This window comes from Oxyura jamaicensis, chromosome 3 (genome assembly GCF_011077185.1).
Source record: "Oxyura jamaicensis isolate SHBP4307 breed ruddy duck chromosome 3, BPBGC_Ojam_1.0, whole genome shotgun sequence".
Classification (NCBI taxonomy): Eukaryota; Metazoa; Chordata; class Aves; order Anseriformes; family Anatidae; genus Oxyura; species Oxyura jamaicensis.
In genome coordinates this window covers 40,844,452-40,916,540 of record NC_048895.1, presented here as the reverse complement: position 1 = coordinate 40,916,540, position 72,089 = coordinate 40,844,452, and the positions used below count along the sequence as shown (strand labels likewise).

The 72,089-nt window shown below is 42.4% G+C and overlaps 1 protein-coding gene and 1 long non-coding RNA gene across 2 annotated transcripts; one reads left to right on the top strand and one right to left on the bottom strand.

The window, feature by feature from the left end:
• The first annotated feature begins 20,633 nt into the window (after positions 1 to 20,633).
• Positions 20,634 to 58,477, top strand: KCNK1 (potassium two pore domain channel subfamily K member 1). The gene is made up of 3 exons (XM_035321343.1): positions 20,634 to 21,265; positions 52,739 to 53,134; positions 55,579 to 58,477. Exons 1-3 carry the CDS (start codon positions 20,911 to 20,913, stop codon positions 55,836 to 55,838), a joined length of 1,011 nt encoding a protein of 336 aa, XP_035177234.1. The 5' UTR covers positions 20,634 to 20,910; the 3' UTR covers positions 55,839 to 58,477.
• LOC118164070 lies at positions 53,860 to 70,938 on the bottom strand. Its single transcript, XR_004749322.1, has 3 exons — positions 70,927 to 70,938; positions 62,803 to 62,809; positions 53,860 to 54,427 (listed from the first exon to the last, which is right to left on the bottom strand). It is a non-coding gene; the product is annotated as an uncharacterized LOC118164070 (long non-coding RNA).
• Positions 70,939 to 72,089: the final 1,151 nt, after the last annotated feature.

Below are 72,089 nucleotides of genomic sequence, written 5' to 3'. Positions count from 1 at the left end.
GAGATAAACTGACTCCACAGTTCTTTAATGTTTCCTGTTAACAGAAAACAAAACAAAAAAAGGATTCCTGCCAGGGATCTTTTATGATTAAAGGATTAAGGCACAAGGATTGAAATCAAGGGGGAATCACTTTTGATTTCCTAGCCCTTAGATGCATGAAAGCTGCGTTCTTAGCTCTAGAATCAGGCTAACCATATCTGTGCTGACATGTGTTATGTTTGGTTCACCCAACTGCTGAAGAAAAGAGGCTTCAGTCCCTTTCAAGTTTACCCTTCTGAGGTTAGTGCTGGTACAAGCATCTGAAGTGGCAGTTTTGCCCTTTGAAGATGCCTCATTTCTGTCTCAGAGTTTCCTTAATTTTTTCCTTGGAAGTTGATGAAGTTAAGGGAACACAGAGCCACTGTGAACTCGGTATCAGGAAGGCTCTAACATGCAGGCAATAACAACACTGTAATAACCTGAGTGGAGCAGTAACATCAGCAGCAGCATATTTTATCATATTTTGATAGATAACACATTTTTTCCCCTGGCCTCTCCATGGAGTGCTGCAGTGTGAAACAAAGGGGGACTTTTACATCAGCAGCACCGAGGCACTAGTTCAGATGCCCAGGTGAATGGGTTGGCTTCCCTAAGAGACTCCCTCTATCCTCATTTGTACTCTCATCTTTTGGAGGTGACTCCCTCACCATGACTTCTGAGAGCTGAGAGTTGTAACTTAGCACTGCCACGAGCTGCATAAAGTCAGATGTTGCAAATACCCTATAGAACCCCATCAAATCCACTCACTGATTCCACCATTCCCCTAGCTCCTTTGAGACGTGTTTCTGGAGCCATTTAATCATATATTTGACATTTTCCAATTACTCTTTCAGTATTCTTAATCAGCAATTAATTTTAAAGCATCATTCTGAATTCCTGATTATTCAGACTTTCTTTTCTTTATTTAATACACTATAGACAGATAAAAAAATTAAAAAAAAAAAAAGAAAAGTAAGCCTCTTCCAGCCATTTTGAGTCATCGTTAATTTCATCCATTTCTCATTTGTAATTGCTCTGTTATCTTCTACCTCCATTCCCATCTAATGTATTAGAAATAAAATAAAATAAAATAAAATCCAACCTTCTGGTTTCTCCAAGGCCCTTTGGCTAATGGTAACTCGTTCTGAGGCTTTAATTGCATTTTTAATTAAGGCTGTCTCAACCCTATTGGCTCAGAGTCTTTCATCATGCACAGTATTTTTTAGCATGCAGTGCAGTGCAAGCTAGTCGACAGGGACAGCCGGTGCACAGAAGCTGCAGGGACAGAGTGGAGCACATAACACGTTCTGCTTTATGAACCTGGGCAGGGAATAAGGAGGTGTTAGTTAATTTCCTAACTGTCTCTCTCACATATGGGTTCATTTAGTCACCTCAATGATGTGTCAGTTGTCTGCCTGTCTTATCAGTTAGTTGTGTGATTTACCAAAAATACTCAGCCTCCTTTTGCCTTGGTTTAATCACCCCTCCATCAATCAGAGGGCTCTTTGCAGCATTTCCTCAAATAGGCACTAAACAGCGTTCCCCTGCTCCAGCACTGGCAGTTCTTGCACTTGCAGGATGCCAGGATGGCTTCCTTCTCCCCTCTGCATGCCACAAATCCCACATCAGCTGCCTGCCATGACCTAAACCTCCCCTTGGCAAACACCTGTGCACATCCTCCAGTTGCAAGCACATGCCTGCACATCCTCAGGTGGCCCGGGATGAGGGTACGTGCTCTCACCTGGGAACAGAGGAAACCTAAGCTTGGCAGTTGTACCATCTTAAGCAGAGCAGTCATACATCATTAATGCCTGGCTTTTAAAGTCTAAAGGACACCTATTATATGGGGGTTAGTGATTCGCTATTACTTCACTGTCTATGACTCATCTTACTGACCCCATGCTAACATCAAGTCCAGATTTGTATTAATAGGGGTTACGTTTAACGGGTTTGTCAGTGGCACACCTGGCACTGCAGTCACTAAAAATGGCATTATTTCATTTCCAAGTGCACAGAGATTTTAGCTTTCATCACCCAGCCAAATTCTGATCTGAGTATTTACTTCTTGCATCTCAAAATGGTTTCTGTCATTTCCACTGGCAACTGCAGTTTCACTTCCTACCCTAAACCCTGTTGGGCTGCTCGTATAATGTATACAGTGCTGTATGGAGTGGAGCTGTTCCTGCATTTGTATATTCCAAAAATATTCTGAGAAGAAAAGCCAGAGTACAATGTTCGGGTATACAAATAGTTCTCATTCCTATAACTGTTCTGAGAGTTACTGGTGTTTATAAAAATGCTCTGAGTTTCTCTGATGAATTGTGAACTGTAAAAACAGTCACCGCTTTTAATCGCAAATAAACCTGATGTCTTGTAATTACTCTGGCTCTGGATTCTGGAGATTTCATAACGCATTAGGAAAACATAACCAGCTATGTGACTGCAGGGTAATTAGTTCAGGAAAAGCAAGATGGACTTCTTGTAAAACAATCTAATGTACTTCATTAATTTCAGCGTTCTCAGGAACATCTATTTGGGAAGAAATTCATTACGTAAGTTTCTCACCAGCAGCCAGGAGCTTGTGGCAACCACTGAGACAGGAGCTGATTCAAACACAGTGTTTAGGGCCCTGGTATCAGGTCAGCCTGTCGTGCAGTGAAGCCACTGGCCAGGCTCTGGGGAATAAATCGTCACAAAGACAGATGAGCCCACGGGTTCCCCCTGCCTCTTGCCCCACAGTGACAATCCCGATGATAAGAAGCAGAGCAGCTACAAACAGTAGCAGGAAATCTAGGAATAATTCATAAACAGCTTTCAACAAATGATTAGCATTTCAAAGTTAGTTTACAGTGAAAACCTATATGCTGTGATATAGCACCCTGCAAGGTTTATTCCTGTGAATCTAGCTCTCAGATGTTTATCCAGCAAAAGCATCAGGAATTAGACAATTCCAAAAGACACCTTTTCAGTGGCTGTTGTCCTCCAAAGCCATTCATATTTACAGGCAGTCCCATGAGTAAAGGGAAATTTTGTTCCAAGCAAGAAATAACCACAAGCTAATGTTATATAAATAACTGTAATACCTGTTCTCTTTCCCTCAAATGCATGCAGGTCAGATAGAAATTCCTCCAGGTAACAGAACACCAGGAGGAATTACAAAATGTAAGCGAGGCTTATCCATTCATCACAGCTAGTTTTTCTCAGATTGAGCAGACAGCAGGCATTTCATCATACCTTACATGATCGAGCTTTGTAGTAACTTACTCCCTATATGCACTTACAAAATCAAGTTAACTGAAGCTATCGTGAAGCTCTAAAGTACAACCCTTCAGCTTTCCTTACCAAACAAAAAGGAAAAAAAAAAAAAAAAAAAAAGTAGGTGTTCTGGGGAAGCAGGAGAAACGTATAATCATAGACAAGCTGTCCTCTAAGCAGACACCAAGTACAGCTGTATGCTGAACCATAAATAAGGCTCAGTGACTATAAAGCAACAGATGTTCGTAGCATTTTGGCTCATCAGACTTGGTGCTGCAGAGCAGAAATGTATGAGTAGAGCTGGCTTCAGAGGGGGGACGTAACATCTCCAAATGGTGAACTTGCAGGTCTCACCAGCTCAGGTACAAAGCTCTCTAAAAGTCATTACACTGCTTCTACACCCAGGCTTAATACCTACATACCTACTTTTCAGCAAGAATCACAAATTGTTTTTCTTGCAATATTGTTCAAGATGGCAAATCCAGATAACATGCAAAGAGCTTTAGTTCTAAAAAATAATTTAAAAAATGGCCTCCATAGACTCAGGGGATATTTTAGATGGTTTAATGCTTTCTCTGAACTTCACCAAACCACTTTTGGAAGACTTTCATTCATAGTTTTTTGTAGGTCATTGTTCGTGATTTCATTAATTTCTTTATCAATACTTGACTTTCATAATAGTCATACTTACTGATGTGTGCATATTAACATTTTTCTTAGCTATCTCCTTTCTACTTTTCCCTGGTAGTGAAAATTTTGCTTTAAAATTGCTTTATTATTTCCTTACATTACTTTTTTTTTTTTTTTTTTTTCATTTGAAGGAACATTTTAAAAGAACTGTTCAATATAGCATGTTTATTCAAAAATGAAAACTCTTGTAGGCTTTTGAAGCGCCCTGTGGAGTTCAAAGGAGAATTGCATCTTCTGTAGAATGCTGCAGGAAGTCTCAAGAGAATTGCAAAAGGATACTCATAACTGCTCATAGGTTTCAATAGTAATTCTCAGTAGGACCTTTCCAATGTGTCTAGTTCTCTTATAACTTTAATAAGGCCTCTTGGGACAATTCTAGTTCATTCTATTTGTTGAGTGCTCCACATTTAAGGCCCAAAGCCTAGATTGCTACATGCCCAAGACCCTTCCTTTATTAAGGTGCCTTAGCATCAGCATATAGGCAAAAATGGAAATTAGGTACTTTGTATTTGTGTCTGTATTCTTTTCCTCTGTGGGGCTGGACTGAGGCTGAGACTTTCAAAGTCGATGGATGAAACCACTTCTTGGGTTTCGGTGGGTGTGGAGTCAGACTGGACCCAGAAGGAGAGGCTCCTTTTCAATTTTTACACCTCTGAATGATCTTTGTAAACCTGTATTGGCTGCTTCCTGTCCTTTGCATTTTCTTTGCTCATCTGTTTTTAAATTACAGACAGACACACTATTATAGTTCAATTTGTTCTTCAGTATTGATTTTTCAGGCTGACATATGATTTGTTCCCATGGCTGTTTGCAATGACAGATCTTTGGAGCCAAGAGCTCTTGATAAAAGAAAATGTGTTGTTTCATCCAGACACATTGTCTGGAAGCCAGGAGGGCCAGGCAGGCCAGGCCACCTGAGATGCTCACCCTGGAGATGATGGCTCTGCTTACACGACAGTTTAATGAATAGAATTCAAATCCATTGTGTATGTCTTAATTAGATTTGGAATACCTGAACTCACCATTGTGTGGTACAAAATGTGCTAAAGTGGGAGTTGCTGCCTTACCTACCTAACATCACAAATGGCAGCGTTTTTCTTTCTTTCTTTCTAAGCAGAATTTGAAGTTCACAGGTTGATCAGTTGATATTTTCAACCACAGTCAGGGTTCATTTGGGTTTTACAGTTTATTCCTGGCTAACAAGGGGAACTATTTTTTTTTTTTTTTTTTCTGAAAATCAGAGGTCCTAAAAGGGAAATATTTCCACTGTTTTCTGTTCCAATTGGCTTACACACAAACCCAACAATTGGTGAACACCTGAGAACAGAAAACCTACCAGCAGTACATGGGGAGTGCAGCTCTGCTCCTTGCAGGGATGTAACCCACAGCTGCTGAGCAGAGGCACCCACATCTAAAATGCAAATCACTCCTTTGAGCACTTAGTCTTGACCTCACAGCAGCCAGGACAGAAAATAAACTCTATCCACCCAAAGTCATTAATTAGGTGCCTGCTGGGATGAGCCATCTACATTGGTCTTGTTTACTCTGAGCAGTGTTGGAAGGGGAGAGGATCATGGAGTCTGCACACAAGTCCATGGCTGCTACCATGTGCTTGAGCAGGGAGTGGATGACAGCAGGACATCAGGCAGAGAGACGACATGGCCAGGAGACACAAGAGCAAAAAGCCTGTAAGAGATGACATTATTGTGGAGTTACAGGTAATGAAAACATAGAAAAAACCACCAAACAAACAACCAACCAAACAACAACAATAACAACAACAACAACAACAAAAGAAACAAAACAAACAAACAAACAAACAAAAACAACAAAAACCCACAACCAAACCCAACAGATGGTCAAATAGCATCTTTTCTGCAAAAGCACAGTTGTGCTTTTCTTAAATATCTTAAATATCTTTCAACATCAACAACCTTTATCCTTTATTTATATAATAAGACTGTAGAACAAAAGAAAATATGACAGTTGCTGAAATTGCACTACTGTTTAAGTGGAGTAAATAACATTTTATATAAACAAGCATCACTTGTAAAATATAAAATTTAGATATTTATAGTAAAATTTTCTGCTACCCTTAGCTACAGAAGAATTGTTTTTCTCTCAAACTTTTAGCACTTAAAAATACATAAAGAAAAGCAAAGGATAACAAATTATGCTACCGGAATGAGAGGAAAGTAGTCAACAAACACATCAACTATTAGACTGTCTTTTTTAGATAAATATAAGGACATACTCTCCTGAAAGCATGCCATGGGGCTTTAATGTTAATAAGAGGAAGGCTATACTGTGAAACTATATGTTTCATAAGGACAGTCATCTGGGGAAATGCTAAAATGTTCTGAGAAGAATGACATTTTAATCTAATTATAAACAGATTTTCATACTCATCAGACAATGTAATTTCCTCTGTATTTTGGTGATGCTATATTTAAAATAGTAGTTTTCTTGGGTATTCTAGTTTCATAGTCAAAACCATTTCAATATAAAATGATGAGGTGAAAATTCAGTTTTCTGCTTTAACATCATGCAGAAGAAATATGTCTTGTGGGCTTCATTTGAGGGGAGATCTTTTTCTGCTGCAAAACATTGAATCATTTGTCAACAACTTAAGATAAAAAAGAAGTATCTTGGGAGTGAAGTCAAAACTATATTGCACAATTGTATGTAAAATGCTGTGATATATATTTTTCATAAGTATTTAATGCCTTAGGATAGTTACATCTAGCTTTTCTTTCAATCTGATCTTCCCAGAAGACAGTCAGGATTTATACGATCCTGTGGTAATGGCACATATTGTTCTCCCAAAATAATGTCTCTCTATCAATCACACAATATGAATGGGAATGTCTAAGCAGACAGAAGCCTGTGGCTAAAAATTTAAGGGTACCTACACTCTAGCTCCTGAATTTATTTAGGAAACCAACCACAAGCCACCTGGCTTCCCTGAGGTGCTATGCTCTTACAAGTCCTTATGTGTAACGCTCCTTTGGGTCTGTTGTCCCCTTCACCTGTGGAACTAGTCACACAGGGCATGTGCCATTGGCTGTACATTGCCATACAGGAGGAGGCAGCATGCCAGCAGCTTGGGTGTCCCCACTGTATGTTGCATATTTCCACCACAGCCTGGGCGCTGTGGTAAGTCACTAAGGCCAGATCTCCCAGAGGCCTGAACAAAGTGCTAAAGGATAAAGAGTGTGGCCTAGAAAAGGACCAAGGTAAGAACCTACTGAGGGGCAAAACCTGCTGGCAAAGGCCAGCTTGGAAATTGAGCATCCCTTCCACAGGCTGTAGAAAATTCACTTTGCATGTGCTTTGCTTTTTGACTTATCTGCTGGCAGCAAACAACTAATTCCATCATTGTTTTCTTCTCCAAGCAGGACTAGCATGACAGGGCCCTAAATACCAGCTGGGGATTAGAGGTTGCGGATGCAGTCAAGTGCTTCATGAGATTGCAAAAGAGTACTGCCATGAACTGTACATGTCAGCTTCCTAACGATTTCAGTAGGGCTTTGCTGGCATTCTTGACTATGCTATTGAATGCCCATCCATATCCCTTGGTGGCTGGGGTTCAAAGTAATTGTCTGTTTCTATTTTTCTGAAAACTCCATTTTCCAGATATAAAATGAGGAAAACAGAACTTCTTCACTCAAAGGCTGTTGGGAAATTAAAAGCACTGAAACTTTTCAGTGCTCAAAATCATTAAACTGCTCAGTAATCATGGTGCAATAATATCAAATAATAACTTAGATCAATTTGGTGGGTAAATAGACTTGGTAATAGTCTGAGCATATAATTATGCAATAACACACTGAGAAAAAAGTTCTTTGGAACCACGCACCCGATTGCTATGGTTTTACGTAGAAGAAATAAGCAACATAATTTTAATCATCAACATTATCGTTTTACTTTTTAATTATTTTTATTATCAATATTTTTATGACTGGAATACCTCTCCCATGAGGGAAGGCTGAGAGGGCTGGGCCTGTTCAGTCTGGAGAAGATCAGGCTCAGGGAGCTCACATCACTGTGTGTGAGTACCTGAAGGGAGGCTGCAGAGAGGACGGAGCCAGGTTCCTTTCAGTTGCACCCAGTGCCAGGACAAGAGGCAGTGGGCACAAAATGGAGCACAGGGAGGTCCCTCTGAACACCAGGCCTCACTTCTGTGTCGTGGGGTAACAGAGCCCTGGCACAGGCTGCTCAGAGAGGCTGTGGGGTCTCCTCCTGGGAGATCTCCAAAAACCGCCTGGACGTGGGGCTGGGCAGCCTGCTCTGTGTGTCCCTGCTGGAGCAGGGGTTGGGCCAGGTGGGCTCCAGAGGGCCCTGCCAACCTCAACGGCTTCATGATCCCGTGATTTCTATCATTATTGTTAACTGACATGAGTAACTTCTGAGTACCTTAAAAAGTTAAGGCAACTTCACAAGAATTTTTTCACTTGTTTTGCCTGGTAGAGACTTGTCTTCACCAGTATTCAGATGAGAGAAAATTCAACCACTAGCTGCAGGATGAATATTCACCTTGTCTTCTCAGGTTGTTTCCTGTGTGTGACTGGACTGAGAGGCCTTTGAGGACTGAGGGGTCTGTTCATCACTAATTTTCAATTGTATAGTGAAATTACTGACATATCCCTGCTTTTTAGAGCCTTTGTGCTAAACTAAAATATGCTTACTGTATATGCAGCCATGCTAGATTCCATGCTCATATCTTAATACATGATAATTCAGTAATTCATGAATATTATCTTCTTTCACGGGTCCTGTGACTCTATGTGCTTACATAAGAATTTGCACTTGTGATTTCCCTTGCTAATTTGATAAGTACATAGTCCACTATCAACTCAAAATCTAATGCCAACTTAAAAACTGGCCTTAGGAAACAGTGAATCCTGTGAGAATTATCCTTTACTTGTTATACTTACAGGATTACACTGCATAAGAAGAGGACTACATTGCTTTTTTAATTACTGTTTAGTGTTGACTGTTTTAAATTTGCAGTTTTACCTCTTTGGTTCTCTGAAGGGACTGAAGCTTGTAGCAGCTAACCAACAGGGCAAAGCTGTTTAAACTTTCATGTCAAAAATTACACAAGAAGCTAGATGAAAGTGCTCTGAATGTTTCATTCACTTCTTATGCAAGTATCTCACCATGCCTCATCTTAAGTGCACAGATTTTCTCAGTGCCTCACGTAGAACCAGATCCAGGTATCAGTGAGGCATGCATTTGTGGACAGATCACATAATTGTACAAACCATACAGAGCGGAACTACACTGTCTTCTCAGCTGGTGACTGCTCACCCTACCATTAAGCTCTGTGGAAAATGAGATCTCAGTAGAAGGTCACCAACAAACTCAAAAAAGGCAGAAACCAGTCAGGAGGGAGAAGAGCAACAAGATTATCACATTATCAGCCTTTGCAGCATTGATTTTGACTACTTTATTTTCAGAGAATTAGAAATTTAGTTAGATCTGGAGATTTTCCATCCACCAAAAAATAAGTCAAGAACTCATCAGTGTTAATGCCTGCCTTACAGCATGAGGCTTCAGGTATCAGCAGCTGGATTTTGTGTCAGCTCCTATATTCCTGTCTCCAATACCAATCTCATCTATTCCCTTCAAATGTCTTTGGGCATACCTCTTGTTGGTGCAAACCAGCATTGGCCCCGAGGAGGCAGAGATACGTGACAGCTGATTCCAGTTGATATCTTCTTACTGTGATCACCTGAGTTTCTCAGTTTCTACTGTGGTAACTCAGCAAGCAAATTTGGAGCCTTGTAGAACGTTTGGAGCCTTGTAGCATTGTAGAACTGCTCTACAATATGCCAGCCTTGCTGTGGATTTGTTGTACACCATTCACCAGCTGATAGGAATCAACTGTTTATTTTGTGATTGTTTCAGGGAAGAAGGATTTTATCAGCAAAACCAGCTAGAGGCATCCCTGTCTTCTCTATCTGGCAGCTTGTTCCTACCACACATTAGAGCATGCCTTGGTGATATTAAGACAGCTGTTCCTGGGCTGGTTCCGTCGCTGATGTAGCTGCGGTGGCACTGAGCATGCTGCACAGTGAAAGCAAGGAAAAATCTTGCTTCTGGTGCAGACTTGTCAATATCTAATAGCTACAATAATCATCATCAATAAAATGGAAAGTTTGAAAAATACATAGTGTTAGGAGCTTCGTGATGTGAGACTCAAGGATGCAGACTGTAATCCCTTTAGTATGCTATGATGGCAATACACATTAATAATTCAGAGGTTTGATATACTTGGTGTTGATTAAAATAATTAATCCAGCTGGCTCACTAAGGGCAATGTGCTAACTAGCAGGCAGTGGTAAACAAGAACCCAGAGCAGTGTAATTGCCTCTAAGGGTCAATGCAGATGACACATTCAGAATGGTACCAACCAGATGCCAGGCAGGCAGCAAACGTTGCCTGTCTCCGGCCTGTTTGGACAGGCCGGAGACAGAGGAAGATCTGCAACAGCCCCTGGAAAGTCAAAGAAGATTAAAGAGCTGGGGACTCCCCAGTGGAGGAAGAGGTATTTGAATGGGAAAAGAAAAGAAACACTTGAAAAGTGTGGAAAGTGTTGGTGACAGAACCTTCAGCAAGTAGGAGGGAAGGAAGGGTTGAGATAAAGTGAAAGCTACAGGGCCAAAATAAAGCAAGAGAAAAACAAACTATGAAGACTTACCACTAGGAGAAAGGTTGTTTGATAGACTGCAGTATAGAAAAGCTTAATATCAGTGAAGCCTGACTTTTAATATATATTATCATGCATTGTACTTACTAAAAACTTACTGAAAGTTTCTTGTATTCCATTCTTCTCTGTTTTGGCTCCTCAGAACATACTGTGCCTTACATTTATTTTGTTCTAATCAAACACCGATTAATGAAGTGTATATAGCCCATGAGATATTTCTTCTACAAACAATGCACACCCTTTCGATTCATTAATGGATTTTGGATGTACCGAGTTGCAACAGCAGATTAGCTTTTGCTCACCAACATTGACTTGCATTGTTGCAAGTAAATTGTATGCTACTGATAGAGCTTTTACAAAAAGAATCCTTTCATGGGGTGTGGTAGCTGTACAGCGTATGACAGCCTTTGGATTTTATTATCAAACTAGACTTGGCAAGAATGTAACAGCTGTGAAATAAAGGACATCAGAACAATGTAAAAACAATTCCTTTATCCCTATTGACTGTTAATATTAAAAGCTTTTTTAATGCCCAGTAATACTAGGGTTTTCTTCTTCCTCCTTCCTTCTCCATGCACTGCATAGAAAAATATTTCCCTTTGCATAGTAAACACAGAGTACTTGTCATTGTGGCAATATATCTGATTATTGTCAATTAAAACTCAAATGTTATTGTTATATGTTTTTATTTTATGTTGATGAGAGATCTGATGTTGACTTGAGAAAACAGAGGTCCATCTAAAGCTTAAAGCCTGTCAGAAACAACACAGTGTTTTATATTAGCTGTTCTGGTATTAATTTAACATCAAATCTTTTTCATTCAATAAACCATGCTAATGGTCAATTCTGAAGCCTGGTGTAAGATCTTGTCATTAGTTATTTGCACAGCGGTGATTCATAGGACTTCAGTTGTCGTTCAGACCTTTTTGTAGTAGGCATGTACGGAAAGTATAAGTAGCTTCATTAAAGTGTCAGCGGAGAAGAAGAGACAGCACACAAAGGCGGGTCACAGGTTGAGCATAAGAGATATTCCTAAATATGTATGCGCTGTCTGCCACTTCTTTGTTCAGTGCTGCACAGCACCCACAACACTCCTCTGAACCTGGGAGAGTTAATTAATGGAAGGACAGCTTAGAACATACACGTAGCATTAAATTGATTTAATTTTCCTCTTTATAAAAATGTAGTTCTAAAATTGATTTGGTGGAGTGTGTAGAAGAGGGCTTTAGCCAGGAGCAAGAATGGGCATGGGTATTATTAGTTTAAACAGAGAAGTGGGGGAGGTAGAGAAAATCATAATGCAGCATAAAATCTGAATATGTAGTTGGCAAATGCTAGTCCCCAGTCTCATCTAGAGAAAGTATTTTGTAGATCTGTCTTCAAATCAAGTGTGAGAGATCAAAAGAGGAAAGGTTGCATTGTAAGAAATATTTTTTCCTCTGAAAAGGGGGTTTTCTAGTCTTTTATTCTTGATTCCTGGCAAGGTTGAGGACTTGTTTGAAGGACAGCAGGCTGGATTCTGTGAAACATTTCAGGAGGAAGGAGGGAACAATGTTCTGCTACCATATGTTGTAATTGTTTCCTATATATGTCTTATGAGCTAGACAGAATAGTATCAGGTCTCTGATGTTTGTTTTGATATAGCAGAAAAAAAGAAAGTTTATTTTCTTTCTTTCCTTTTTTCTATCTCTCCTCTCTTTTTTAATTGCTTCATGCAATTCTGAAAATACAGAGGAAAACAGTAGGTATTTAACAAAGGTTGCTCTGTGTAAACTTAAACTTTAAGCCATTTGTTTAACAAACTGTACACCAGAGAGGTTTTATAATTCTTGCACACATGCCCACGTGAACATTTGGTAAATGTTACAAGAATGTACAGTTCATTCTGACAGAAATGGATTAAGTGATGATAGTATTAGATTAAAAATCAGTCAGCCCAATAGCATAAAATCCCCTCATCTTAAAACTATCCTACTACACAAAACTTTTTATTTTCTCCCGTGATGTTCTTTGTATCCCAGTGTATCTTTTCAGAGGAAAGTGTAATATTTGGCCTCTGCCAAGTAGTAATTTTCTCAAATCTTAGAATACCTCACATGATTCAAGATTTACAAAGGTATCTTGTGTTGAGTGACAAAATTGTCCTTTTGTACTTCTGAAAGGTTTGCTAGGTTGATTGAGAGTCAGTGGGTGAAAATAGGACTCAAAATCAGTTTTGATTGATGAGTCAGATGACACAGTTGAGAAAAAGTAGGGCACTGCAGCTTGTGTTCCCTCCAAGTGGATAAAAATAAAGGACTAAATTTTCAAAAGATTCAGGTCACTGAAGTAGGCTTCGGTATTCATTATAGCAGGTGCAAGTGGCAATAGCATGGGCTGTTCCAGGCATTGGTTCAGCGAGACAATGAATTGCAATTCTTAAAATTTAACCCTGCTGAGGCAGAGTTGCCTGGAAAATCGATCTGTCTGAATAGCATGGCTACGTGGAAGTATCACAGATTAGACAATATTGCTTCTGTTTGCTTATTGTAACTAAGATCGTAGCATTGTATTTGCTCATAGTAACCCCTGCTTACTTTACTGTGATGATATGGGACTTGGGTGGTGAGGAATGAACACCAAAGTGTGGTGTTCTGTGATGCACTCCCAGTGCACAGCTGTAAGGACCGACCACAGGAAGAGATGGATTTGCTCTGCAGGAAGGGCGCCTGCTTCACCACTGCCTCCCGCTGTGTGCTGGCTGTAAGGGCAAAAGTGTTGCCTGTGTTCTCTATCCCACCAGGACGGTTATAGGAAAATGTTGGGTGTGTGCTAGCCTGCAGGCAGCCATTAAGCTCCTTCAGGTTGTAGGATCCATCCAGCACAGGGAAGATCCAAGGTCAGACATGAGCATTGTCTTGGTGTGCCTCGTTTTCAGGCATAGCTGCTGGTCCAGGTTAGAGAGTGTAATATGTAGTGGAGACTGCCAACCAGTTGTAAAATGGATTTCACTTTAGGATTTAAATTCTCTAGGAGTAAGTCAAGAGACTGGCCCCAAAAGGCCAAGTGGCCATACATCCAGCTCTTAGCTATGGGAGAGCAAGCCCTCCCCAGAGCTGCATCCCTCCACCTTCTGGAGCTCCTTACTTCTTGGGCTGTGTGGAGGAAGCATCTGAACGTCATCCTAAGAACCTGCATCATGGCCAGTGTGTGGTGCTCACACAGGCAGCCACATGTACCACCAGACTCCCTGCTGCAGCAAAGTAACTTGGCCTGGAGGTGACGTGTAGTTACTGCACGGCCTCATGTAGGCCAGGATGGTCATGGACGTCCAGAAGTTCACTGTTACAAATGACAGCAGTTTCAAGAGCTGCCCAGTTCAGAGCTGAAGAGCAGTCAGCATCTGAACTAGGCTTTGGCACACTGTCTCCAGTACACGAGGAAGTCCAAACGCACACGCTGTTCAGTCTGAGCTAATTACCAAGGTCAGGGAGGCCTTGGAGAGCTGTGCAGTGCTGAGCACACACCCGGAGACCCAGGGAAACGAGCGGAGTCAAAGGCAGCTGAAGCTGAAAGCTTTGGCAAGTTACCGTGACCTTTCCGTGAATGTGAGCGAGGGCACGTTACTTGTCAGGGCAACGTCACCACGCTGTGTGCAGGCTCACTGCTGCGTGTCCCACCACAGCACTCATCCAGCTCAGCCGGCTGCATAAACTTTTCTGTATGAGGACACTCATTCTGAGGCAATGCAGAATGAATTAAAACAGGCAAAGGACCTACCAGTACTCCCCACTGATAGTAATAAACTGGGAGACTGGGACTGGGCCTCAACTAACCACAAATGGAAAACAAGGAAATAAGGTGTGACTGCTGAAGAAAAGTTATTACAGACAGGCCAATTAGTGCATAACCTTTTCTGGGGCTGTGTGTTTTGAAAATGACCCAGAGAAAGCTGGCGGGATTTCTGTCAGCATCATTTCCTGGGTACCCAAGGACCAGGGCAAACCCAAGGACCAGGGCAACACCTTTGAGACAAAACCAAGTTCAGTCCAGCTGGTGATAAGATCTTAGCCTCTGACAGCTGTTTGAGTCCACCCCAGCTACTGCATTCTTCTATTTTCTTCCATAACCATCTTTAACGCCAGGCTGCCAAGACAAGGGAGGAAGCACTAAAAATTCTACAGTGTAGAAGGAAGAGAAATAAAGCATTTTATGACCCCTTGTTTTCAGTACAAAGTATTAAGTACTTTGACTGGTTTTCCTCTTTTCAGCATCTTGAACAAGAGGTTAAAAAGACTGATTCTGCTGGCTGACTGCCACAGGACTTAGGAGGACAAGGTCACTTTATTTAAAACACTGAATTTTATTTAATGTAGTACTCTAATAAGGTCGTGTTGACATCCTGAATTCTCCGGGTCATTACATTCCTTCAGCATTTATAGAACCCTACAAATCATGGATAACTACCTTTCTTCCAAGATGTGACACAACTTGGAACATAAATGACAATGAAAAGTTTGAGGAAGCACACTCTGAATGTATGTATTTATGTACACGCACACAGCCCTCATCACCATTGGGCCCACACCTCTTAGAGTAACCAAGCTCCTTTTTGGATGATGTCATAGGATAAACCTGACTGAAAATCTATACATGAGATTATTCTTTCCATGACATGAAATGGTTATCTCATTAAAACTATTAACTATCAGCTGTATCACTCAGACACTGAGATCACAGGTTAAATATGAATCCTTATTACAACTCTAAAGGAAATTACATTTACTCTGAACAAGGCATGACTCACTGGAGAAAGAATTTGTGCCTGACCATGCATATAAACTTTCTTGATTCTAAATACTGCTACTCCATGACGTAAGCCTTCCCCTAGGCATAGCCCCCCAAAACACGTACATTCATTCTTTTGCTGTAACAGATCAGTGGTTTTAACCTCTGTGGACAGTGTTGCACCATTAAGTTAACAGCATAAAATGATTTTTGAGGAAGCCACTAAATCTCCAGCCTCCCTCTCAAGTAGAATGCAACCAGGCAGGATATTGGAAATGGTACGGACACAGACTTTGCTGACTCTTTTTTCTTCCATGGCAATATTTCTACTGTCACTTGTTTGCTTGGTGATAAATTTTAAAGACCTGAATGTGTCTGTACTCTCCTATCACATCTCCATCCTCCTGCCGCATTAAGAAGGGAATTAATCCTCTCTTCAAAGATTACTCTTTTCTATAAAGTCTGAGTTGTTTTAATTTTTATAACATTTATATTGTTTGACCCAAATCTAGATGATTTCTTTTAGCCAGAATAGAAAGAACATCTTACCCATCTGATACACAACACATGGCAACCCATCTGACTGCTTCTCAACTTAACCACATTTGTGTTGGTGTCTGCGAGGACATGATTCTTACAAATCCTCATCCTGCTGCCCACAAGGGCGTGACATTCAATCAGAGCCACTAGATCACCTTGTTAACTTGCAAAAACCCACAAATTGAGTATTCAGAAACAATTGTTCAGATATATTTTCTTCTACAAGAGCAGGAAATATATTATGTTCCAACCTTGATTTAACAGACACAGCAGATTATGAAGGATTTTACTTCTCAGAACAATTAAATGTGGCAGAATCCTTAATGCAAGAGAATTCAGAAAATCTTACATTTATGCCTTCCTTCCCTCATGTACATGTAATTTAGGACCTATCAGATATTTTAGACTTGATATTAAATTTGAAAAACAACAAAAACACAACTGAAGGACAAATCAATTCCCAATTGCCGTTCAGTACTCAGCTGTCAGGGTGACAGCTTTGATATTATTTCATGTTCTCTGCAAGTAACCATTTACTGTCTCCCACACTGTCCTGGTTCATCCCACTCTCCCCCCACTCTATTCAACGTACTTTGAATTCATGCTATAGGCATGCCAGAGCAGAACATATTTGATTGATGATTATTGTCTAGTAGATTATTTTAGTTACTTGAAGTTCTTCAGTGCAATTACTTAAACTATTTTTTTTTGAGAGGAAGGTTATTTTCTCATAAGACATGTCAAAAAGGAGTTTGTGATTTTGCTTTGAGACTAGCTCTTAAACAAACAAACAAACAAACAAAAAAAAAAACCCACACTTTCATTCAACTTGAAAGTCTCTGTATATTTGAATAACTTTTGATTATTTTAGGTAATGAAAATAGCCTTGATAGTGATAACGGTGACAAATGTCATTGCTTTCCTTTCCCCAGACTCTCCCCCCTCATGCTCTAAAGCTCAGCAAGCAGAGCTGCGGAGCTCCAGCTTTAAATCTCCTCTTTGCCAATTGCCATTCAGCACAGACTGTCAGAGGGCACTGGAAGTTTATCAAGAGCAATTCTTGCTTTTAAGCAGAGCTTGCATTTGTCTCATGTCATCTTACATTTACCAGAACAAAGACTAGCCTACAGTGGCCCTCTTCTCTGGTCAGTCACTGACTGCCACCAGGCAGTCATCTCCTTCCAGCCTACCACCATCTCCTTGTCTTTTGGTGTTTGGAGCAGTTCAGATTTTCATTGGAAATGTGTCAGGATAAAATATTTATTTAGTTAACATAAAAGCTCAGAGAAATATAGGCTGTGATTAACACAGAACCTCTTTATTTCGGTTTCACATCTCCTAACAGAAAGCATCAGTGATTCATGCTGTTCTGAGAGTGCCTTACATTTCATATGTATGAGAGAGGATTTCCTCAGCAAAGGTTAGCAGCCTGTGGAATAGACTAGAGAAGTTCCTAAAAAGTGATGTGGCAGGGGAGTCATTACACCTCCCTGTGTAGCAGAGTTAGAGCAGGGTACTGACTTTCTGTATAGTTTTCTAGCACCTAAGGGCACAAACACAGTTTTTATCTCAGTTGTATAGGTGAATTAGAGCACCTGTCTTCTCTTCTACCCTCTCCCTTGGGTTCCCTCATGGGAAAGGCAGCCTGTACCTGCATTTTCTGTGCTTCAGAATTGAGTTTGTTGTGACAGTGAGCACTAATATCTACCAGTAGTTTTTTCTCACTCTGCTAGCAGCTGGGTTTCTCCAGCAGTAAGGGGCCCAGACATCACTAAGCTTAGCTAGTGTATGAGTGATGTGATGATATGGTTTGCATTATTAACTGGATTAATGCTTCGTGAAGGGAGGTGATCACAGTAGAATGAAACTTCTGCTGGAAAACAACAACAACAAAATAAACAAATAAAAACTGACCTGTAATAGCTTGCTCGAAAAAATTCGTTAATTTCTTGTTGAGGCATGTGGCAGGTTTCTGTTATACAGCATATAATACTGAAGTCAGTACACTGAACTCTTGACTAGCTTGATGCTTGACTAGTAAAATGATGTGAAAATGGGTTTAATTTACTCTGGAATTAAAATGAAATGACATACTTGCATTCACATACAGCTTTATTATGTTAAATTACTAGCAGTATTATCGAGGTAAATATGATCTCTTAAACTCAGAAAACTAAACATTATGACACTTTTCATTCTGCAAATATAAACCCAAAGAAATCCAAAATTTAATCATCAGATATCTTAAGGGCTTGAATTTAAAACACAATCTTAAATAACAGTGGCTTAAACTCCGATTGTCCAGACATTCACGTTGGAAGCAAGAATGTGAATGGTTCAGTGACATAGCTGAGCTGCTCTGCTTTTGTGCCTCCTCTCCCTGGCCCATGCCTTTGAAAACCTTTTTTGGGGAAAAATGATTCAGTTACAAGGGCAGCGCAGGTTCTCCTTGGCAGAGAGTCCTGCATTTCTCCCTAGCCCAGCAAGCCTGCAAGTGTGAGAGGTTTCTAAAAATGGAGAATGACTGATTCATAAAAACGGAAAACTGAAGGAGGCCAGTGAAAAAAAAATCTTCAACTACCCAGCCACAGTTTCCTGTCACTGCTGAAGAGAGGTGTGTTCTTAGGCAAACATTTTCTAACCTTTAAACAAATATTTGGCTTGAAGGTTGGGGAAATACTGTTTCATAGCAAAGACATGCCCATTCTCCATCACAACTGCAACTGTACCTACCAGATGTTGCCATAAATTTGATCATATTATGAAGCCTATTGTGTCTGGTGAACTGAGTGCACTTGTTCCAAATGTAGCCCAGTATGTCAGACGTATTGTTCTAAATGGCTTTTCTATTACAGATTGAGATACTCAGTCATTTGGACATCGAGGGGACAAGTGATTAAGTAATTGGGTAGAGCTGGCCAAGCATACCAAATCGGTCAGTGGGTTCCTTGACCTCTTGTTCTGTAGCAGTGCTTAAATGCATGCTGTCTTAGTGCGATGCAATAAAGCATTTGTTTGGAATACTCCCTCCAAAAGCTTGTCTGCATTACATTATTTCAGACAGTATCCATTTTTAATTGTCATTTATATTGATTTAGATAGCCTTTCCCCTATATACCACCATTTTACAGGAGAAAAAAAAAAGTATTTTAAAGATATACTGATGACAGTGAATGGTGCTGAAGTGATGATGCAAGGACATGACTCCTCTGCCTTTATGTGTGCTTCTGTCAATTAATTTCTGGATGTGAAGCATAGATTTTCATCAGTTGCTCACTTCAGACCCCTCACCCTAATTTAATTGCACCGCATCTCTGTTTGGTGCTACAATTTACATCTACAAAGGAGGCAGCTTGGGACTGTTTCGACAGTTGGAACCTTTTAACAGTTCAGGAGTTCAGCCATGGGGGAAAAGTGCATCTTTCTACCAAAACACGCATATGTCCGTAATGCCCCCTCCCCAGCTGTACGTCTGAATTCAAAAGGAGCAAGTGCAGGCACATCACACGTACATTTGTAGGCTGGAGCATGCCTGGGCTCCTGGCACGTGACCTAGAGTCTGCTTGTTTGGCCTGCCACGTACATACCTCCCACAGCACCCAAAGGCCCTACCTGGCCAGGCATTCGGGCTCTTCGCTTTCAGCATTACATCCTGACTATGCAACAAGAGAGAGGGGTTCGAGCCCCTGGAACAACTCAGCTGTAGGTGGCAGTGGGGAACGGGCCAGAAGGTGGATGAACTGTCCTGCCAGGCCAGATTCTGCCCGTAGCCTCGTTCAGCTGTCGTATGAAAGGAAATGCTAGTGAATCATTTTCAGTTTCTAGAATGACAAAACTGTTTTGTGACTTTCATTTTTGTATTCTCCTCCTGTTTTAGTCCTTACAGCTTAGAGATGTACCTCACAGCTAAAGATGTGTTACTGCATTTGATTTACTCTGCCCAAACTGCCCAGATTAACCTCATTAACTTCGGAATTTACAAACTGCTGCTTTCTTTCTATGGCATCAGCTGAGATGTGGGGCAAAAGCAGCAGGCTCCTGCTGGTGCGGTGCTGAGATCCTATCTTGTTTACCAGAAGCTGTGCTCAGTCCTCTTAAGGGACACCTGGAGAAGCCACACTTTTCTCCTTTTATTTTCATGTGGCAGGGAACCTTCTGGGTTAGCTGTGTGATTGTTGGCCAGACATGGAGATGGGCACAGGACAGACATGGAGATGGGCACAGGAGGAATATTTCAAGTGAGGCTTGAGAAGATTGCTGTTTTGGACCATCACAGAGGGCTGACTGGATGGTGTATTATATGTACTGTATCACTGTGGGCACTGCTCTGAGAATCAGACGGGTGTTTCTTACGAAATTTTCAGGAGTGCAGCACAGAATCTGAGGAATTGAGCTTGGATGGAGCTTCCGGAGGCCACCAGCCTCAAACAGGCCCCGTTGTGAAGCCGCGGCTCCGGGGAAGCTCCCGCTGACGGGATTACAGTGCCCAGGATGGCAGCGCCCACCGCACCGGCGAGCCGAAACCCAGCCTCCTGCCTCCAGCCGGCGTTACCACCCCCTGCTGCCTGCGGGGTGCCCCCCGGGGCGCTCAGACACGGTGCGAGGGCAAAGCCTTGCGCGGTGCCCGGACTCCCCGCACGCGTGAGGGGGGCGGAGGGGCGGGAACCTCCGGGCACCTCCGCGCACAAAGGGGCCGGAGCGGGCAGCCGAGCGGGCGCTTTCGGTCGGTTCCACCGCCGTTACGGGCGGCGGTTGGCGGCCGTTGGTGGCGGCGGGCCGGCCCCCGGCCGCGCTACCTGCGCCGCGCCGCCACGTGAGCGCCACATCAGCGCCGCTCCGCGCTCCCGAAGCCGGCAGCGGCAGCCGCAGCCACGGCAGGCGGCGGCGGCGGCCCCGGCCCCGGCCGCGCTCCCCGTCCCGGGAAGATGCTGCAGTCGCTGGCGGGCAGCTCCTGCGTGCGGCTGGTGGAGCAGCACCGCTCCGCCTGGTGCTTCGCGCTGCTGGTGCTGGGCTACCTGCTCTACCTGGTGTTCGGCGCCGTGGTCTTCTCCTCGGTGGAGCTGCCCTACGAGGACCTGCTGCGGCAGGAGCTGGGCAAGCTGAAGCAGCGCTTCCTGGAGGAGCACGCCTGCCTCTCGGAGCAGCAGCTGGAGCAGTTCCTGCTGCGGGTGCTGGAGGCCAGCAACTACGGCGTCTCGGTGCTCAGCAACGCCTCGGGCAACTGGAACTGGGACTTCACCTCCTCCCTCTTCTTCGCTAGCACCGTGCTCTCCACCACGGGTAAGGCCGGGGAGGCCCGGGAAGGGCGCCCGGGTGTGCGGGGCGGCCCCGCGGGGCTCCCCCGGCCGCTTGGTGCCGCGCAGGGCCGGGGCCTGGCGGCGGGGGCCGGGCCCTGGGTGCGGAGCGGGGCCGAGACGAGGCCCCGGCCCCGGCCCGAGGCGGCCGGTGAGCGGCTGGGAAGTTTCCCTCGCAGCGGGGAAACCGCTCGCTCATCGGTTCCCTCGGCCTCTCGCCCGGCGAAATCCTGGCAGCCCCGCGGGGCCGCTGCTGAGGTAGCGAGTGCTGAACCGCCCTGCTCGTGGCGGAGTCCAGAAACGCCCTCTTTTAGGGGGTGCTTCTGTGTTCGCGCCTCCGGTTCTGAGGTGGGTTCACCTAGTTTCGGGGCATCCCGCGGCTGAGGGGAGAAGAAAGGCTTTGCATGGCCAGTGTCGTGTTGCAGAGGCTCTGAGTAACCTTGTCTGTAAATACTGAGCTCTCATCTCACCTGCCCTTGGCTTCAGTAGGGCGTTAGGCGAGGTATCCCAGAAATGAACTGGGCAGAGTGGAAGCAGGAGGCATCTGAGCCACTGGATGACTTCCCAGGACTGTCACAGTTTGCTTGTGTAAGCTATCTTTTACGTAAGGTGCATAACCCAGGACAGCCCTGGTGCGACCTCCCACAAACACCTACACTGATGTCCTTGCTACATGTTAAATTATTAAAAGTGAAACAGTATTTTAAGTCCGCCCTACTTAGCACTAAGAGCAAAAGTATTGACTTTAGTTAATTCTTAAAGAGGCAGGCACTGTGCTGATTGGCAAGCCCCCCCACTTCTCATCCCCCTGCCCTCTCCTGAAGTTTTGGTGCTTTTGAAAACAGCAAGGTGCCCATCTTCTGTGAACTCTGAAATACTTTTAGAAATCTCTTCGTATGGTCTCCACCTCCTTCGATTTTTTTTTTTTTTTTTTTGTCTGAATTTGGGTTGGTGGGGTGGAGGAAACACCTTGCTGTTAAGCTGTTTAAAAATATATATATATATATTAAATTTCCAAATTTTATGTGTGAAGGTGCCTGAGTGACTGAATTACTTACTGAAATAAATAGCTAAGGCTTCTTGAATAAGAGAAACTTTAAAAATTCACTCTAAAACTAGCCCAAACAAAGGGCCTTGCCCTCCAAGTGATATGAGTCTTGGCAGTGCATTGGCACTACTATAAATGATGTTGTGTTGTTTTTTTTTCTCTGCCCTCAAGTGATCACTCTTACTGTTAATGGAAAGATAATGAGCTGATATCAATAATGACATGTAATATTTTGCATTATACTTACTTGATCATGTTTTGGCACTTCCTGAATGATCAGGACAAGCATTGACTTTTTTTTAAATAAAAATATTGAATATATAGATCAGGTTGCCTGCTCATTTTAAATAGTTGGATCTTTTATTTATATATATATATATATAAATAGGGTTATGGGTTCTACTCTGCCCCTTTGGTCCTACTAACTTGAAATGGAGTTTATATGAAGAGAAAGTGATCTGCTTGTGACATATGCAATTAAATGTTTTCAGTGAATACAATTTTAAGCTTTAATCAATATACAGTAGCAATAGTAGTGAGACAAGCACAGAACTGTGATAGTAATTCAGTGCCTAACTCTTATTTTTCAACAGTGCGGACAAGCATGGATAAGGGAACTGGTGCTGGTGGTACCAACTGATGGTTGCTTCTGGGCTAGGAGAAGCAATGCGAAATTGCAGGGAGCGCTTGGATGTCCCATATGTTCAGCTGATTGAGTTTGCCATTCATCATGTAAATAAATGCACACCTACCTCCTGTTCAGAGGACAAAGCTTATCTCACAGCCTTCTAGTTTTCTATATAAAGCATATGGGAAAAGCGTTTAATTTTAGCATCCGCAGCTCCACTTCTTTTTTTCTTCACATCCTTATTATATTCTTTGGCTTCTTACTAGCTAGAGAAAATCCTTGAAGGAAATGATAAAGCTACTTAAGAAGTCTGAATTACTCTTCAGTGGAGGGCATTTGCAGATTAAATGCAATAAGGGAAATTTTTACTTGGAAGAAATTTACATTGTGCACACAGACTGTCACAGGACAGTCAGAGGCTGCCTGAAGGGTGGGCGAACAGAGGGCAGTGAAATGGGCTGGGGGTGAGGCTTCAGCAGATGATAGCAGTGACTGGCAGCAGGTTTAACGACTTCTAACATACGTATTCCTCCCTGTACAGATTAAGCAGTCATGCAGAATGACATATGAGCAGTCTGCAAGGGGAAGCAATTTGGTCATTAAGCACTGACAACATAAACACTAAGAATGTACAATTGTGTGCATTTAAATAGCATCTGTCCTGCAAGCTCGTTACAATTATGTCCTTACCCACATGTATGGTCAGTGCTAGATGTCATGAATAATCTTGCTGAAGCGGTTGTTTCTGGTTGGCTTTGTTGTGGGGCCATTATTAGAGACAAAACACATTTGTATAATAAAAATGAAGTGATGTTTTGCACTTGCTGTCCCAGGTAGTGTGCTTTCACTGTTCTTAGCATGCTGTTAAGCTCTAAGATTTTACTGCAGATCAGTGCAATATGGGAATGCTGCGTTGTGGGGAATACTGTAGGCAGAATGGAGTAAAAAAGGGAGATGATATCATTTGTGTTGGAAGGTATGAAGAGCAATGTGGCTTTCATATTTGAAGGAAAACAGGCTTTTATATCTGATAGGAAAGGAAGGGAGATGCTGATTCAGGAACTTAAGGCCTGCAATTTGACATACCTTTTTGGAAAGGGTCTTTTTATTGTAGGGATATACCACAGCATTTCATGAGAAAAGAGGGTAAGTCTTATTCTGGCTGTCTGGCTTTGAGTATTTTTCCTCCATTACAAACATAGCTATGGGTTTTACTTAACATTCATTTACTAGTGGGGATGGTGAGAAAGAGCTTCATTGGATCCTTTTCTTTTGTGGCAGGGTTAGCAAGATGCACTTTGCCCTGACCTCAGGAAAGGTGAGAAGTTATCTTCCATAACAGCAATGCATAATAATGCATAATCTCATTTTTAAGATCAGACTATGTTCTTGCCTAAACCACAAGAGTTTAGATCAGTAAGAAGAGGGAGGAAAGAGCTGTTAGTATTCAGAAGCTTCTGAAGCCCACAATGTTGTTTTCTGCAAGTTGGTTAGTGGGCATCAACATCTGCAGAATTTAGCTTGTACCAGTTGAACTGTTGTCGATGGGGACTGCGTTATGTTATGCCACGCCATGAGGAGTGATGCCCAAGGTCCATGAGGTACTGACTTCAGTTTTATGCTTGCTTTATTCTGAAAAGAATAAAGAGATTTGTGCAATAGCTGTAGCTAAAGGCTGACAGTGGCTAGTACCTTCAAAGGGCTCAGCTGAAGAAGTAGTAAAGAAACTGTTTTTCAGAGAAAGTTCTTGTGTTCAAGTTACATAGTTTATATGAGTTTTACTGGCAAGCAGTATGAGGAATTAATGAATGTATTATTTGCTTCCTAAGGGCTTTCTCTGTTAGGTCTGATTCTCACAAGCATCGTTACCAATAACTTGCAAGAGAAACTAAGCTCTGCCTTTCTTATGATAGATAGCAGACTGGGAGGTAGTGCTGGAGTCAGTGGCTGTGCTGCAAAAGAAGGTATGCTTGATATGAAGTGATTAGGGAGGGAAAACCCTGTCAGTCTGCATCATTTTCTCCATATTCTTCTGTCAAGAAGCAGTCTTTCTTATATTTCTGCCTCCTGGGGGAACAGACCCCATATCCAATGCAGACTTAGCATGCATTGTGAATCTTGACAAATCCATGGAAGATTAGGGAATGATGTGAAAGCATCATGATGTCTTTGTAATATGCCATTGTAAGATTCATACATGCTTACAATAGAGCCCTCAGGTTGAAGAGGCCGTGTGGGAATTCTGTAATGTATGGAAGAAGGTAAATTTAACTTCATTAGAAAGAGGGTACTTCACAGAGGCTTAAGGCAAAACAGACTTTTATTTGTTCCAAACTTTAATGTAAAACTTTTTTTTTTTATAGATATTGTAGGCATCAGAATATGTGGTCTGTGTCCCTGAGGATGACTATATTACCTCACTAACACACACTGAATAAGTGCATTGCACAAGTAATATCAAATACATGTCTAGAAACCTGGCATAGGTTTTCCTGCAGCTTCTTGTATGAAAATATACAAACTTGGTGGTAGTTTAAACTCAGTTACCTCTGACTCCAGCAGAAAACTGCAGCTTCATTGTACTGCTGCTCTGCCAGTAGCACTCATGGATCACTTAAATACCTCTGATAAATTGCAGCTACTGACCAGGTCTGGGATGCCAAACTTTGGGAAGGAACTTTGTTTCTCTTTTAAGAGTTGTTTGTTATTTATCAAGCAACAGGAAAATGTAACTTGCTGGAGATTTTCTAGGAGGCAAAAATAGCTGTGCTGTGCTCTGCAGTAGAAGGGTGTTTGTACAGGAGTGCTTGTAAGGAAAGTAAAGGAAAAGAAGAGGTAAGTTGTGAAAGATGCCAGAGGAAGATTACATTCAACATACCAACTGTTTGGATGTTGACTTAGGATGTGAGAAACTGCATTCTTTTCCCTCCTTTGCTTGGAGAGATCTGAACCCATACCCTGGGACAATGTCTAATGTTAGAGTGCTCTGGCATCAGACAGTCATAGCTGCTCCCTGAGGCTGTTCCTTTCCAGATAGATCAGGAGACAGTTGTCCCTAAACTACCAGGATGATAGATCAGGAACCAGATATCCCGCTTCTTGCTTCAGTAGTATAAACACAAAGGGAAAGTCATTCTGTCTGCCTGTGTGTCTGCTATCCTATTGGGGAAAATCCCAATTTTTAAAGACAAAGTAGAGCAGCTCCAGATTTGCTGCTGCCCCATTTCAGTTTGGGCCTAGGGTTAAGGTGCTGTCTCCTGGGACATGGGAAACCTGCATTCTGCTGAATGCTGTTCTCAGAAGAAGGATTTGAACTAAGGTTCTATAGTCTTCTTGAGGAAGAAGAAAAACCAAAACCAAAAAAACTCTACCATTATGTATCTTAGGAAGCTGTAAGAGAAAACAAGATGAATATATATAGAGAGTAAGACTGGAAAGGTAGGCTGGATGCTTCTGGTTTCCCCACCTTACAATGTAAAAACATGGGAACATTCAAGAAAAGTAAAAGAACCTCAAATTTAAAATTCCCCAAGAAGGAATTTAAGTTTAAAAAACAAGCCCCCTCAACCTTTCTGAGTTTGGGTGGGGGAAAAAATCAAATTAATATGAATTTTATCAAATTGATCATATTAGTCCAAGTTAGTAAACATTTTGGAAAGGATATTAAGATTCTCTTTAGCTAGCAGAGGTGATAGGTGCAGCCAGTAGCCTGGTCATATTACCTCTTGTGTGCCTGGGACAAAGTTCTTGTTTTCTCTACTGAAGTAGACAGTAGCAGAGAGGAAGTCCGTGTGTGTCCCGTCTCAGGTTCCGGGCTGGCTGGCGGTTCCTGGTTTCTCATGAGAGTGCAGCCATCAGCTGTGCCAAACTCCTGCTCATGCGTGCCGCAATAAAGGGCAGCAACACTTGCTCTAATCCAATGTTTATGCTTTACAGGCCAATGAGTAGTAAAGACTATCTCCTGGCAGAAACCAGAGAAGCCATGGAGTCGCGTTATTGAGTTACTGCTCAGAGCAGTGCTGGCTGGTGGTGGATGAAGCGCCTCTTACCTGCTCTGTCCTTTCTTCTGCATCATGCTGTGCTGCCTGCCTTGCTAAGTTCCTGGGGATGAGAAGATAGCCCAGCAGCTTTCTGCACCAGAAGGACTAATACTACTGCATTTCTTGTCCTTCCATGTCAGGTCTGAGGTCATTCTTCCTCTGCTGAAGGAGAAAATAATAAAAAAAAATTAATAAAACAGTCCACTGAATATAGAGTATAACTGCCATCAAGACTGAGTTGATGGTATTCTGCCCTGGGCTTATGAATTGACTTTTTTCATAAGTGTTAACTTTGCTATTTCTCTATTTTTTCATAATTCTGCTGTGTTAAACCTATGTGTCGTAGACAGATTACATGGCCTCTAGTTACTCTATTATTATTTTTAATTATTACTCTGCTTGGCTTTATTTTGTTCTGTGATATTTACGTCCTTATTGAAAGGAAGAGAGTAATCCCTCCAAAAATTTGCCTTTCATTAAAAAGTTTGCAATCCTTTTGCAAAGTTGGAATTTTTACTACCATTCTGCTGACATCTCTAGATTGATTCCTAAGCTAAAAGTTATGTATGCCTTCAGAACAGGACTTCTAAAATGCATTCATTTAATAATCAAATTCTGCAGTTCCTAGCCATTGTTGAATTGGACTTTCACTTGTATGTGTACACAACTGAAAATACCTCTTTTTTGAAATACCTATTTTTTGTTTTCATTTATCTATTGGCTGGATTTTTGTTTGTTTTTGTTCTGTTTCATTTTGACCCGTAGCAGCATTGTTTTAATCTCTGCTTTATTTTGATAGAAGAACATGATGATCCAGGGAGAAATTTCTAGTTTAGCCACTGCTCCAAGTTAATTATAAACTAGGCCACAAGCTGCTAAGTCATATGAAGACCATAATGTTCCTTGGCACGTGCAGAAATGGAATTTTAGCAGTCTGAGGAAAAATGGGGATACCTGGGTGAGTTTCAATGAATTCATTATTAGAGAGTAGCAATAAAATGCTTTTTAAGAGATAGCTACTTAAATTTCTACTGTGTCTCTGGATCTGACCTCAGCTGCTTGTAGGTTGATATTTGTAAAAAATTTAACTGTAGCCCTAGAGGGGTTATTAATAATGACACAGAAGACCCTATGAGAAGTGTCACTACATTTTTCTCTAAAGAACCTAGCTAAAATCTTTTAGAAGATTGTCCTGACGAGAAATGCAAAGAAGTGATCTGTTTAAGAAACAGGACAGAAAGAAATGAATAAAACAAAGCTTCTCAAGTGGCTGTGCTTCAGAAAAATGTCAGAGTGGCTTTCACAAGAACAGGGATTTTCTCTCCCCTGGAAAGAAAAAGATACACATTCATGTCTGTAAACAGCAGATGAAAACTTGGAGGAAAACCTCACATGAATCAAAGTGGTGTACCAGCTGTCACCAGACCACAGACATGAAACGACTGAGTGTTACCACAGTCTGTGTTCTCAAATGATTTTTGTGCCAGTAGTCTAAGCAGCTTCAGAAGGCATCACAGTGTCTTTGAGGCGTCGAGGAAATGCAGACATGGAAGCGGGGAGATGGCCAGGGAATACTGCCTAAGCAGCAGCTGAGGGACAAGGCTTGCTTGGGAGGCAGGTTTTGCCAGCAGAACAAGCCAACCCAGCAGTCTCAGTACTGCTCTGCTTGGGTGTGAGAAAGTGGAGCTGTGCCCTCTGACCAAGCTGCATACTATTTACCAGTAGAAACTTCAATAACAGCTTTCCATCTTTCTCCTGAAAATTGTGAGTCTAGGCTGATGGTAAGCTGACACGGAATAGAGTCTTTCTGCATTCTTTTTGCTGTCTTCTACTATGAAACAAAAACTTCTGGAGTAGCTAGAACTTCTATGCAGAATGTTTTTGAGCAAAATTTAATAAACAGAAACTTAATCCTAATGATACGTGAATCTAACTTCTAAATTTTGATCTTTACAAAGGAAAATTCACTTAAGGCAGCACTTAGATTGTGGGACTTCATTTCTTTGTACTGGCTGTATGACATAGGTGGTTCTGTTATGCTGAAATGAGCATAAGAGGAATACTTTTCCCAAATCAATGAAAATATTTTATTTAGTCACTAAATATTATTCATCCAGTGTTTACTGTAAAGTAACTGCATTTAGCTGATATTGATATGACCGTATGCCATTAAAATAACAACTAGGGTGCACATTTGATTCAGCTTAAATACTTGCTGCAGTGTTGGTAAAAGCTATATGCCAGGCATGTGCCAGGCTTTTCATACAGAAACATGCAGTGAGACTAAAAGGATGAATGAGCCAGGGTTTGTCTTTCATGCTGCTGGGGAAAGAAACACAGTTTGATCTACAGAAAAGGACACAACTACTAAGCCTGTGAGAATCCTGTCACAAGTGCATGTCTGATTTTTGCATCTTCCTTTCAGCTGTAATGTTCTTAAGGGTGACACAGGAGTATCCTGGAGCCAAGTGGAATACAGAATTGTGGGGCAAAGGTCTCCTGTGTCAAGGAAAAAGGAGGTAGCTCACTCGACAATGATCGTAAGATTTGCTGCTGTTCCCCAGATTCTTCTCCATTTGGGTTATATGCAAAGGTTAGATACACACTATAACTAGTTATTTTAAAATGCAAGAAGAATTCTCCGCAAGAAGATGCGAAAGTGATACAAGACATCAAATTATGGCAGCACTGGCTTGCATGGGGCTCATGCTTGCTTTTATCTTAAAGCCTGCACTGACTTCTCTCTTGTATGATAGTTGGACTTTTACTTTATTTGTTATTTAAAGCCTACAAGTAACACTGACCACATATTTTGCTAGGTTGAACTTTTAAAATGTGATTGGCAGGCTCAGACACTGCAACCTGCAATAGTAGCACCAAAGTCCAGAGGCAAGCTAGAGTTGGTGCCCTCCTTTGTTTGTTATATAGTTTGAGAAGGGTTTTGCTCCTTCAGAGTCACCAAATACAAAGGCAAGACAGATTCTGGTTTTGTCTCTTCCCTGGTAGGCTGGGATCGTAGGATTCATGGCTTTAAAGAAAGCTGTAGTGGAAAACAGCAACAGCGTGCTCTGAAAGTAGTAATGTGTTCAGAGATCTGTTTGAAAAAAATAGTAGTAGCTCTGAAGTTTAACCTTGGGGCACTTCATTTTACAATCCTTTCCATCTAATTTCATAAAAGGGGGGAAAAAATCCTAAAAATCTCTTATGTTACAGATTAACAGGAGAAGGCCATGACATCTCTACTCTGTGTATTATTTAAGTAGCTATTTACCCAACTGCGTATTGTATGAGACAGACATAGACCTACAGGAAATGAGAAAACCCTAAAGGAAACCAGAGAACTTCCATTTCTTGTACAGCTTTGGAAGCTTTAGGGTATATGATTTACTAATGGGTAATTAAATTTTCATTTCACAGCATGTCTTGTTACTTACTTTCGTGGTTACATTTTAACTAGGAATACTGATGCGGCAGTATAGATAAAAGGACTAAGACTCAGAGATGTGTCACTGTGTTACCATTTGGAAGTCCTAGCTACAGAAAACTGTAAGAGCCATGCACAGAAAGGAATGCAAAATGCAGTTAATCATCTGAATGGTTAGTATTGGGCAGTGAAGCTCTTCTGTGTAGAGACTGTTTAATTCACCTGTTTGTGTAAGCATGTCTGTTGAGAAATCAAGGTTCACAATCTGTCTGCTGGTCCTCTACTGCAGCTCCAGCTGGCCAAACAACTCTGAACATTGCCTGACGTTGCATTCTGTGAATCAGCAGTGCACTTTGATAAGGAAAGAGAAAATCTAGGGATAGGGCGAGCTGCTGCCTTGCTTCGTTACTGGAGTTATTATGCATTTACATTCTGCCTATATATAGTGCAAAAAAACCTTTTATCTCATTTCATGCAGCCGGTTGTACTACTTGAAGCCTATAGAATGTTCAAGTCATGCTTTCTGGGGTAATTGCTATCTGACAATTCTGTATGCTGCTTAGAGGAAAATGTCACTTATACTAGAAGTTGTTGGCAATAACAAATCTCAACTCAAACTAAAAGGTAGGAATTCTCTCAACATCATAAACAGCTGTTTGAGTTCCAGATATTAGCCTTGCATTATACCACGTCCTTAGATGTCACGAGGGAGATGGTGATAATCTCCCAAATTTCTGAACCACCTTCTAAAAGTAGATGCTGAAGCATGTGTGTAACAGGAACTGCTTTACTGGCTAAAGCACTTTTCTGTTCTTTGGCTTGTGGGATAGAGTGGTATTTCTGTATGTATTTTGCAAAAGGATGAATGAAGGCAAAGAGGAAAAAAAAGCAATTGTGAAAGTTCAGGTAAGTCACTAGTATGACTGAGAACAGGAGCCTGTGAATTTTGTCTTGCAGCTCTCTGCTCCTCCTGCTACGTGCTAGGCCATGTTTCCCTACAGTAAGCCAATTTTTTTCCATCCTGCAGATGTGCTTTAGCATGCTTTCATTTTCTTGCATTGGATGGTTGGTTTGGTATTTTTTTTGTTTTGTTTCAGTAAGAGTTTCTCCTCTCAGTAATAATAGTGAAAATTGCAGCTACTTGAATAAGGACTTAGAGAAGCCATATCAAAATCTGTAATACGCATTTCTGTGTCTTCAGTGGAGATTCCAGAAGCATCGCCACTCCCATCTAGGAAATTGTTCGGTTGTGTACTCTGTGCAGAAGACAAGATGGTTATCAGTTAATACAGCCCACATAACTTATCAAATGCACGAACAGCCTTTGTGGGAAGAAGGCAGAGTTTGTTCTGCTTTAGCATACTGGTTACCTCTCCTTACATCTAGTAAAATGTTTGCCCAGGGTGAGGTAAAACAAAATGTGCTGAGCCTACCTAACAACCCTGCCACTGAAAGGAAAATATCTTGGACTTCTGACTCCCAGCCTGTGGCCCAGCCTTCTTCCCTGTGCTAGCTCTGTTGCTTCCTGGACCACAGCAGTAAACTAGCTCAGCTTATCGGCCTAGAAGAGAAGTAGGTGCTTTCTGCAGGATTAGTTTGCTCAGAGTTACTGCAGTCAGATAAGCTACAACCAATGCAAGAGGGGTAGAGCCACAAATGGAAAAGGATCTTCTTTCTCAACTGCAACTCTTAGATCAGATATTTTGTGTAACAATTTGGTGAAAGCATGGGAAGAATCAAAAATGCATGGCCAAATCGACACCAGGTGTAAAAGGAGCTGGCACACTAAAAATGTGTTCCTGTAATGATGATGTATCTGACAATTGCTCATTGCCACTCGCGAAGGAGCAATATTTCAAGCAAGATTAAAGTGACAGCTAGCAAAGATGAAAGAAGATCCTCTTTGTTGACAGAGATGCTGCCTCTGAAATATTTCTACACCCTGCTAGGACTCTATCTACTACCCGGGGTACACACATCTTAGGGGGAGCTTTATTTTTACCCTGCTAAGTAACTAGCATTATTTGATAAATTGTCTTTTTTGAAACTAATATGAAAGGAATGCGGTCCTACCTTTGTGTTTAGTTACCATAACTAATTTATAAATCCTGATCCTTGAAAATTAAAAGAAACTCGATGTGCTCATAGGGCCAGGCTCTTGCAAAGAAATACCTCTCTGAAAAGATGTGCTAACTATCAAATTTACACATTGCTGACCCTGGCTCTTCATTGCCTGTCTTTATTTTGGAATCACCAGCCAGTTTATCACCTTCTTTCCCCACCAGTAAATTGGCATCTGAGAGATATGCCATTTACAGCATCCCACGTACCTTAGAGAATCACAGGTTGCATCCGTCAAGCCTTTTTCTTGATGGCCTCGGTTTGCAAATGCAAGCACTGATAGGAAAGTGCTGAACATGAACCCCCCACGCACAATTCAGTCTTTCAGGCTGGGCAATTGCTCAGCAGGTTGATGCATATGCTACCTTAAGGTACTGGGACCTGAGGAAATGGGACCCAGAATCATTGATCGGTGTTGATGGTTTTGGTCTGATGCAGGGGTCCAGAATTGTGATGGAGCAGTTAGTGCATTTCTGATAAATTGTCCTATGGATTTAATGTTGCCTGCTTTCAGTGTGTGCAGGGCTCTTATCCTGTCCCCAAGAGGCTAGGATGGTATATTTTCACTAGGTCAATCGTACTATAGTTGCAAGAACTTCTGAAGATACCATACACCCTACCAGGAGGCATTTTGCTAGCAAATTGAAAAAAATATTCACCATCTTAAAACAAATTGCCATTAATATAAACAGACAGTAAGTGTTTGAAACCCCACCGTATTTAAACTGCTCTGTATTTATCTTTATGTTGTTGGGTAACTGTCTTGTCTGTAGTTTGCCTTTCTAAACACTACAATGTGATTTATTTCTAAAGAATTTCTAGTTAAACAAAGCTGTCTACAGTTCCTCTTATGAACAGAAAGAATATGTGCAATTACAATGCTGTTCTTTTCTTCTGTTTTCCCTGTATTTGTTGGTAGGGCATACAGTTGTGATTATGCTGGCTATCCTGATTCCAGTGTGATTAATTTAGTTTATGGTTCCTGCAGTTGGTGTTTGCTATATGGGCTGTCCTAAACATGTGAATGATTCAATACCCAATATCTGTAAAATTTGTTTACAGTTCAGTAAGCCAGCTCTCAACAGTTAAAGTATTTCCCCATTGGGCCTTGCAAATTAATGTTCTGTTTTGAACATGAAAGTGTGAGTCTGTTCAGCGAGGCTACATTCGGGTGGCAGAGTACCATCAAACAGCGTGTTTGGGACTGTGGTTTAGAATAAACTATCTCATCTGAAAGATATTTCACTTTGGCCATTGATTAAACTTTGTCTTTTAATTTCGGAAGTGGTAACTATTATTTTTAAGTTAGGAATGAATATTCCAGATGGAACATGCCTTCCATAAAACTGGAGATTGATGCTCTCTATCTCTGTGTAGCTTGGTTAGTTGGTTCACTAATTTCTGCTATTTGTGTTGATTTGCTTCTATTTTGCTCTACATACTGTTGAATCGTTTATATTTCTCAGGAATAGCTATTAAAACAAAAGGTAGAGATAGGATTTATTTGTATGCAAATGCATTATCGTGTCTGATTGATGTAAGTATGAAATACCAAATTATCTTACAAAGATATGTAAGGACTATGTGTCTTCCTCTGTCAACAAGGGAGCTGATGCTAGTAATTTCCCCAAGTTCCACATGTCAAATCTACAACAAGATTAGAAGTATAAATTCCTATTCCCCTGCTGTATTTAGTAGATAATACTTTCTTCTATGTGATGTTGCATTTTAATGCAAAGATGCTGCTTACAGATTTAACTTGCGTGCGTGAAATTGCTTAATTTTTAATGTTGTGTGATAATTCTTTACTGCCCACAATACCAGTTTCATTCACTGTTTTCATGTCCTGTTCTTCCTGATGGTGCAATAAAGCAATTTTTATTCAGAAGTGAAGGTGGGAAGCGTACTAATTTGCAGCTGGTTGTTTCTTTTTATTCCCAGCTGGTTGGAAGAACAACTGTGGCTCATTTCAGTGCAAGAAATGATAACATAGCAAGACCAGATAGGTATTCTTCACTAATTAGATGTGATGAAAGCACTACAGTAAGTGCCACTGCAACACATTTAAAGCTTGTGACACCTCCCAAGATGGATTTGGAATGGTACCAGGTGCCCGTTACCAATTTTAGAAACTCTTCCCAGTACACAGAACCAGACTTGTTCTCTTCAAGCTGAGTACCATACTGCACACGTGCTGGGCTCATCAGTGGCAGCTGGCACATCCCTGTAATATGTGCATAAACAAGGTCTTTCAAGTGGTGGAGGCTGAAGTAATTGCTAGAACTTTAAAACCTTTTACAGAATGATTAGCGGAGGTAGGGAAAGAGAAAATTACAGCATAAAATGAAATCATGGTTCCAGACCTTTCCTAAGAAAGAAAAAGCTCTATCTTTTGCCATGCCAGTCTCTTCAGACTGTATGTTTCTTCTCAGGTTCATTGAAATTAAATGCTAAATGCATTTCTAAGCTGCTAAAATGAATTTTTCTGTAGGGGATATCGTTGCAGACTGTCATACCTAAAGACAAAATCTAGAAGTATTACTGTTGTGTTAAACATATCAACTTTATGCTGTTGTCAAGGTGAAAGTCTCATCGTGCTTTTTACTAAATGAACACATGAAATGAAAAGATCATGTGCAAACTAATGACTAAATGTAGTCAATAATGTCGCTTTCTTTCCTGGTCTCTCTGCCAAAGCATTTTCCATATTAAGATTTTTCTTTCCAACATTGGATATTTGAGGATGTGAATCCTAGGAAGAACTGCAGAAGGGTTTATACCTCTTTTCAATACCTTGAAATTGGCGTTGAAGTTCTTAAGAAGGTTTTTAATGAATCTGTTTCTTGCATATTAATCTTGGTCATCTGTGGCTTTAATAATCCATTATTGTGGGAATGTTGCTGCACATGCATTTCTAAACAGAATACAAAAACCCTTAACAAAAGGTAAGCACAAAACCTCACCTTGTTTTCTGATGTTTCAGAGGACTACAAGTAGACCTTCCCTAGTAAAGCCCATTTACATTTATTTTTTATCAAATTTTAGTTTCCAAGGCAGAGTTTTTTCTATCAGGAAATATTCATAATAAAATAATCTGGTGGGGGACCCTGCTTTGATACAGATTTTTGACCATCTGTTGCCTAGCGGGCAGGTAAACCAATAAAAGAATAATTGGAATTTTCCTTGCTGAAGTCTCAGAGGAGCCCTCAGGAAGTCTAACCTTGCTTTTGACCTGTTGTGGGTTTGGCTTTTATTCAGCAGACTCTTTTCATTTTCATCTTTCCCCCCCCCCCATTGAAAAATGATTCTTAGGTTTCATGAAAAATAACTGTTAATACAAGAGACATGTTTCATTACTTATTCTAACTGATTGCTAGAGGCAGATCTAAAAATATGATGCTCTTGTTTTGGATAGGTATTCCTAGAAATATTCTGTTATTGAGAGGTCGGGGGAGGAAGGGATTGCAAAATCCCAGCCCCAGATGAATCCTGGTTTGATTGTAGTTTAACCCTTATAGGATCTTAAATCCAGGATAACTCTGAGAAGACCCAAATTCTAATATACAGACTTCAGATTTAGAAAAAAAGTAAAATAAAATTGTTTGCTTGTTTTTTAAGCTAAAACCAAGCAAACCTAGCAACGCACACGTCTTTTGACTAGCATTTGTGACAGAACTGAAGCCTGAATGCTTTCTCGCAGAGGTTTAGCAGACTTCTGTCTGCTGAATGCACTCACATATTTAGTCTTTGTTCCTGCATCGAGCACTATTTGAAACGATGTGCACACAGAGCATGTAGTTTTTAATGACACTGCTCCAAAAAGCATGACTGAAGCTACCAGGACTGAGAGAACACAGGTCCAGCCCACACAAACCTCACACCAGGCTTAAGGTTTAGCTAGTCATAACAAAAAGGTCCACAATTAATGGTTTTGTAGGTACTGTGTAGCTTACAGTGGGGCAGTAGGGTTTAAAAAATCTGGTTTATTGTTCACACAAGGTAAGTGGGAAAGCTCTGCCAGCTGAACGCCTGGGGAGCCCAAGCTTGCCCTACAGACCATGTGTCCTTTCTACAGGCATGTTTAATAGCCCCGGAAATGGGTTATATGGCTCACCTGGAGTCCTGCCACCTTTGTCTCACACACAGTAGGTCCCTTTCTGGTGGTGAGCAATGTCTGTTTTCACATAGGCTGTGCCAGAAAGGTGTAACAGTTCCCTTGGTCTACTAATGTATACTGCACTCACATGTAATGTATCCAGGCAGGATTAGGGAGATCCAGTGTCTGGCTGTGACATAAAAGAATGCTATCGTTTTTCACTTAGATATTACCTTTTGAGCTGTATTTCTCTGACTCTGGTTGAGAAGAGATATGGTTGTGAGGACCCCTCACTAATAATCATCTGGTGTGTGGGAGGGACTGAGTTCTATACGTACTCTTCTGCTGAATTTGGTTCCCATGCAGTGGATCTGCTGTTTGTGTGGCTCTAGTACAGGGCACGCTTTTGTTGTGTAGCATCAGTACCGACCAGTTCCTTAGAGCCACTGGTGTGTGAACGGGTTCAGCATTACCATTGCTGCTGTGCAGTTGTAAGGTTTTTTTCACTATGTTAAATAGAAACTATAGGTAATAACTGACTAAAACAGCAGTCACTGTAAAATATCAAATGTTACTCCTTGCTAGCCTTTGAGTTTGCCCACCCAGCTGTAATCTTTGCATCAGGTTACATGGTGTGATGAATGTAAGCACTCCTTTGGGTTGGTCCTAAGTGTTGTCTAATTTCTTGTCAGTTTATGGAATGTCCTTCTATGCTCTTGAGTGAGCTGTGGTTCAGGTAGTCTCACAGTGTTAATGCTGTCATCACTCATCTTGCATTGCTGTGTTTGAGTCATGATGGCAATTCAGAAACTTTACTTTAGAAAAGTGAAGGTCCTCATACAAAAAGCTGGAGCCCATCAGAAGAAGAAACCCTTTCTGTATAGGGAGTTATACTTTTAAGATACTCTGTCAAGTCCCTGCAGAATATGAATGCAGGAGGTGATGCTAGGGAAGTGCTGTTAAATTCAACTGAAAGAAGCTGAGGTCTGCCCGATTTGTTGGTCCCACGTCAGTGCATCTGCAGTAGTATTTTAGTTCAGGTCAAGCATGCAGTGCCGCAACAAGTTCCCAGATCATTCCCACTTGTGGTTCACACTGTGGGCCAGTCTTGCAGCATGCAAAGTGGACTCCCCTCTGAAGAAAGCTGAAGGAAGCAGTCTTTGAGAGCAGCAAAGTGCACCTCACCTGTTAATGTACATTCAGCCTTTGTGAATAAGGTAGAGCAAATCTAAAGCTGAACCCTCACTTACAATGATGACCTTAGGTCCACGCAACTAATTGTTCCACTTTAGCTCAATAAGTACAAGCATATAATGTAAACAAAGCGGCTATGCAATTCTTACTTCCCTGCTGGTCCCCAATCTATTTCTTTCCTCCATTGCTATAATTCACATTCCAGTAGTGAAAATAATTGCTTTTGGACAGGAATTGGCAGATATTTGATCCCTTAAGTAATATGATCAAATGTTGCTTTTTTGTAAAATTTAGATGAAATTTTTAGAATAAGACCTCAGCTCCTGTTTTAACCAAACTTTTTCTATTTTAAAGGACTTGCTTAACTGACAAATCAAAGACAAAAACACTTTCTTCATCGTCGCACCTTGTGTCTCCTACTGTCTCTGTAGGGAGTAAACAGTGTCAAAATTATCCCATTTTTAATAGAAAATTACTATCCGTAAATAAAATATTTTGATCTCCCTCCCTGCGTTGGCTTCAGCTGTTTTCTCAGGCATTGAAATGGTAACAGGGTACTTGTACTGCTTAGTTTTGTCACTTGCATTTAACTGAAAAATGTTTTTAACATGCGTTATGTCAGTATTTGTGGATTATAAAAGTGGCTAACTCACAGGTGCTACATGGTGATGCTGTTTTCATCAGTCTTCAAGAATGTACATTTTTTTCCTAGTTTGAAAATATTTTTTCTAAATTTTCATCTCTATGAAAAATAATAACAAAGATTAATAATTCATATGAAAGTATGTCAGAATTTGGAGACAGAAAAAAATTAAAGGTTATCTGTGCTTTATTGTCAGTTGTTCTTAATGTTTAAAATGGCAATAGTTCTTCTTGTACATAATTGATACAGGAGGAAGAAAAAAAAAAGGAATTGTGAAGGCATGCCCAGGACACAACTTTCAATTTTCCCAATCTTCTTCCTATATATAGAGGTGTACAGCAACTTTAATATCATACAGGGTACAGAAATTTCTCCTAAAACAGAACTAGCCTGCTTTGGCAGCTAGGGAGGAACCAAGACAACAACTCTCTTAACACATTTCCTAGCTCAAAAGAAGAATATTCCTTAGATGTGCCTTGGACAAGAAATGGATTACTGATTAACATGAGTAATACAAAGATTTCACTGACAGAATTTTGAAATTGTAAAGTGTTCTTTGGAATTTGGGAGTTTCCAGGGCTCCGAGGCTGCAGAAGCTCAGAGTGTATCACTCTAGAAATGTGTAAGTGGACTTAGAATAAAAGACATGTGTTATCATTATAAGCAGATGGTACTGCATTTTTTTCTATAGTTAAAAATAAATAAGTAGATGCACAATGTATTTATCAATTTGATGTCCCTTGGTAAACTCAAGTGAAAAGCCCTAATGCACTCTCGATTTTCCTTGCATGATTAATGGGCACAGGTGAGCCAGCAGGGTGCTGTCAGGGTGAAGAAGGCTGATGGTGCCTTGGGCTGCATTACGAGGAGCATTGCCAGCGGGCAGAGGGAAGTAATCCTTCCCCTCTGCTCAGCACTGGGGAGTGCTGGGTCCAGGTCTGGGCTCCCCAGTGTGGGAGGGATGTGGGGCCACAAAGATGATGGAGGGACAGGAGCACCTCTCCCATGAGGGAAGGCTGTTCGGCCTGGGGAACAGCAGGGCCCGGTGGGGTCGCACCAATGTGTGTGAGCACCTCAAGGGAGGCTGCAAAGAGGATGGAGACAGGCTCCTTTCAGTGGCACCCAGTGCCAGGACAGGGGGCAGTGGGCACAAACTGGAGCACGGGGGTCCACCCAACCACCAGGCAGCGCTTCTGTGTTGTGGGGTAACAGAGCCCTGGCACAGGCTGCCCAGAGAGGCTGTGGGGTCTCCTGGATGTGGGGCTGGGCAGCCTGCTCTGGGTGTCCCTGCTGGAGCAGGGGTTGGGCCAGGTGGGCTCCAGAGGTCTCTGCCCTTCTGTGATCCTGTGAGAATACATATTTTAAAGAAAAAGAAGTGAGGCTGAACTTGTGACTGGGAACGTAAAAGCATTTCTTCAAAAGGGAACTGTAGCATGTGAACACTCTTGGTTTTCTCTCCTGTGCAGCCACTTTCAATGGCAATCTCCATGATTTTTTTTTTGATTTTTTTTTTTTTCGATTTGCTCGTTAAACATCTTCCCATTGGTGATTCCTATTTTAAAAAGGGGAGAAAAAAGAAATAAATAAACAAAGAGGCAGTTAAGGTAGTGACGATGCAGGTAGCGTATTGATTCTGTTGTCTCTCAGTGCCCAGTAGCATTTCACTCTTTTTCCTTCTTCCAGCTTTCAGTTCATATTTACTGGCTGGCTTGTATTTTGTACTGAAGTTGTAAGCTGCTGGGGGGGGGGGGCGGGGGAATTGCTTTGGTAGTACACTAAGTATAAAATGATAAGAATATCAACTGTAGCATTATTTCTAGCATGATAATGGACTCGTTTCCTACTGGTTTTATTTTAGCTTTAAGTATTTTTTTTTAAATATTGGGCTCTAAATGCTTCTAACATTCATTTTAAAATATCATTATGGGCGAAGTATTTGTTAAATACTAATTTTTAATGTGTTTTTATACTGGTAAATATTTATTTCATTTATGTAAACTGATTTCCCACTAGAATTGCTACCCTATCTAGAGATTCAGGTCAGTGGGAGCTCATGCAGTCTAGACTCTACATGTGGGATTCCCAGAGAAGGTATGGGGACCAGACTGGTGGGGCTTATTGCAGGAAAAGGGATAACTTTTCAAGGGCCTAAGAATGTAATCAGAAAAAAACCACCACCACCACCACCACCACCACCACCAAAAACAAAACAAACAAACAAAAAAAAACACAGGAATCATTACTCCTGCTCTTGGCTTAAGTAGCTGTTTTCTGTTTTTTTTTTTTTTGGTTGTTGGTTTTTGTTTTTTGTTTTGTTTTTTTTTTAAGTCAACAATTGACATGCTTTCTGAAAGTGGATACCTTAAGTCTGAATATGTAGCCATAACCTCTGTCACACTGGGTATTTAGGGTGATGCATGTCACGTTAGTCAGGATGGGGAATTAAACCTGAGTGGTTTGCTAGGTCTGGTGTATATTGGTTTAAACAATTCCAAATATAAAAGATCATAAAGCAAGCTGCTCCCCTAAATAGTATGAGGAGTATCTCTTGCTCTCCTTCAAACACTTTCCACAGCTTTATTCATCAGCCTCCCCTTTTCCCACCATCTGTGGACAGGGTTTCTAGCTCCATTTCGTTCTTTGGATGGGTAAAAATATTGTTTCCTGTGTAGGAACAGATGTGATAGACTACATGATTTGCAAGCTATAAATGTTTTGATGTACAGCTGTTCTGGTAGAAGTTGGTTTTGAAGCTACCTTTGAATACAGATGCCTGTATATACATGCTCTTGGGTTGATATCTTGGGTTCAGATGTTCCTGACAGCAGTCCAAATTACTCATACAATCAATCAAGTTACAAAATTGACAGTGTTCAAAGCTATTCTACCTTTCTAGGTGCAGCAGCTGACATTAGTGAGGTTATTATATGAAGCAGGTCTTTCTGAGCTAACTCCAAACTCAGCTGGCAGGATGCTGGTTCTGAGTCTTGGGTACCGATGACTGATGGCAGCAAAAAGTAGTCTCAGAAGGAACTGAAATTGTGTACACACAGTAGGTACATGCAGATCAGTATGTTGGAGTCTTTTTGTTTTGGAGGAAGTCCCTTGACACATCCCTGTAACATCACACTGAAATTGTAACTAGAAATTGGCAAAACAGGATTTTCTCTTTTGAGAACAGTTAAGGTGAGAAATCATTGTGAAGAAGTAATCCTTGAGGTTATTTTAATTGTTTAAACACTCTTTTACCACTTTTATTCTAGCGAGGTTTGTGGGCTACATCATTGGAGGGAGCTGGAACAGCACTGAATCAAATCACTTTGGCTGGAGATTTAAATCGCCCCTCCTGGTGCAGTGTGAGGATGGACATAATGACTGCTTTCTGTCATGGCAAAACTGGTTTAAGAGGTTTCTGCCACACCCTTCATTGCCTGCCTAATTATGCCGATGCAGCTGTTTGAGGACAGCATTGTATGCTTTAATTAGTGAAATGAACTAGGTTTCAAACAAATTTCCTTCTCACTTTCCCTCATTTTTTCCATGCAGGTGGTTTAATTAACACAGTTTACAGCGCATCTTCCTCTTCCTTCTTCCAGTGCACACAAAACCAGTTCCTATAATGGCTCAGCTGAGGAGGCAAAATGTGACATCCAGACAGATTTCCTCTGCTTAGAAATGCCCATCATAGAGGTGTTTTTTTTTTTTTTTTCCCTTCTCCTTTCAGCCATGTAGGGTAGCTTATCTCAGCCTGGTTGGAAATCAGAGTTCTCAGGTTTGTTTAGTGAAATGGTGTTGGTGACCTCTTTAATTTTCACTCCTGCTTTTTCACATAAAACTCTATTTTAAATGTCTTGTTCTAATGGTTTTGCTGTGTTTCAAACCTGACTAAAAGTTCTGACTAAAATTTCTGACTAAAAATTCTGAAAAGTCCTTTCTAGCAGCACAGCACTACTGATTTGCACATTTTTAGCTATGGAACGATTTTCATGTCTTTTACAAGTCTTTTAAATTCTTCTTCCACCTGTGATACAGGGAAGAGAGGCTTACCTGCAATGGTGTGCTAAAATGTTAGTTAACTACCTGTCTATCTGCCATCTCTGAAACTGGTCACTTATGTCCTTCCCAATGCATGCCTGATGGAAGTAGAGAAGTCAAAATACCTCCTGAAAGACAACTCGATTCTCAGTGGATGCTTTGCCATGTAGATATACTGCATAATGTAGCGTGTCTTTTAAATTGCTTTCATTCTGTATAGTAGGTGACTTTTTTGCCTGCTACTTTACAGCCCAGTCAGTTGCTCAACTTTAAATAAAATTCCTAATCAGCTACTTTAATCGTGCTGTTGATATGAATTCTGTAGGGCAGGTTTCTGATCACTGGTTACTGCTATGTTCCTCCTTGCAGTAGCAAAAGTACTTGAAACTTCTGTGTGATCTCTCTGCCACATGGGTCTGCCATCAGCTGACATTTCCCTCTTGTCTTGGAGGATTATAGGCCAGTTATGAAGGAGGATGTATTTCATTGTTTAACACAGGGAAAATGTCAAAGGCTTATAAAAACAACTGTGTAGAAATTATGTAAATGGCCTCCATCGTTGTCATATTCCAGTGAGTCACGTTATACTTGGGATGAATGAAAAAGGCTTTTACATGACTTTATGTACTAATATGTAGCACATAATTCCCTTCATCTATTGGGGCGTTTGGAGATTGTGAGCAGACTTGAAAGGGCTGACTTCTCATCAGGGATACTGACTCAAACTAGCAAAGGGATGAGTGTGTGTGTAGTGTCATGCCACCATGTTTGGGTTGGGTGTTATGACTCTGCCACCTGGATGTGCTGAGGGTGGCATGCTCCCCACCCTGAGGAGCTTGGTGCTGCCACGTGAGACTGGTGGCATTGTAAGGGGTCACCTTGGGTATGGGGACCTGAAGGAGCAGTGGCTTGGCAAAACACATGGTGGGAAGAAGGAGAACACCACCTGGCAGGAGGAGACAGACATCACAAAGCTATTAGCTGGCATTGACTGATTAGGTCATGAAGGGAGAGACATGAGTTTAGCGGTGTGGGCTGGGATCTCTGGGCTGGTCCCATTCTCATGAGAGCGATCATGGGCAGCCAGTGCCCATCGGTATAACAGGGGCAAGGGAAAGGGCCAGTGCTGCAGCCTGGTCACACACTAGGGCTTCATCACCATAGCCTGAGAGAGGCTGGCCAGGGGAAGCTTTCTGAGGGCTGCTATTTCTTAACAAAAGGAAGTCCAATTACTTAATGAGCTTCAGGAGGGGCTGAACTGTGAAGAGATAAAGCAATGATGATGATACAGAACTGCTTAGCTTGGTCAAAGGCAGTAACTGAAAAAGATGAAAGGAAAAACACACAGTGCCAACAAGTACCAAACTAACACAGGGTAGAAGAGTGTAATGGAATGGTTGTATGTGATGCTGGATTTGACGTAGTCCGCCAGGAGTTGGATGGTCTTGTGAGCTACATAGGGGCTCTGCAAAACAAGCAAAGTGTCGTGGTATATCAAGATGGAGGGAGAAAATATTTCTTACCTGGAATAGAATGATCTGAGTATCTCTTTGCAAAGTGATGCAACAGAAACAATTAGATATAGAGAAGACAGAAGAGGAAAATAACTAAAAGAGGAACTCGCACAAGAGGGATATAAACCAATGAAAAGTGTAGAAAATTCATGAGCAAGCCTCTTTAGAAAGATAAGAGAACAAAAGACTAACTTGAAAGACAGCAAATGACAAAGTAAATAGTTTATTGAACGCATAATTGACCTGTATAATTCCCTGCACCAAGATCAATATAAAGAGATTTAAGAATTTTAAATAACTTTTAAAACTAAGCACTTTTGTGGATTATGGGGACATTCAAAATTACATCAGAACAGACACGTATTTTTTTTATACTTATGTAAACTTCTAACAGTTTAAGTCCTCCAAGTCATAAGAGTAAATGACTTTTAAGGAAAAAAATATCCTCTTACATTAACAGAACTGAAGCCCAACTGTGCATGTCCTGTAAGGTTTTGCTCTTTGTATGAACAATCAAACACCAGTCTGTATCAAGATGCTGAACTTGATGAACTGTTGATCTTATTAAATGTGGTAAATCTTGCTGGTCTTGTATGAGCTGCTTTGTGAGCTTCTTGAAGGAATGGTACCTCTAATGTATGAATAGACAACAGAAAGGATTATGCGTGAATAATATGCTTTTATCCCTGGTGTCATTCTGCTTCCGCACTTGGGCAGTTTATCAGAAGGTTTGTTTTTTCAAAGGTCAGTGCTTTTAAATAGGTGATAGTGGTCAGATTATACATATGAAGATATAGTACACTGTAAATCTTGTCTGTCTTTATAATCAGTAATTATGAAATGCTGTGGAGATGCTACGTGAGCAATTTAATTCTAGTCACCCATAGTGAGTCTATCCAACTCCTCTCTGATAGATTAAAGAGATGTATTCATTTTTATAAGCAGCATATAAATAGTTCCCTTTTTTGTGAGCATCCTGTTCTCATAACAAAAATAATGTCTCAGGATTGCAATTGTTATGCTTCTGAGCATGGTAGTTTCTGCTGAAAAAGGCTCACTACCATATGTTGTTATCTATTGTTAATGTAGAACCAGTGTATGCTAGGCACTCTATGGAGGGATCACAGAAAGCCATCTCCCTGAAGAGGCTGCAGTGTAAGGAAGCAACAAACGGATGCAGGAGCAGAGATGGGAGGCAGTCAAGTGCAAATGGCTGAAGGCAGACATGGAGTGTTGTCTCCTTCCATGGATCTGTAACTTCTTGTATTTTAATATATGGCTATAGGCTCTTTGTTGGTTTGTTTTTTAATGATTTTTGTACAGTGATGGCTAAAGCATATAGGGATTGCTAGGAATAAGTCATGTAAGCAGTTTCATACTGGGAAAAAATATGGGCCATGTTCCTCCCTGCCTGCCACAGCCTCGTAAATTGTGACTGTTTTAGCTCAAGCTCTTCAGTGTAAGTATTCCTAACCAGTGACTCTGGATCCTGAGGAGCAAGCACATGTTGATCATTCTTCTGTTGCTGCTGCAAGATGTCATATTCTTACTGTGGCTGGCTGAGGGGAGTGTATAGTCTCTCTTCGGTCTGAAGCTGTCAACATTCAGCATTGCTATGCTTCCTGTAATGGTTAACAGCTGAGGGATACACAATCCCCTTTTTAACCTTTATGTGATATGGCAGAGCAGACCTTAGAAGATAGCATTTACTACAGGCATCTCAGCTAATTCTGTGAACAGAAAATTTTGGTTAAGGGTTAGCCAAGAGGCTGGTCTGAGCACCCAACTTAACCAAACCTCATTGCAAATTTTCCTGTAGCGAAGTCTTTGATTTTAGACTTTCCTCTGAATCTGGGTAGCACTGTGTAGCACCTGGAGAGATGATTTGCTTGTCCTTCAGGAGTTATGAGAGAAGTGATAGAGAGGTAAGAGCACCAGAATCACTCCTCACTGAGAAATGAGCTGATCACTGCTTGGGTCAGCACAGAGGCTAGGGCTAAATTATCATCAACCTACCCTGTGCCTAAAGAGCTGACAAATGCATCAGGGATTTTTTTTATGCGTTATACAGATATGTGGATTCAAATTAGTAAAAACTTGGATTAATTGTACAGTTCAAGCACACATTAATTATAGGAGCTTGGAGCTTATATGGGATTTTGTAGATCTGCAAGCTCAATTTCTGCTTGTCATACAGCTTCATGGTAGAACACTATCCATAAAGTTATCAAGCTTCATCATAATTTGGTTATGATGAATAACCAAGTCTCCATCCTAAACATAGCTGTGTTCTTTCCCTGGTATTGTGTGTGCGCGGCTGTTGCAAAACTCTTCTCTGAAGGTTAGAAACTTTTTTTTTTTTTTTTGTAATTCCTAGATTAAATTTAGTTATGGCTATATCAGAACTATTTGTTTGTGTGGCAATATTGTTCTTCATCTGAAACATGTCTTTTCCTTGGTAGTACTGATAGTACTGGTAGTCTGCTGATGCATTTACCAGGAGATAGTGTATCAGTTTTCAGCCTCCGTTCAGCTGTGTCAAGGAAGCCAACTGCTTTTATCTTTCACTCATGGAAAAGTTTCTATTCCTCTGGTTGTTTCAGTAACATTTCCCTGTTCTTCTTTCAGTGTGAATTCATTCTTAAACTTGGATTAAGAGAATGAGGTAGATTAGACCAGATGAGGTCTGCCCTATGTCTTACTCAAGTAACACATCTCTAGTGCTGCTTTACTGAAGACCCCTTGATGTGATAAAGCATTGCAGTTGCTGTTTTCATGTTTTGTATCATGTGAGTCAGTTTCAGATATGCTATGATCAACTCAAACACACCTTTCTTTTCCCTGAAACTTGGAATTGGTTTCCTGTCACAAAATACTTTCAGAAAAACAAAGCTGTAAGAACCACAGGGCAGCTGGGCCATAAAATATCACTTGAAAATGAGTGGGATAAAATGTTAAGTGACGCGATGCACACAGTAAACACCATCATAGTTACACATATGAAGTGATGGGATCTGCACAGTTGAATAACAGTATACCTCTGAGGGGCAAGGCCCTAGTGTTCTGATAGACAGGGCCAAGAAGATATTATCTCAGTGCTCACTTGTAGTCAGAAGCACCAGTCAGATGTCCAGTATTACTAGGGTGGAGTAGATCAGAAAGTGAGAAGTGTTGGAAGTGTTCTTTGCCACTTTCTAAATCTGGTTCAGCTGCATCTGACATGCTCTGTGTGGTTTGGTTCTCTCATCTCAAAACACAAAGAGCAAACAGAAGGTGAACAAAACAAAAGCCATTATGATTTTCAGAAGACTGAACTTAGATGAATTTTTGATAGTCATTAAAATTCAAATACAACTGAAGACTTGTGTCAAGTTAGCTAGTGTGGAGAAAATACACATCATAGATTTCTTCTGGTATGATTTTTTGTGTTGGAATGATACAATATCTTTCCCATCTTTCATTGTCTGGAAGCATCTGTCTTAAAAAAAAAAAAAAAAAAAAAATTTTTTTTATTATTCTGCTGGAAAACTTAAAAGAGCGATACTTCTACTATTAAATTCACTAATCTAGAGGAGAAATATCTATCATATAAGATGGGTATTGCTTTCTACAACTACTTGAAAAGAAGGTGTGGGGAGCTGGGGGTCAGCCTCTTCTCGCAGGTAACTACTGATAGGACTAGAGGGAATGGCCTCAAGTTGTGCCAGGGGAGGTTCAGGCTGGAAATGAGGAGACATTTTGTCTCAGAAAGAGCAGTCAGGCATTGGAACGGATTGCCCAGGGAGGTGGTGGAGTCACCGTCCCTGAAGGTGTTCACGTAAAGATTGGACGTGGTGCTTAGGGACATGGTTTAGTGGGTGACATTGGTAGAAGGGTGATGGTTGGACCAGATGATCTTGAAGGTCTCTTCCAATCTTAATGGTTCTGTGATGATTCAAAATAGTAGTGTGTAAGCGATTACAGATGGCTAGTGTCTTATATTAGGACTGAGTTTCTGTATCTGAGTAATTTTCTGTTATTACAAGTAGCATTGTGTGGTAGGTACCATCCTATTCTTTATTATTATTCTTATTGCAAAACAGACATTTTGGTACATGCAAACTTCTGTTTGCAACTACGTGCTTACACCAGAAAGCACGTGTGCTAAGTGCACATGGGAATTAAGGCTGAGGATGTATCTTGCTTCTGTTCTGTTCCGTGAAGAACAGAATAAAATTACCTCAAATCCAGTGTTAAAAATAAACCCAGGGCATGGGATGGGAGGTGCAGGGCAGTCCCTGTGGCCAAGGGGCAGCCTTTCTCTCTGGCAAGCCAAATGGCCTGGGGGAGCCAGCCCCAGAAAAGGGGCCCTCAGCCCCCCAACCCCCCTCCTTGTCCATGTGAGGGCATCTTCCAGGATGCTCCCAACATGGCCACCTTTGGCCATGCATGGGCCATTCCATCGCAGAGGCTTGCTGAGGTCACAGTGGCCACCACTGCCCCGCCTTTGCTGCGGGCCCTATAAAACAGGCCCCCTGCAGCTGACCCACCACTCGCTGAGCTTCTGGGCACTCTGACAGCCAGCTAGTGCAGCAGGAAAAAGTCCAGAAGCAGGAAAGTGAGCGGCAGGCCTCCTCCATGTGAGAGGACAGTGGTGCAGTCCAAGGAAGCACCAAGAAGGAATGCACCCAACAAGAAGTGTCATGGGCAGAGCAATAGCACCAGCGGCACAACAGATACCAGTGCCCAAGGCACCTCTGGCACGCAGCCCACAGACACTTACAGGAGATACCATTGGCACCGCAATGATGCAGGGAACAGGCTGCCCCCTCAGCCATACAGCAACAGGGGCCCGGCCTTACTATAGGAGCAACGGTGGCATGGAGCAAAGGTGGGAGCATCAGGCAGACAGCCAGGTGGAGCAGACGCATGCCTATCATCTGGAACACAGTGTGGGACCCAGCTGTGGCTGTAAACCAGATGGCAGCGTCAGACTCACAAATGGAAGTCAGCCGGACAGTGGCATGGGGCCTAGGGGAACTGGAAGGCACCCTGGCCTGAAAAAAACATTCCGAATGGAAGGCATCTCATTTGGGCAGTCCCGGGCAAGGACTGGCTTAGCCTTCTGCCTAACGCTGTGGAGCCTATGGAGCTGGATCCACCAAAACATGTGGAGGAACTGATGGAAGTGGATCCTCCTCGGCCTGTTCAAACCTGGGACTACCCTGGCATGTCTTCGGTCTCTGCCATCCGAGAGCACAAACAGCATCACAGCAGTGCCCAGCCAGCTCCCTACTCATTGGGATGGGCTCCATCCCAAGCATTAGCTTGGAGCCACCAAACACCATGGACATCCCACAGGCTCACCTGCAGGATGTCCTGGCAATAAAGAACTCTGTTGCTGATTCTCAGGGGTTGTGTGAGTGCTTCTTTCCCATCCCCCAGCCCTTGAGTGAGGTGGCAGCCCTTCTGCGCAGAGCCTCAGGGAAGAGCACAAGACAGGACCCAGCTTCCTTCGGGCTGCTGCGCTGGGGTGACAGCAGGAGTCCCCGAGGGCCACCATGTGCCTCGAACATTTGTGAAAATAGACTGATGGGTGAAAATAGCAGTGTGTAAATGATTATAGGTGGCTAATTTCTTATAGTAGGAGCGAGTTTCTATATCTGAGTACTTGGTAACAACAGACATGGACAAGGCTGAGGTACTCAGCAACTTCTTTGCCTCCTTCTGCACTGGTAGGCAGGCTTCCCAAGTCTTTCATTTCCCTGAACCCACAGATGGAGGCTGGGGGATCAAAGTTCCACCCACTGTAAGTGAAGAGAAGGTTCGACACCACCTGATGAATCTGAAGAGGTACAGGTCTATGGGACGTGATGACATGAATCCCAGGGTCCTGAGGGAACTGGCCAATGTAGTTGCCAAGCCTCTCTCCATCACAGCTGAAAAGTCCTGGCATTTGGGCGAAGTCCCTGGTGAGTGGAAAAAGGGAAACATCATGCCCCTTTTTAAATAGGGATGAGAAGGGTTGTTTAGAAAGCAGAGAAACTCCTCCTCAGGCTTGGGAGGAAGAAGAAGAAGAGAGAGGCTACTCCGAAGTAGCTGGGCCATCAGAGGAACGGGAAGATGAAGAGAAAGATATCATAAGAGCATCAATAACTATCCCAGGCCTGTACCAGTCTGAGCTTAACTGGGAATGAGTGGCAAAAGCACTGCATTGTGACTGGCCCAGATGATCCATGCATCCTTGGCATAGACTATCTCAGGAGAGGGTATTTCAAGGACATTTTTCCTTCAAGGAGACAGTCTGTGAAGGGGACAGGGAGAGATGTTTTTCCCACTTGTTTCCCTCTTCTCCTCCAGGCTAGTTATGATAGCTCTTCATTTCTTTGAGTATCCTTGGAATGTTCAGACCAGCATGTTGTTTTTGTTGTCTCCTGAGTGTGCTTCAGGTTTTGTTCAAGGTTAAACAACTACTTAGGAATGCCATTCAGAGATCTGTTCTCAGGCAGGAGAGTTAGGAGTGGCAGGGAGTGTCGGAGGATATGGGCAGGCGTCTAGAGCAGTGGGCACCTCCAGTGCTTTGGAAATTCGCCCTTGAACAAGTGCAAAATCCTAAAACAAAACAAAACAAAAAAAAAAACTGGCAGAATGCTTGAGAAAGATGTGTCATCAGCCTGGCAATTCCAGGGAGACACAAATCACTGCAACATGCTGGAGCTTGGCCTGTGCTTACCGAGCTGCAATCAATACCACGCTAAGCCCTGTGACAGGCCCAGCTGCCACTCCAAGCTCCGTGTTGGGCGCCAAAAAGGACTGTTGTGGTTTAACCCAGCTGGCAGCTAAGAACCACATAGCCGTTCACTCACCCAACCCCTTCCCTCTCTGGGATGGGGGAGAGAATCTGGAAAAAAAATAGAAGTGTGGGTTGGGATGAAGACAGTTTATTAGGACAGAAAAGAAAGGAAAATAATGGTAATAGTACAGCTACTAATAATGTGTACAAAACAAGTGATGCACAATGCAGTCACCACCCACTGACCACTGCCCAGCCTATCCCCGAGCAGCCAGACCCCCACCCCGGCTAGCCACCCCTATGTATTGTTTAGCATGCCATCAGATGGTATGGAATACCCCCTTTGGCCAGTTTGGGTCAGCTGTCCTGGGTCTGTCCCCTCCCAGCTCTTGCTGCACCCCCAGCCTGCCTGCTGGCAGGGCAGCGTGAGAAGCTGAAAAGTCCTTGACTCAGCGTAAGCACTGCTCTGCAGCAATTAAAACAATGAGGAGACATTTCTTCCCAGAAAGAGCGGTCAGGCACTGGAACGGATTGCCCAGGGAGGTGGTGGCATCACCATCCCTGGGGGGTGTTCAAGGAAAAGGTTGGATGTGGTGCTTAGGGACATGGTTTAGTGGGTGACATTGGTAGTAGGGTGATGGTTGGACATGGTGATCTTGAAGGTCTTTTCCAACCTTAATGATTCCATAAACAGTTGGTTTCACAGGGGAGAAAGTAGGAGGCCCCCAAGAACCCTCAGGGAACATCTGTCTTCTCCAGTGCTGTGCTGGGCAGAGTGGGTGAGTTTAGAAATCATCAGCAGCATAGCCCAGTTGCATTGAGCTCTGCCAGGCTTCCTTAAGGCAGGAGTTGCCTTGCGCCTAGTTGCAGGAGCTCTGCAAAATGCCTCATGTACAGCACTATCATAACCTGAACGAGCTAGCAGACTTGAGGCTGCAGAATTACTAGGGCCTGTCTGCACTTGCTTGGAATATCAGGGTAAAGAGCTGCAACTACAAACAAGATTTCAAGAGATTTCCCCTTCCTTGCTGCAATAAAAACAAATTTTTCTTGGCTGGCAAACAGAAGAAAGCATTCCTGCTTTATGCTGGCTTTACTGTTCTTTTCTGCACCCATGATTCACACTAAAGCCAGGCTGTCTGGCAGAGTGTGCTTTGGCAGGATAGCTGCTTGAGCTGTATACAAGTGTAATTGCACATGTTTGTGGAATTGGGGTTGCTGGCCGTGATCAGCTTGTAAAACACTGGATGCATTCCTGCCGTTGAAACAGATCACTGTTGATATTTCTGGTACGCAAATGACTAGGCAAAAATCCAACTGCAATGGTTGGACCCTGGAGTTTGGCTGTGAAAATATTTGTTCTGCTTTTAGGTGTTTGATGGGTTATCATCTAAACACCTTTTGGGAAAATGGAAGTGCGCAATGTGGAATGCTGATTTAAATGCTTTTAAGTGCAATTTAAATGCTTTTCACAGAAGGTCTCAGAGTGTTTTACTACAAAGTAGATACAGGAACACTTTCCTGAAGTATAGATTGTCCCAGCAGATAAGGTGGATAAAAGAAAAAGTTGCATCACTTTGTAAAACTTAAACAAAAAGGTCAGGAGGAAAAGCCAGATTAAAACTCAGATTTCCTGCCACAGGCTCCCTGCTCCCAAGTAGTCATTACTTTCTTCTCCAAAATAAGCATTATTTCAAATATGTTCACAGTTTTGAAATACAAAAATAATTTTATTTTACTTTTTTCTTCCTTATTGCCAGTACTTAGGCTCTATTTGCCTGCTTAAAGCAGACCTTCTTTGAATAGCATTTGTCAAGAACAGCACAATTCACGTTTAGCACTAGCAAATCAGTTCTTTATCTTGTGCAATATAGTCAATATCAAATAGGTACAGGAGGGTCCCAGATTTGGCTCAGTCTATGTCTTCCCTCTGCTTTATTTCAGGTTATGGACACACAGTGCCTTTGTCTGATGGAGGAAAGGCCTTCTGCATCATCTACTCAGTCATCGGGATCCCGTTTACGCTCCTTTTCCTGACAGCAGTGGTGCAGCGCATCATTGTTTATGTCACCAGGCGGCCTGTGCTCTATTTCCACATTCGCTGGGGCTTCTCCAAGCAGATCGTTGCAATCATCCATGCTGTAGTCCTTGGGTTCATCACTGTCTCGTGCTTTTTCTTTATCCCAGCAGCAATATTTTCTGTTCTGGAAGATGACTGGAATTTTTTGGAATCTTTTTACTTTTGTTTCATTTCCCTGAGCACCATTGGCCTAGGAGACTATGTGCCAGGAGAAGGCTACAATCAAAAATTCCGAGAGCTGTATAAGATTGGAATTACATGTAAGTGTCAAACTAAACAATTAAATGAGTTCTTTTTTTTTTTTTTTTTTTTTTTTTTAATGATTTAAAAACAGGCTTTACCTGTCTATTCTAGGGATGGTGATTGCTTTGAGCTATCAGCTAGCAAATTGGGCATTTTATGTAATCGTGTAAAGAGGAAAGTTTTAAATAAGGTCAGCTTCTTAGTTAAGAAAGGAAAAGCTGAAAACAGAATTCCATTGTGCTAAACCATAGCTACTTCTTTCCTACTAATAATAGCAACAACTGCTCACATTACTGTTACAGAGATGGTCAGGAGCATATCAGGCTAAGGTTTCACAGTGCATCACAGAGTCAGGAGTTGGTTCGTATAACCTAAGGTCAACTCGTAAGGTGAGATGACAGAGGTGAATCAAGGAGCAATGAGAAATGGGCAGAAGAGCTAAGTTTCTTACTCTGGTTGTAACAGAAGGTAGCTGAAGCTGGCATTGGGACGTACCAGCTGTCAGAGACAAATAGACTGAGGTGATATAAAAGCAAGACTGTGAATGTTAAATTTAAGTAGTTTAATTATGTTTGACACAGAAGAGAGGCACAGAGATCAGTGGTTTGATCAAAGAGTATAGCTGAGAAAATTATCTGTGTGTTAACATTCTGAATGAATATAGTTTCTGATACGGCATCAGCCTGCACAGTCCTGGATGAGCAGAAGCACTCATTAAAAGATAAAACAGACAAAACAAACCTTTCATGTCAGGTATGTCTCTGTGCTCCTGTATGTGACCCAGCAATCATAATATAGGCAAAGCGTCCATTAACTTTTTATGTTTTACCTAAAGAAAATTTGTGCCTTGAATTCGCATTCCTTGAAGCAAGCCTTGAACCAGCCAAAAGAGCACTTTATTTTGTTCTCCTCAGTCTCCTCCAGGCTCGTGGTCATTGCAGGTTTCTTCCTCTCCCCGTCCTGTTTATCTTACCAGCAGATTTTAATGATTACCCTGCTGATCTGCAGAGTTGGTTTGGGGTTGCTAAATGATGAAGTGAAGAGTGGAAGTCATGCATAATAAAGGCCTTGTAGAAATTCTGAAAGCTCAAAACCATAAAAGAATATGTTGGATCAAATCCCCTCCCTCTCCCCACCCCCAGCTGAAAAGCCAAAGTTTCCTTTTCTGGACAGAGATAAATTTTCAATTTCAAGCTATAGAATGTTTAGGAAATAGATTGAAGGAAATTCTAAATGGAAAAAGTTGGCAAAGTGATGCATTTTAAAACTGTAGAAGTTAAATAATCTACACTCATAACTTCTGAATTATTCTTTCGTCTTTCATGTGAACAATTCATGAGACCGAACTGGATGTATAAAATGTTTTCTCTTTCTGAACTTAAATTTTCTTTAATACCAGTTCTGGAGTTCAGATCTGACAATGCTGAATGATTGCTACAGGCTTTTCAAGGAAAACACAGGTCTCCCTAAATCAAGCATTGGTTAGCTGGACTGTGTTTCAAAGCTAATTAAAATTTCTCAGTGCAAATTTACAGATGCTTTTTAATTGGCATAGCTTTGCTATTTTCTCCCTGCTTTAATGCATAGCTCCCATTTAATTTCATGAGATAAAGCTTAAAAACAATTCATAAATTTTAGCTGTAGTGTTGATTTAGATCAGTACATGGCATCGCAGTATTGATTTAACAGTGCTCCTGAAAGAGAGAGAGGGAGGAGTGTTATCTTCAGTGAATAACCTGCAACTGCATGTAAAATATTTCTGCTTTTTGGTAACAAAGCACTGTCCGTGTGTATATTATAATAATTAATCTGTGTTCATCTTTCAGCACATTTAATGTTTAGCCTTTGGATGAACCTGATGTATTAATAATTATACACTTAGCTTCTGCTTGATTTAGTCATTGAAATGATAAAATAATTAAGTAGTCACATTCCTTGTTAGACTGTAATGATCAGTAGCAAGGATCTAATGAAAAACGGATTAAGAAGTGCTCATTTTAACACCTCCCCTCAAATTCTGGATACATATGTTTCAGGTGGAAAACAAAAGATCTGCTAGCCATACAAAACCTCATTTCCACAGGTCTCACTACATAGGAGCTAACTAATACCTTTAAAAATCAGAGTCATTATACCACCAAAGTCATGAGTAATATAATTTAAATAACACTATCAAGTTTGGATAGTTTCTATGTCTTAGTAAAATGCTGTAAATAATCTTCAATGTTTCATCAGATACAGCAACTTTGTCAGGTTTTTAACACATCAGCAGCAATTTTACAGTAAAATTTAATTTTGTTTTTATTGGTTTTGCACACATTTCTCATTGCTTAGTTTTTTTGAAGACTAACATAATCTTTGGAGACAGCAGGGATGGGAAAAGGTACCGAGTTAAAACTCTTCCAGCCCCACTTAATCTGATAATAATTAAAAACTTTTTTTTTTTTTTTTTCATACCCAGGTTACCTGTTGCTTGGCCTTATCGCAATGTTGGTAGTTCTTGAGACTTTCTGTGAACTCCATGAGCTCAAAAAGTTTAGGAAGCTGTTTTACGTGAAGAAGGACAAGGAAGAGGACCAAGTGCACATAATGGAACATGACCAGCTCTCCTTCTCTTCCATCTCAGACCAAGCAGCCTCCATGAAGGACGATCAGAAGGCAAATGAGCCTTTTGTGACTTCCCAGTCTCCAACTTCTAATGACAGCTCTCTAAATAATTAATACAGGGGCGTCCATAACATTGTTTTGGTGCACTTATGCTACTTACTGTAAGAAATAGAATGCCTCGCATTTTTTTTCCTGAAAATATTAAAGCTGGAAGACTGTGCTATTTTAACAAGGATTCATCACTTCTGACATAGAAAAGACTTCTGGGAAAAATGTGGGAGCCACCCTGGGAATAGGGAAAGAAATGTAGGATGTGGCTGGGAACATTAGAACATTTTGCTTAAGAGATGAGGAGTTAGGAGTATCACTTTCAAAGGTGCCAGAGAGAAAAGCTTGCACAAGCAACTTCGTATATCTTTAGGAGAGTAGGCCTTCACTGACTTCCAACTCATTTAGTTGCACGCCCTATCTTGCAAGTGGGTGAAATAGCATATTTTGGGATGTGCACTTTTAATTCTCACAGAAAGGTAGTCATGGATTTAATCCAAATGCACCAAATATCTTAATCTGGAAACCATTTCCAGACCAATCCCTTTAGACCTGCTGGAGGTGAATATCTAGATCATCCCCCTATTGCCCAGTAACATGCATGTGCAAACAATAACTCGAGGAATGAAAAAGCAAGGCTCAATTCCCTTCTCTGCCCAGGCCATTTACATTCTAATTTCCTACTTCTGTAAAATATCCCCTAATAACAAGACAAATGTTGTCCTGAAGAGAGTGTGCCTTGAGTCTTCCATGCTGTTTTGCTTTGAAAAAATACTTCTGTAAGTTCTGAGAGGTAGCAAGATGAGATAGAGTTTTAAGGATGCTGGATGAGATAGAGCTTTAGGGATGGGAAACCAGCTGCATTTCAGTCCTCTCTCCTCTGAAATGGCTAGGAATTTTATTTTTTTTTTTAGCTAAGTGGAACAAAATGAAAAAAAAATGAAATTCAGCATGTGCCATATTTGGCATAGTCATGCACTTAAGGCATCCGTGTAGTAGAGAGCTGAAATCCTTTCAGCAAGGAAGGACTCGGCTCTGCTTCTTCCACAGTCCAAGCTAGGGGTACGGAGCTGTTAGGCTTTTGGAAGAACAGAAGTAGCGTCAACTTTTAATGCAGCCCCTTTTTCTTCTTTTGGTTTTCTGACTAGCCCTCAGAGCACTTTGAAGGAGAATTGAAACTTTCAGGGCAAAACAAAAAATTTTTCAGTTTTTCATATGGCAAGAAAAAAGGAAAAATGTCACATTTGGTTCAGATGGAACTGAAATTTTTTCCCCTTGGGAAAAGTCACTAAAAAGTCAAGATCCCACTCAACTTGTGAAGCTGGAACCTCTTTGGCTATTACAGGAGAGGCATTTTAGTCCAGCTACCAGTCACTGTGCTGAATGCAGGGACCTCAGAGTGAATTTCAGGGAGCAGGAGATGAGACTAAGTGAACACAGTACTCTCTCTTCTGGCCTTAAGTATCTATGAAATGGAATCTTGGTAATGCTTTGCAATGAACAAAAGATCTGGAGAACAAATAGCCATATTAGGACAGCCTCCCACACAGGAATAGCATTGAGGAGAGCCTTTTCCCTGCAGTGCAAGCATGCCAGATTGCCTGTAATTTGGCTTTTAGTGTTTAGAGCTGAACAATATTTTACTGCAAAAGAAAAAAAATTGCAGCGTGTCTAGAATTAGCTCACATGGGAAAATACTTGAAAGTAAATAACCCGAAATATTCTGTGTTTGAGCTTAATTATAGCTAGCATCAAACAGATTTTGTATCTTTACTGAAAAAACTTACTTTATGGTTAAATCGCTAAAAGCCTTCAATTTATATTTGTAGAAAACCAGAGCTAAAAGATTTTGGTTGTTTCAGGTTTTGTAGATTAGGTGAGAGCATACTGTGTTTGCATGTTCCCAGGAAAGTGGCTATTTTTATACTGCCTAAGTTAACACAGTTGTATTTATAATGAATGTTAACCAATATATATGTACATATATACATAAATATATTTATATACTGTACATATATCATAAATCACCAGTTTAAGCAACTTAGGCACAGCATTTTAGATTTTCTTTCCTAGGTTTCTCTTTATACAATGAATGATCAAAAACTGTGGCATTAAAATAACACCGACATAAAATTAAGCATACTGTCTTACAAGAAACATGTATACTGATTTTTTTTTCAGTGAAATTTTATTGATTTCAGTACCTTAAAATTCAAGATTTCTTTTAATGTCAGTATAACATTAAGCTCTAGAGGGTGTGCACAGATGCTAAGTGATATACAAAGATAATTTTGCAGTGTGTACACAATTGCAAAATGTAGACACATGAACTGAAAGCACAGAATTCACAGTGGAAGCGATAAACTAAGCAGTGTACTGTGATATAGGTGAGTATTTGTTATTTTAAACTTAAAGAGTATGGCTTTTGGCTGCCTGCACTATGAAGTGGGGAGTATTTTTTTGAGTAGTGTGCGCGTGCGTGCACATACTGTGCAAAAAGCCTGTCTGCATTTGTCAAGACTGTGCATCCTTTAGTCTTCCTCACCATAAGGAGGGATGGTTAATGCCAGAGTGTGTTACCTAACCTTGATATTGATTGTAGCTTAGCATTGTATTGATTATTCCTATAGAAAAAAAGCATTCCACGGTGTGTTTGTTTTTGTTTCAGATGCTGATTATAGCAAATAAAAAATAGTGGCATAACATTTATCTTGTCTTTATAACCCAACTACTCCAATATTTGAGGGAATCAATAAAAAAACTGTCATTGTTGGTTATCAGTAGCTCAAAATAATGAGCTTCAATTCCTACTGGTTTTAAATGTTCTTGCGAAGCTGACACAGAATATCAGAGCACTTAAAGCAGGCATCCAGATGAGAAGATGACAGACTTGTGCAAGTTCCATGGTAAGAAACGTGTATTTTTCCTAGGAGCAAGCTATGAAGCAGGTGCTTGTAAACCCAATTAGAGAGCTTGGCTCATCAGTGCTGAAATAAAAGCTGCAAGAGGGAGTCAGAAAAGTGAGTAAATAACTCCTACAGAAAAGAAAATTGTTTGGGTCCTGTCATCATGTAAGCACCCTCCTGTTTCCAATTGATCCATTCACATACCCCATTACTAGCTTTATTCCCATGCTATACTGACACTTTCCATCTTCTCTGTCTTTCAGTGATTAAATATAAATTTGTTGTATTACTGTCTCAAGGGAAATAATTGGTAGGTCGTTCAGTTGTATGGGAGGAAGAAAATGGAAGAACCAGTTGAGTTTTGATGTCAGAGCAGAGTGACAGCCATTTTTGTCCCTCTGAGAACATGTCCAGTCCCCTAAGAGTTTCTTCCTGAGCATTACCAGTGGCATCTACTGCAGGTGAACACAAGACTTGCTGAAAGTTGAAATAAGTAATTGGTTAATGAAATGAGTAATTTTTTAACGTAGGTAACTTCAGAGACTTGTGTGTTTTGCAGCTTTAATGCTAGTGCTACAAAAGTTAACTAGTTGGGTGGTTATGTCAGAGTAGTTGCAGGGGAGCAGCAGTCCTGCATTACACTAAATGTTTGCCCAGGCCAGTATTTTTTTGGTCAAGAGCTGATACGTGTGGGCTCACGTAAGGAGAGGGCAAACACGTAGCAACAGCTCCCCAGGATATTCTCCTGGCTCCCAGCAATGTGCAGCTCTGCGTCCATGACAGTGTCTGGGAGGTACGGAGAGTCAATGCAGGCACGCTGTGTAAGACTTGCTACGCTGACGTGCGTGCTCTGTCTCAGCAAGAGACTGTCCCACACAGGATCAAATGAAGGTTTCCCATTACTTTCCCACAAAGCAGCTGCATGGGATGGTCTCTCGAAAAAGGCAGGGCAATGCCTTTTACCTGCTGTTACTTGGACGTTGCTGTCCTATGGTTAGATAGGAACAGAACCTTGCAACTCCATGTTACCATTTGCTTTGTAGTCAGAAGTGAACTGAGATGAACCATAACTTGCTAACACCATCACTGCCCCGATGGTATGCCGTTATTATTCATTCTTCTAGATCTGCTTTCTTTGGAGGCAAAACTAAATTACTCTTCCTGGAAGCATCGTCATTCCAGATGGGCAGAAGAACAGAACTTCTCTTCAGAGCATTTCTCTAGTAATGGTCATCATTGTAGTGTGTGTATCAAGAAGCTCTTGGCCAAAAAGCGTGCACCTTCATGTTGCTTGCTTCAAACAAACAGTAGTTTTTGAAATCACTGTGACCAGCTCTATAAATTCACGTGCTCACTAGTGCATATTGAGTACTCACTGTGCAGCATTTTTAATGTCAGTGTTGTAAATCTCATCACCTCCTAAGATGCCATTCTATTTGCTTTTTACTGTGCATTTCTTATCCCAATTACTTTCAGAGGCCATCGTGTTGCCACTGATGATGTGTGCTGTGATGCAGAGCTATTTCGCCGGTCATGATGCGGATTTGTCAGAGCCATTGCCTTAGCTGACAAAGAGACTGCCATGCGTGTGGAGTCTGTGCCAAATGACAGATTATGGGAATGAGGAAGGAAAGTGTGGCTGGGGGCAGGTGTGCGGGTTGACAGCAGAGCACAGCGCCTGTCACGAGGGGAAGCAGAAATCCGAGCAGTTGTGAATGTCAGGGTGAAATCATCCCGGCAGGCTGTTAAGTGACTGCATAGTTTTCACCAAGCTTCATTACCTGTTGCTGGGAGTAAGAGGAAAATACATCTAGAGGAAGGAAGGAAGGATGAAGGATATGCCCCAAATTCATCTGAAGCTAAACTCAATGGAATTTTGCCTTTTTGCAATTTGTTTATAATCCACAGTTGTTGCTTCAGTTGCACTGCACGTACCTCAACTCAGGAAAGCAGTTTCCACAGTATGTATGTTCCCTGTGCTCCCCGAATCATGTTGCACTTGTTCTAATAACAAATCTTCCCGTATTAAGTCCACTAAAGTGATCGGCCCTATAAGCAGGAGCGTAGGTCAGCATCTCTGCTGAGACCTCCCCGCCCCTGAGCACGTGAGTATCCGGCTTGGCTGCAGCCACCACTGGTCCTGCCAGCTTGTTCCTAAAGCTGGTCCCAACGTCTGCCACGCAAGGACTGTGCGATTCACCCGGCTGCTCTCTGTACGCCAGCCAAAGTTCATGCTGCTTGTAACATAATGACTATAAAAACTAATAGCTCATCTAGAAGGATTAAATTCTTTCCCTTTTCTCTCCACGTTCCTCATTACTGTGCTTCTGGCTGTTATTTAGACTAATTTTATCCTGGCCTGCGATGCCATGTTATCCTACAACTGTAAAGTGGCTGTCTCAGCCACGCGTTGGCAAAGATTAATTAAGGTGCTGGCACAAACAGATGGCAGCAAGCTGTAATACTGCTTTAAATGGGAATTAGCAAATCCTGGTTCTGCTGTCCTGGGCTGGTGTCCTGACTACGGGCAAAAACCTGTTCAAATTGTTTTGCGATTGGCAGGTGTGATTTGAGGTATTCCTTCTGAAGAGATGTGAAAAATACCAACACCCAGTCGTAAAGCACAGTATCACCTGTGGGCTGAAGTCCCCAACTGTTTAGGTAGCTGCTTTTGCAGATTCCTGCTATTTGCATGAGGTAATCAACCATTGTTTGAAATTCATTTTGCAAAAATTCAAATCCCCGTGCCATTTAATGCAAATTCCTTCTGTACATTCAGAGAAAACAAAAATGAAAAGCAAGAAGACTATGGCAGCATTAGCTGCCGTACCCGCTACCAGTGCTTTCCGTCACCTCGGGGACCCCTGTGTCTCCCTGCCACTCGCTTCAAGGCACATGGCCACAGCCGGCAGGACCCTCCCAGGATGGGTCATCAGGACAAGCCCCCAGACCCTATTCCCCTGCCTCTGGGTGCCCTGGAGCTGCTTCAGCACCACCAAGGGGCAGAAGCGACGTGGGCAGCAGGGGCCTTGGCCCCTTCAGGCCAGCAGCAGCTCTGAGGTGGCCGTGACAGACAGGAGCCCCCGGTGCTCAGCTAACCTCCAGAAACCTGTAAGTAGCTGCCAAGATGCTGATTGTTTTGATGGTGCAAGTATTGCTAGCTCTTCTGTTCACAAGGGGAGCTAATAAGGTGTTGGTTTCTTTGGATGTCATGCATTGAAACAAAAACTCATCTCAAAACATCAATAGTTTTTCCAATGGCTTTAGTCCCAAATGCCCTTAAATGTGAGTTTGGTGACTAAACAGAATAACGTATTGATCTGCATGCAAACAGGAGGCTGGGACTGAATGCTTGAACAAAAATATGTCCTCTGCCAAATAGTTACCCAGGACTTTCTTCCCTGGCTGCAAAATCCAAGCCTGCTGGAAACTCCCAGAAGTGATCACAGCAGCAGAGAAGCAGGAATAAATGGAAACCACAGAAACCTCTGTTCGGCAAGACCCCAGGACAATAATTTGTCTGCCTCCTGACATGAGGGACAGCTAACACTACCAGCTACAACCATTTGCTTCTGTTCTTTTTCTACCTTTTTATCATGGTTACACTTTACCTGTGATCCAGGGACTACCACCCTTCTTGAACGCAATCCAAACTAATTTTTAAATGATTTTTAGAGGCATTGCATCAGCAACTTGACAGTGTCCTAACACCATCGTGTTGGCAGCTCCATGAGGCATTCCCTGAGGCTGTGTGGGCGATTTGGTACTTTAATAACCCTCCATATCTCATGCAGATTCTGTCCTCTTAATATTTGTGCTGCTGCTTCCCAGACGTGGAAATTATTGACACAGGTAGGCTATCCCAGAATAAAGGCATGTATGAGAAATGGGACTTTTCCTAGATCCCAAGAGCCCAAATTCAGCATCTTAGTGCCTAAGTGGTCTTCCTCATCTCTGGAGGAGGCAGGGCTGTGAGGAAGTAAGAACAGGCATTGAGCTGGGATGTGAATTTCTGTAAAATTCTCTTGCTTTGATTCAGTTCCTCTTGTAGCCCCCGCACTGCATCCACAGCACACAATCCCCTGGGAGCAAATCAATTTTAACATAAATTCAGACTATTTCACGTTCAAACTTTAATGCTGTGCACAAGCTGGAGCATTAACACTTCTTCTACGAAGTACTGCTTAATCTGAACCCCGGCTAAATGGATTACACGGGAAGCCTTGTGAGAGTTTGGGAGGTGCTTGATGAATATTTAGCATGTAGAGGGACAAATTAAAAACAAACAGAGGCAGGCTTCATATTGGCCGTACGTGTGTATAAAAGCTGCAGCAGTCGTATATGCTTTTAACAGGCTTAAGTCTTTACTTGGTTATCAGTCCTCTGAGAGATGCTGCTGTCAAACAGTTTAGTCTAAAGACCCCCACTGTTTAATGGCTGGGCAATACTGACTCTGAAGGAGGTTTTGGGTAAACAGTGCTCCTGCTGAGCAAAAAAGACTTTCTACGTATTTACACAGCAGATTAGTGGCTGACAATTATTCTTGGGTAAAAAACAGGCACTTTAAATAACAGCTCCTTGGGTTGTGTTTACATGGGTTGTTACCTCTTGGAGTGTTTTCATGCATCGTTTTCCATTTGTTGTCACTTACCAGTATTTAGCTCTCCTCTTCTAGTTAAACAAGAAAGCCTGGCTGAGCATTCAGCCTGGGAGTGGTATGGGCTGAAAACTTCGCTTTGCAAATACCGGTCTATGAATCGGTTTCTGTAGGTAAAGTTCTCATAAATCAGGGGGTTTCTCCTGTCCAGGTGTATTGACGTGTGCAAGCATATGCAGGGCTGGTCTCAGTCCAAGTCAGAGGAAAAAGTCTACCAGCTGCAAGGAGCTCTTAATTGGCAATGCCTTTCTTCCCCATGTTCTTTCCCTTAGTTTCATGCTCTGTCAGCTGCCAAATATGAGAGTTTCCCCCCAGGAGGACCAAGCTCAATGCCCCATCATTTCAGCTGGCCTGGGTCAGCCTGGACCAGGGGACACCAACAGCTCGGGTGCCTGAAAGTGTCCTCGGTGCCACTGAGGCATCACACGCCTGGACCAGCAGCCTGCTGCTGCCTGTGACTGCCCCAGTGGCCTATACAAGAGTGAAAACCAAAACCAAAGTGAAGGCAATCAAGCAAGAAATAGAAAATCTTTCCTGGATCCTGGGGAAAACTGTGAAACTCTTCTAGCATGGGATTCAGCAGCTGAATGTAGGGTCAGAGATGCATGTGGCTACATCTCACTTCAACTGGAACACTGAATAGCACCAAAAAAAAAACAAAACTCCAAAGCCCCATATCTTACACCATCATTTCCAAAACTGAGAACCATTCCTGTGTTCACACAATCTCCTCTGTAACCTAACCAGATATCATCTTGTAAGAGCTGGACACCTGCTCCCAGCATCCTTGTTCAAAGGCTGCTCTGGCACTCTGATCCGTACAGTTAAATATCTTCTTCTTTCCAACCCAAATTCTTTCAGGGTCAGTATACAACTCATTGATCTTGTACCAGCTTTTATCTGAATGGAAACAGTTCCTTTCCCTTCCTGTATTTATTGTTCAAATGTAATCCAGCCCTCTCTCGGTCTTTTTTTAACACAGCTACAAAAGGCAGTCTATTTAATCTTTGAAATAGAGAGAGTCATCTCTTGTCTCTGTATGATCCTTGTCGCCCTTTTCCCTGCTTGTCTGTTTAAAATAATCCTTTGGAAAGGCAGGTGGTGAGAAGCTCACAGTGACATCTGGGTGAGGCCGTGGCTGTGCCTCAGACAGCACCAGGCCCTTCCCTGCCTCCCAGCACAAGCATTGAATGATACCCCTGCAAAAGTGCGCACGCAGGCAGAGGGAAAAGATACAGCTTCATTTAAGAGTGGAAAAGCCTGGACTGCCCAACAGCACAAAGCAAAACCTGCGTGTTGGGCTTGGTCTGCTGCGTCCTGGCCACAGAGGGTCAGCGCTCAGCCCTGCACAGCTCACCCACCGCTACGGGTGAGCACCGAGTGCTGGTCAACCTGCACTTGGCAGCACGTGCAGTGCCCTGGAGATGCCTTCAGATACCATGCCTCTGCCTCTAGACCACATCTCACCCCATCTCATCCACACAAGGGGACAGTGTCCTGGGCCACAGCTGCAGACAAGATCCTCAGCTTCTCGCTCAACAGGGAGGATCACTGATGGGCTGAAATCAAACCTCCTTCCACACTGGCCCATCTCCTTGCAATGCTTGTTAATAAAATTGTTTATGCCAGTTTTCTCAGAAAGGTCAAACATATGCTGTCAAACGGCTAACACTGATCAATTTGCCCCCAGTAATTCAGTCTTGCTATTTGCTGGCTTTTCAGGTCTGCCAGCTCTCCGCAGCTTTCACTTCCCACAAAAGACAGCTGCTTCTCTGTGCTCGTGCTCCTTTAATCATTTTCTCTTTGGGGCGGGGGTTTGTTGGTTGTTTGTTTGTTTAATCATCTCCTGTGCTGTTGTGCCAAGCTCTAGCCCCGTGCCTGCTGTTGTTCTTGGCACCCGAATCGACATTAACTGGTATATAATCAGCCCCCGCTTTACCGACCGGCATTTGTTCCACTGTCAGCTTTCATTTCAGCTTCTGCTCTGACGCCAGTAGCTGCCCTGCTCTCCGGTGTGCACTCGGCTTGCTTTGCTGTGTGCTGTACACCGCGGCGTGGGCTGCTTCTCGTTACCCCTGCGTTTGCACCCATGCAGCTTGTTGCCCTGTGGCTTGTCCTCGCTTCCTGCTCATCTGTCTGCTTTGACCACTCCTACCAGACAACTGCGTTGCCTGCTCTCTTCTACCCACAGGTTCATGTGGTTATAATTCTTAGCTTTAAGCCTAATATGATTAAGTATTAAACAAATGGCTCCTGACAGGCACACTTACATTACAAGGTGCTGCTTTGGCTGCTTTAGCACAGAGCTATTTTACTACATTCTGCTTTAGATAATCAAAATCCCAAGAACCTATTTCACTCAATTCCCACTTTCCAAATTTGTATGTTATTGATCATTAAAAGCATGCATTGTGCTGAACAAATAGAAATGCAGCTACTGAGGCGTTGATCTACATGTCTGTGCTAGTCTTCCCCCTGGTGGGGCTGGATTGTGCCTAGACTACACAGATAGTGGGACTAGATCAGCTTCGATTTTTGTGGATAGGAGACCACAATTAAAATAAACTTAAGGAAGAGCTGGTTTCTAAGTATCATGATTCCTTCTCTCGCACTGAGAACTCTCCCAGTCACATTTTTAGGCCAGCTAAATATTTCATAAAGAAATATCCACATGTGGAAAGCACCTTTGAAGACAGCCCTCAGGACCCGCAAAAAGATGTACAAGGGGCAGAAGCGTTCTCCTTTCCAAGGCTGCAATTGCTATGTGCGAGTGGCTGCTAATGCTGGCAGTGACCACATGCCCCCCCCAGTAACTTACAAGGAAAGTAGATGAAAGCCCTGGAGACTTGAGGATATTCAGATGCCAAGGGACCAGGAGAACTTGTATGGATCTTTCCCAAACACTGATTAAACATCTGAAAGTGTATCTTCAGTCCTTTCATGCCACTCACAGCATAAGTTCTTAAAATGTTATCCCAAATTCCTCTCACTTTGGTGTTCGTCCCCATTTCTCAGACCATGTCCAAACCCTTGTGGTGGTGGTGTACTCTGATAGGCATACTCACTCCTTCTTTCAGAGCAGGATGCAAATGAGCAAATACAGCATTTCTTTGGGATAAAATACAGCACAGAGACTGCAAACTCCATGCATTGATTGATTGTGCCTGGATAAGCAACAAGTATTAACAAAACTGCAGGTGTCAAACAGGGACATCAGGCAGGGAGGGGCATGGTGGTGTCATGACAGTAAACCTATAGCTAATGTGTCAGAACAAGCAGAGTAACGCAGATGGGTCGTACGTCACATGTTCCAGCCCCAGGGAGTCCTTCTGCTCCAATGCCATGCAGTGTGCATGGTCCAGGTAAACTGTAGGATGTGGGGTTTCATCATCCAGCTTGCAAGAAAAGTCTACAGGAAGGAGGTGGGCAGCCAGGAGTAGCACTTAGGGCAGAGAAGGAGAATGGTAAAGTTGAATATAGACTGTTTTGTTTTTTTTTCTAAAGTTTCCCAAATTTAAGAGGCAATGTGTTAAAACACTAAAAATCAAAGAAGAGTAATCACAGTATTTTCCTTTTAGTGCTGTGAATAAGGATGAGATAGAAGAGTTACCAAAGAATAAAATATTCTAAAAGAGATAAGATGCAGCACTTCATTTAAAGATAATTAAAGAAGACAGCCTGGATCCCAAGATAAGGAAAATGAGGATGCAAATGGCATCATGAGCTCAGTAAGAATCTGGCAGCTCTTTTGTGCGGCCTGATGTGTTTTCAAAAGTAGACAATATTGTCTGTTGGGCAAATACTGATGGAGGATAAATGTAGCCCTATTTTTTGCAACAGATAAAGTAGATATCATCTTAAAGCGGGATTTGTTATTCCTCAATGGTTCAAACCCTGCCCCCACCCAAATCACACTCAATGCTATCTCTAAGATGTTGTCATCTTATTTAAGCTCAACATGTTTGCTACCTTCACTGGATTAAATGTGAGTGAACAGACTGGGCTCCTTAAAGCAGAAAAATGCTTCTCCTCTGGGCTTCCGGCAGCTCTCCCTCTAACTGGGGCCAGGTGGCTGGGCCAGGTGAGGCAATTAGTGGCCAGGCCAGAAGAGGTCTGTGGTTTGCAGGTTGGAGCTTCCCCCTCAGGAGGGTCAGGCTTATTTGAAAGGGATACCACAAAAACCTATGCAAAGTGTACTGGCAAAACATCTGGCACAGTCAGCCCTGGCAGCCTTTGCTATGGAGCGAGGGCTTGCAGTAGAGAGTGATGGTGGCTGTTCCTGGTGCTGGTGGGTGCAGGAGGTGGCAGCAGCCTCACAGGCAGCCTATCTAGGTCAGTGCATCCTTGTGATGGCTCCAGCCTTGCTCCCAGAGGAAGGTAAGACCCAAGCGCAAGTCCCCTGTTTGTTGCCCCTTTCCTAGGACAGGGGCCGAGAAGCATCCCATCCCACCCCAATGTGGGGTGCCTGCACCCTGAGGCAGGGGTAGCTCTGAGGGCTGAGGGAGATGTTGGGAGTGAGATGCTGAGGATATGGAGAAACCAATGGGCTGTTTTGGGGGCATGTGTGAACCAGGATGTCAGTTTTCTTTTTGGACTCTCACAAATGCTGCTTGGAGACCTAGAGAAAAAGGCTAAATTATGCTGGGTTTCCTTTCTGAGGGGAAATAGCAAGGCAAAGATAAAACCCTTGTTAGGAGAATAGGCTGAATATATTCCTTCAGTCTATCTGAGTTTAAACTTCATCCATATGTTTATTAGCCTCATATTATGTGAGCCATATGTCTTCCTACAGCTGCATTTCCCTTAGCACACAGCAATAGAAAAGACTTAAAATGCCTAAAAAGCATGCTCCTGCTTGACATGCTTCATAAAATCCCAGCAGTCACCCATAATGCTGTCATAAATCTCACTGCCCTAAGGCCCTTTACCCTACACTTGGTTGCCCACTCCTTTTCCCAGTCGTCCCTGGCCACCTCCTGCTGCACCAGTCCCACCTCAGGACCCTGGGCTCATCTTTCCTTTCTCCCTGCTTGGCTCACCAGGCAGATTTTAAACACACTGACAAAGCTGCCTGTGTGGTCAGCCTATAACACCTTTAGAAATTCTGGAGGGAAGGAACCACCCCGCTGCAATGCCAAGTGAATGTCAAGCAGCTGCCTGCTGCAGGGCATCAGAGGTCAGGGATGAATGCTGAACAGCTTCCAAAAACTGAAGTAAACTTTACTAAAATGGGGGCTGTCAGAGACTGTGAGACTGGTAGGTGCTATTATGAGAATTTGGAAGATATTATTGCATGGGAACAAGTCCTCAAGGCCATGGGGAAGTGGGCTATATGTTGATGCACTGAAATGTGTCTGTAATAAAATGACCTCCAACTGATTTCCCTGTAAGGCCGGTGCAGGTCAAGTGAAATGTCACACAGCAAATAGATTTCCCACATGCAGCAGGTCGAATGCATTTCCTGCTCATGCCAGCCGGCAGAAGCAGGACACAAGAAACCACGGAGGTGATGTGGGACCCGAGCACCAGGTAAGCGCGAGCTGTGGGCAGGCCCCTTCTCTCTTCTCATGAAGAAAGCGTTTATTTCCCAGCCCAAGGTGGTTGGCCTGTCACAGCACCGTGGCTGAGGGTGCTGTCTAAGGGAAAGCCCCAAGCCCAGCCTCTGGTGCTGCTCCTGAAGCCCAGCCATGATGGATATATCTGACTGGAACAGCGGTTGAGCCTTTTTGGAGGTGCCCTGGGCAGGAGCAGGGGTTTGGGGATCTGTGGCCGCTGTTCCAGGCCCCCAGCGGCTGGCAGCAGGCGCCTGGCAAAGCCCTGGCTGCTCTCTGCCCACCAGGCCTGGAGGCCCTGGGGGCACCTCGCACCAGGCAAGCCCAGCCCAGGAGCCGAAGCGCCCTCTGCAAGTGCTAATCAGGGGGCTGATTCTCTTCTTTTTTTCCACTGTCAAGCCCAATTTCACTGAGGAAATTCCCCAAGACACGTGGAATTGCATTTTCTGTGTGTTTGTCAAAATCCTTCCCATGGCTGGACTGGGAGATGATAGCACTGAGGGCCTGCAATCAGCCGGAGCTTTTGCCTTGGAGTTGACCCTCACTGACTGCCAGCTAATAATGCACCCGTGCTTTTTATTCCACCGGGCAGATTCTCTCTCTAACTTTCTGCATGGACAAATTAAGCCACCCCTGCCAGGGCTAAAGGCTGGCTGTTGCCTGCACCCCCAGAGGCTCCCTTCATGGCCAAGGCTGGATTTGTGGTCTGCTGCCACAAACGGGGACAGGGGATGAGGTGGAGAGCAACACCGGGTTCATGGATGGACCGCAGAGGGAGCGTGGGCACAGCACAGGCTGACCTGTGCACCGCTTCGCTGAGGAAAGCTGCTCTCTGGGAAGTGCCCAGTTTTGGCAACCTTCCCCGTGTAGTATGTCAGTGAAGAAAATCGAGTGGGACAGGGCACTGCCAGAATGCCACAGTGTTGCTGGAGCACTGGCGTTGCCCTCAACTATGCTCAGAAAAGGGCTGCTGCAAAGTACAGCGTGATGGAAGAATGCAGAGAGGATTAGGCCAATGGTCTGCAATAACAAGAACTACTTCTAAACACTTCCTGCACAAAATCTCTTTTCTTTTTCTTGTTTTAATGAAGCCATGTGTATGTAAGGAAGATTGGGTAGGATCAGTGAGGTTAAAGTGGTGCTGAGTGTATCTTCCATTCCCTTCCAGCCCAGCACTTGAGGACTCCCTCAGGACCCTTCTGTCTAGGGAAGCAAGCTGGATGTGTATGGTATGGTTAGACAAACAGGTTTATTGTCCCATTCCAGTCTGTCTTGATCAGGTGCTTGGACATTTGATGGGCAGTCCACAGAGCCCCAGTCGCATGAGTTGCTTTATGTAGTAATTCCTTTTCACATCTTTTTCTTTACCAAATAAATAACCTACTTATCTTTAATCTTTCACCATTGGCCTCAGATTTGCTGATTTGACCTTAGATACAGTCAGTAAAACAGAATCTCCCTGTCTTTTGAGATTTGACCTAAAGGGAGTTCCCAATTCTTCTCTTTCACTATTTGAAATACCTGATAGCCTTTCCAGTTCCTGCTTTATTATTGCACTCCTAGGAGTGGTTGTCTGGCTGCTGTCTCCTTCTAGTATCAAATATTTGGCTGGCTTCCACACTGTTTTCCTGTGAATTCAGCCTTGGTTTGGGTCTGGCCATCTGTATACGTACCTTAGCAGCTGATGCTTCCTCCTACAGTCTGTAGAGCATAAACCCCTTCTGGCTATGTTCAGGTTTGTTGCTTTCAAAAACACTGAAATGTTGAAAACTGCTGTTTGTTTCTTTTGATTTGTATTCTACCAAAAAATAAGGCTGAGTGAAGGGAAAAGGGGCAAAGAAATACTGATCTGAATGTTTTGTATTTCATGTGCATAAAGCCGGTGTCTGTCAAACTGTTCAGCTGGTGTGAACAGTGCACTTCACAGGGCTCCAAGGTTTCACACATTTGTAATTTACTTTTTTTTTTTTTTTTTTTTGACTGTACAATACTTGCCTTCAAACCTAGATCAGACTTTGCAATAAACACTTGGTTTTCACTGGAAGAAGAAATTTTCATTTTCATGCGCTATTAGTTCTAAGTTTCCAACATATCAGTGTCTGGGTTATTTGATTTTGTGTCCTGTTTGGCCTTATGTGGTCTCCATGGCCAATGTTTGCTGCGAGACCAGTTGTGCCTAGCACCATCAGTGAGACTGCCTGGGCGCTTGCTGACTGTTCACAGTAAAATCAATTGTTTCGATTTTTCAGTCCTGGCTATAAGAAAAACCACTCTCTCTTGACTTTCTGCCCAAGTCTGTGGCAACTCAAAATGCTGATTTACTTCATAATGTGTTTAGGCTCAAGTACTGCATGAAATTCCGGCAGAGCCAGGGTGAGGTCCTGTGGGAGCATCCAGCAGGGCAGAGCCTCTGGGTGATGCAGAAGCTGAGCACGTGGCTGTGGGAGCAGGAGGGAAGAAGGATGGGGCAGAGAAGGGCACCAAGGGGAAAAGGACTGGAGGCAGTGTCCGTGCCACAAGGGGCCACAAAGGATAAGTCAGACACAAAGAGAAGGGGCATTGGTTTGACCATCCGTAACTGATGCAGAGAAAGACTGTCATTCTGTAGAATTTATGTTGCTAGTGGCAAATTCTGGAATAAAATCCATAAATAATGTTGCTTTCCCTAGTGGGAAGATGCAGCTTTGAGGGGGAAGTCTTGCAAAACATATGTTCTTAGTCTGTGAGAGGGAGCTCTGGCAGTGAAACACTGGCATCAGGCAAACAGCTGCCTGAGAGTTTTTCCTCCCCATACTACCCTACCTGTGTCGCTGCTTTGAGGCTGTGTCTGCTCTCAGGAGCTGTCAGAGTGTCATTACATTAGAATTAGCATGCACATCCACTTAGTAAATGTGGCATATTTGCTCCTGCGAGCCATCAGCAGAACTACAAATAAAAGGTTCACCTATATGCATGTGTGTCATAACTAGTGAGCATACAAGCATATGTCCATGTTCACCTGGGTCCTTCCCAGGGTGGCACATTTTAAAGCCCCCCTGGGCCTCATTCATTGATGGTATTAGCCGTGCTACTTTGTCCATGCAAAAGCTGACACCCCTCATTTTATAGTGCAGACAAATCCTTTAATTTATACCCCTGGATTCCTGTTGTAAGACTTTCAAAAGGACTCAACGCTCAAACATGCAACCTAAATAGCTAGGAA

Coding starts and splice junctions, on each gene's coding strand:
- KCNK1 (XM_035321343.1), top strand. CDS start 20,911: ATGCTGCAGTCGCTGGCGGGCAGCTCCTGCGTGCGGCTGGTGGAGCAG. Junction 21,266..52,738: donor CACCGTGCTCTCCACCACGG/GTAAGGCCGGGG, acceptor GCTTTATTTCAG/GTTATGGACACACAGTGCCT. Junction 53,135..55,578: donor GTATAAGATTGGAATTACAT/GTAAGTGTCAAA, acceptor TTTCATACCCAG/GTTACCTGTTGCTTGGCCTT.